At 44.7% G+C, this 72,089-nt stretch overlaps 6 non-coding genes across 6 annotated transcripts; 5 read left to right on the top strand and 1 right to left on the bottom strand.

The window, feature by feature from the left end:
• Positions 1-26,089: 26,089 nt before the first annotated feature.
• Positions 26,090-26,163, bottom strand: TRNAN-AUU (transfer RNA asparagine (anticodon AUU)). Its single transcript has one exon. It is a non-coding gene; the product is annotated as a tRNA-Asn (tRNA).
• Positions 26,164-30,061: 3,898 nt separating this feature from the next.
• LOC135005196 (U1 spliceosomal RNA) lies at positions 30,062-30,224 on the top strand. The gene has a single exon (XR_010205838.1). It is a non-coding gene; the product is annotated as a U1 spliceosomal RNA (small nuclear RNA).
• Positions 30,225-30,899: 675 nt separating this feature from the next.
• LOC135005199 (U1 spliceosomal RNA) lies at positions 30,900-31,063 on the top strand. Its single transcript, XR_010205840.1, has one exon. It is a non-coding gene; the product is annotated as a U1 spliceosomal RNA (small nuclear RNA).
• A 152-nt stretch (positions 31,064-31,215) lies between these two features.
• LOC135005197 (U1 spliceosomal RNA) lies at positions 31,216-31,378 on the top strand. The gene has a single exon (XR_010205839.1). It is a non-coding gene; the product is annotated as a U1 spliceosomal RNA (small nuclear RNA).
• Positions 31,379-33,345: 1,967 nt separating this feature from the next.
• LOC135005195 (U1 spliceosomal RNA) lies at positions 33,346-33,509 on the top strand. Its single transcript, XR_010205837.1, has one exon. It is a non-coding gene; the product is annotated as a U1 spliceosomal RNA (small nuclear RNA).
• Positions 33,510-54,742: 21,233 nt separating this feature from the next.
• On the top strand, positions 54,743-54,816 carry TRNAN-AUU (transfer RNA asparagine (anticodon AUU)). The gene has a single exon. It is a non-coding gene; the product is annotated as a tRNA-Asn (tRNA).
• Positions 54,817-72,089: the final 17,273 nt, after the last annotated feature.

Here is a 72,089-nt window from a genome sequence, read left to right as displayed (position 1 = left end):
CTGCAATACTTGTATATAGTTATTGCTTCAATAAGGGTTATGTTATAGTTGCATCGGTCCTGCACTGATGCTATGTTGTTTTTTCATACTGATAACTGGGTAGTTTATCACAAGTTATACGGTGTGATTGGTGTGGCTGGTATGAATCTTGCCCTGGATTAGCAAAATCCTTTCCTCATACTGTCCGTCTCCTCTGGGCACAGTTTCTCTAACTGTGGCATAGAGGGAGGAGCCAGTGCACACCCAGAACTAAAGTCTTTCTTAAAGTGCCCATGTCTCCTGTGGAGCCCGTCTATCCCCATGGTCCTTACGGAGTCCCCAGCATCCTCTACGGACTACGAGAAAAAGATTTACCGGTAGGTTTAAAATCTTATTTTCTACTTTATTCTTTTCTATCCTAGTTTATTACGACCAACTCTCATCCAAGGAGTTTGATATTCTACTACCTGCATGCAATTTAAATTGCTTAAATTGTTTATATGGTTGATTTGTCCTTCACAATCCATAATCTGCAACTTGGATGTACTTGTGTCATTGAAAATCTTATAATAAAAATGTATATACAGATACTCAACCTGTATATTGAAAAAAAAAAAAGTTATAAGACATATGCATTCAATATTTGAAGAAACAAAATAAAATAAAGCTATCTATTGGGTTTCACTAACAAGCACATTGGAAGACTTGACTACTGTTAAAAGACATGCATTACATGGTATAGAGCCACAAACCACAATGTAGTAAAATAAAAACAAACTTACATGTGTATCAAACCTATGTGAGGCTTACATTGATAGTGCAAGATCAACACTCTATCAACTGTGCAAACTAGACTGCACATAAATGCCATAAAATTTATCTGAGATTTTAGTAAATAAGGCCCGTTGCTGTCCGGGTCACGCAGCCGTCACGGCCCGCCCCCATACGGTCCGGTCATGTCTGCGTTGTCCTGACTGTGCCCCCAAAATGGCGGCACAACGCCGCTGGCCCGACTCCTCCTGCCCAGTGACCGCCTCTGCCTGTCAATCAGGCAGAGGCGCTCACTGGGCAGAGATGCTGATCGCATCTCTGGCATGTGCCGGTGCACTGCGGCACCAGCACACACGCACTTCAGACCTGATCTCCTGTTGTGTGAATATGCACAGCAGGGATCAGGTCTGAATTAGGCCCTATATACAGCTGTCAGTAAGGCAGGGATGTGCTGCTGCCAGTGAGGCAGGGATGTGCTGCTGGTAGTGAAGCAGTGATGTGCTGCTGTCAGCGAAGCAGTGCTGTGCTGCTGTCAGCGAGACAGGGATGTGCTGCTGTCAGCGAGGCAGGGATGTGCTGCTGTCAGCGAAGCAGGGATGTGCTGCTGTCAGCGAAGCAGGGATGTGCTGCTGTCAGTGAAGCAGGGATGTGCTGCTGTCAGCGAGGCAGGGATGTGCTGCTGTCAGCGAGGCAGGGATGTGCTGCTGTCAGCGAGGCAGGGATGTGCTGCTATAAGTGAGGTAGGGATGTGCTGCTGTCATTGAAGCAGGAATGTGCTGCTGCAGTGAGGCAGAGATATGCAGCCCACTATCTCCCTATCACCCCTGCCTGAGTCACACACTTTCCCTGTCACCCATGCCTCAGTTACCCACTATCTCCCAGTCACCGCTGCCTCAGTCAACCACTATATCTGCGATCCCTGCCTCAGTCACCCACTATACCAGTCACCCCTGCTTTAGTCACCCACTGTCACCCTATCACCCCTGCTTCAGTCACCCACTATCCCTGTCAACCCTGCCTCAGTCACCCACTATCTCCCAGTCACCCCTGCCTCAGTCAGCCACTATCCCTGTCACCCCTGCCTCAGTCTCTTACTGTCCCTGTCACCCCTGCCACAGTCATCCACTATCTCCCTATCACCCCTGCCTTAGTCATTTATTATACCTGTCACCCACTTTCTTCCCATACTTACCCAACCCCTTCCTATCACCCCTCCCTCAGTAACCCACTATCTCCCTGTCACCCACTATCTCCCAGTCACCCCGGCCTCAGTCACCCACTATCTCCCACTCATACATGCTTCAGTCACCCACTATCTCCCAGTCATCCCTGCCTCAGTCACCTACTGACACCAGTGCAGACATTTCTGCTGCGGCCTCTCCACTCTCCAGCGTGAACGTCCTGACGACTGAGGAAATCCGCTTCCTAGTTGAGGACTCCGGGAATGAACACTGCCGATATTGCTGTCAGATGACTTTCTACCCAACGGAGGATTTTTGATACTTCCAGCTTTGCCATGCAGTTTCGAGTGCCGCCTTGATGATTTGTGTACACTACCGTGGTGGCGTTGTCAGATTGTACTTGAACAGGCCTGTTCTGTACTAGAGGCAGGGCCAGTGTCAATTAATTGAACACTGCCTGCAATTCCAGAATGTATATCAGGAGGAGAGATTCCTCCCTGGTCCACCGACCCTGGAGAAAGTGTTGCTCCAACACCATGGCCCAGCCCAAAAGACTGGCATCCATTGTCAGGAGGACACAGTTGGAGATCCAGAAGGGATGGCCCCTGCTCAACTGTTGGTCCTGTAGCCACCAGCTCAGTGTCAGACGAACCTCCGGAGTCAAGGAGATCATTTGAGACATCATCCGATGAGGCAGGCCGTCCCACTTGGAGAGGATTAACCTCTGCAGAGGGCGGTAATGAAATTGAGCGTACTCTACCATATCGAAAGCCGACACCATGAGGTCTAGTACTTGCATCGCTGTGTGTATCAACACTCTTGGGCGAGAGAGGACGATACTGTCCTGAATTTTCAGGACTTTCTCTGGAGACAGAAACAATTGTTGGCTGTGTGTGTCCAGCAGTGCCCCTAGGTGCACAATGTTCCGAGCAGGGACCAGCGAGGACTTTTTTCAGTTGATGAGCCACCCGTGGACTTTTAGGAATTGGACCGCCAGTTCCAGATAACTGTGGAGAACCTCTTGGGAGTTCACCAGGATCAGCAAGTCGTCCAGATTTGGCAGGATCCTGATTCTCTGATGGTGAAGGGTCGTCATCACGGCCATGACCTTGGTGAATATCCGAGGTGCCGTGGCCAAACCAGAAGTCAGGACTTGAAATCCAAAAACAAACCAGGCACAACACTGCTTAGCTTCCATCATCAGATGAGATTGGACCAGTGGCGTAACTACTGCCCCCGCAGTCCTCGCGGTGGCTTGGGGGCGAGGGGCTGCGGGGGCGCCACTGATTTACAGCAGACTGACATGCGGACGAGCGTCCGCATGTCAGTCTGCAGTCTCCTTCCCTCCGCCGCTTTTTGGAGGGACACGGAGGGCACACAGCGCGCCTCCCTGTGTCCCTCCTGCTGCATCATCTCCGGCGGCCGCGGGTCTAATAGGGGGAAGTGCCATCCGTGAGCTCTAATTGGCTCACGAACCGGCACTTCCCCCTATTAGACCCGCGGCCGCTGGAGATGATGCAGCAGGAGGGACACAGGAGAGACGAGCTGTGCCCTCCGTGTCCCTCCAAAAAGCGACGGCGGGGGGGGGTAAATATCTGGCACTGGGGGCATATATGGCACGGGGGGGGGGAGGGAGGAATATCTGGCACTGGGGCATTTCTGGCACTGGGGGGAATATCTGGCACTGGGGGCATATCTGGCACTGGGGGGGATATCTGGCACTGGGGCATATATGGCACTGGGGGGGAATATCTGGCACTGGGGGCATATATGGCACTGGGGGGGGGTATCTGGCACTGGGGGCATATATGGCACGGGGGGCATATATGGCACTGGGGGGAATATCTGGCACTGGGGGCATATATGGCACTGGGGGGGAATATCTGGCACTGGGGGCATATGTGTACCTGGCACATGGGGGGGACGACTATATTTGGCACTGGGGCATGTAAGTACCTGGCACCGTGGGGGAATATCTGGCACTGGGGACATATGTGGCACTGGGAGCACAGCCCTAGCAACAAGGACTACCTCCTAGCAACTAGCATGACACCCAGTGCATGAAACATCTGGCAACGAGCATGACACCCAGTGCATGAAACACCTGGCAACGAGCATGACACCCAGTGCATGAAACCCCTGGCAACGAGCATGACACCCTGAGCATGAAAACCCCTGGCACCGTGCATGGAACCAAGAGCATGAAACCCCTGGCAACGAGCATGACACCCAGTGCATGAAACCCCTGACAACGAGCAGGTAATTGAAAAGTAATTAGAAGCCTTACTGTAGGACTTAATGTGTAATGGGCATTACGGTGTGTGGCATAATGTATCACGGACATTGCGGTGTGTGTCATAATGTGTCGCAGGCATTACGGTGTATGGTATACTATATCGCAGGCATTGTGATAAGTGGTATAATGTCTCAGGGTCATTGCAGTGTGTGGCATAATGTATCACGGACATTGCGGTGTGTGTCATAATGTGTCAGGCATTACGGTGTGTGGTATACTATATCACGGGCATTGTGGTATGTGGTATAATGTCTCAGGGTCATTGCAGTGTGGCATAATACATAACGGGCATTGCGATGTGTGGCATAGGGTATAACGGGCAGGGCATTGCGGTATGTGTCACAGGCATTACGGTGTATGGTATACTATATCACGGGCATTGTGGTATAATGTCTCAAGGTCATTGCAGTGTGTGGCATAATGTGTCACAGGCATTGTATGTGCTATAATGTATCGGGCATTGCAGTGTGTGGCATAATGTATCACGGACATTGCGGTGTGTGTCATAATGTGTCACAGACATTGTATGTGCTATAATGTATCAGGGGCATTGCAGTGTGTAGCATAATGTATAACGGGCATTGCGATTCCTGTCATAATGTGTCACAGGCATTACGGTGTGTGGCATAATGTGTCACAGACATTACGGTGTGTGGCATAATGTGTCGGGGGCATTACAGTGTGTGCATATTGTGTCGTGCATTATTGTGTGCGGCATAATGTCTAAGGGCCATTGCAGTATGTGGCATAATGTATACTGGGCATTACTATAAGGAGGAAAAATGACAAATAATGTAAGGGGCATGAATCAGGATTATTTTTCTTTCCTGTGGTGGCCAACGTATGGGCGTGCAGGTTGCAAAACTGGGGTATAAGGTAGTCTTTTCCTGCAATGCCACGCCCCTTTATGCGAAACCACGCCCACTCCAACAAAACCACGCCCCTTTTTTGACGCGCGCACCTTAGGCGCGCGCATATTTATCCCTTTCTTGCTCCCAATTATGGAGCATGAAGGGGGGGGGTGGGGCGCCGAAGAATTTTTTGGCTTGGGGGAGAAAAATTTCTAGTTACGCCACTGGATTGGACATATCCAGTGTGATGCGGCTGTAGATGATTTTTGCTGTTTCTAACTTCTACATCAATGAATAAGTTTCAAAATAGAATGCATCAAGAGAACGGTGTTGGTAGTATAAAACTACCTACAGCACCTGGTATTCCCAGGTGGTCTCACATCCAAGAACAAACCAGGCCTAAGATCAGGTGATATTGGGCATATACAGTGTGGTGTGGCTGTAGATGAGCTTAGTGGTTTCTGTTAGAGTTCTTCTACTTCTAACTACTCGTACATAAATGAATAAGCGGATGATTTATTAAACCTGGTGAAATGATAATTTGCATGGTGATAAAGTACCAGCCAATCAGCTCCTAATTGCCATGTCACAGGCTGGGTTTGAAAAATGACAGTTAGGAGCTGACTGGCTGGTACTTTATCACCTTGCACTTTATCAGTTCACCAGGCTTAATAGATCTGCCCCAATGTTTCAAAATGGAATGCATCAAGAGAACGGTGTTGGTATTGTAAAAATACACACAGCTCCTGGTATTTCCTGGTGGTCTCCCATCCAAGTACTAAAACCAGGACCAACACTGCTCAGCTTCCATGATCAGGAGAGATTGGGCAAATCCAGTGTGCTGTGGCTGTAGATGAGCTCGTGGTTTCTGTTAGAGCTCTTCTACTTCTAACTTCTGGTACATAAAAGAATATGTGTAAAAATTAAATGTACAGTACCAAGAAAAGGGTGTTGGTAGTTTAAAAACACCTAAAGAATCTGATAATACATGGATGGGAGACTGCTTGGTAGTAACAAAGTCCAATACTGCTTTGCTTCAAAGATCAAATGAGATTGGGCATATCCAGTGTGGTGTGGCTTTAGATAAGCTTTGTGGTTTCTGTTAGAGCTCTTCTACTTCTAACTACTGGTACATTAATGAATATGTATAAGGTTGTAGTTTATCCAATATCCCTTTACTACATTACCTCCCCCCCCCCCCCCCTCCCCTCCCCTCCCCTCCTTATAGCTTCCTTTGTTCTCTCCTCCTCGTGTGTGCGTTATTTGTTTTCTCATACGTCCTAGAGGATGCTGGGATCACATTAAGAACCATGGGGTATAGACGGGATCCGCAGGAGACATGGGCACTTTAAGACTTTCAAAGGGTGTGAACTGTCTCCTCCCTCTATGCCCCTCCTCCAGACTCCAGTTTTAGAATTGTGCCCAGTGAGACTGGATGCACTACAGGGGAGCTCTACTGAGTTTCTCTAAAAAGACTTATGTTAGTTTTTCTTATTTTCAGGGAGGCTGCTGGCAACAGTCTCCCTGCTTCGTGGAACTTAGGGGAGAGAAGTATGACCAACTTCTAGTGAGTTCAATGGCTCTGCTTCTGGCTGACAGGACACCATTAGCTCCTGAGGGTGCTGATCGCTGGGTACGCCTAGATGCCCACTCCCGTAGCCTGCCATCACCCCCTTACAGAGCCAGAAGTCAGAAGACAGGCGAGTAGCAGAAGAACAGAAGACTTCTTCTCCAGTGACGGCATTCTGAGGTACCATGCAGCGAGCGGAATGCTGTGCGCCATGCTTCCACACAAACACAGGCACTGCAGGGTGCAGGGCATGTGGGTGGGGGGGGGGGGGCACCCTGGGCAGCATAAATTCCTCACAAAAGGCTGGCAAAAGTGGACATTAGTGCCTGGGCACTGTCCTTACCCCGCCAGCGTAATTAATTATTTGTTTCTGAGCGGGACAGAAGCGTGCCATTACAGCGGCGGGGCTTCTTCCTCACCTCACCAGCACATCTATAGAGCGTTACAAGTCTATCACTATAGAGTTTATTATTTCCCAGACTGTGTACTTTTGGCGCTGGGTTGTGAGCTGAAAAATCCTCTCTGTCCCTCTGACAGATTTACTGTAGGTCTATCCCCGATAAGCCGATGTGTCTGTGGGTACTTGGTACATGTGTGTCAACATGTCGGTGGCTGAATGTTTTTCCCAAGAGGAAACTATATTAGGAATGCAGACATATGATGGTGGCCCTGTTGGCACCACCAATAACTGACTGGGTGAAAGTTTCAATAATATCAGAGTGAGGTTGGATAAATCTGTGTCCCAGACACAGACGTAGAGAATAGATGTGATGTTCATGGCTATGCTTCTTTTCCCTCAGGCCCGCAAAAATGTTACTACACACTGATACTGACTCGGATACTGATTCCTATGTCGACCATAATATTTCCTGATTAGATCCAATATTGGCAAGGAGCATTCAGTACATGATTGTGGATATTAAGGACATATTAACATCACTGAGGACCCTGCTGTTCCTGACAAAGGGGTCTATATGTATGTATATATAGATATATAATGAAAGCTGATGTAACGTTCCTCCATCTCTGTTTGAGAAAGTCTGGGCCAGCTCGACAAGATGGTTTCAAATCCCCAAAAGGTTTCCGATTGTTTATTCATTTCCTGCTGCGGACAGAATAAAGTGGGAGTCACCCCCTGTTCTGCACGGGGCCCTGTCACAAATCCAGCGGATCATATGCAGGAAGCTACATTATTTCTAGTTATGTAACCATGGGTACATTACTTAGACCTGCCATTACATGCGCATGGGTGAGTAGTAGTATTCAAGAATTGGTCGAATACCTTGTCTTCCGATATAGATATCTTGGAGAGATGGGATACTCCTTACGTTGGATCATATCAAGGACACTGCAGCATACTTACGACTGCAAGGGATATAGGACTCTTGAGTTCACGGGCCAATTTCATGGCAGTCTCGGATAGGAGGGCATTGTGGATTCACCAAGGGAATGCTGATGCTGACTCCAAGAAGAAAGGGAGTCTCTTCCCTATGAAGGTGAAGCCTTGTTTGGCAACGGCCTAGTTAATTTGATCTCGGCAGCTCCCGCAGGTAAGTCAACCTTCTTGCCCTATGTTCCCTCTCAACGGATGAAGACGCATCATTGTCTAACGCAGTCATTTTGTCCCAATAGATATGCAAGAAGTTAAGATTCCCCTTTCTTTGCAGGTAGAGGAAGGAGAAGAGGGAAGAGGTCTGTAGCCTCTTCAAGATCGCAGGAGCAGAGATCGTCCTCTGCTTCTGCCAAATCCACTGCATGACGCTGGGGCTCTCTTGCAGGAGCCCACACCAGTGGGGGCACGTCTAAAACACTTCAGTCAGTTCTGGATTAATTTGGACCTGGACTCGTGGGTTTTACAAATAGTGTCACAAGGGTACAAACTGGGGTTTCAAGACGTTCCCCCTCACCGATTGTTCAAATCGGCCTTAGTCAGCAGGGAGAAGGTTTTTATTCAAGCCTCTTCGTGCTCCCGAAGCCGGACGGCTCAGTCAGACCAATCTTAAATCTGAAATCCCTCAATTTCTACCTGAAGAAATTCAATTTCAAGATGGAATCTCTCAGGGTAGGGATCTCCAGTCCGGAGGAAGGAGATTTCATGGTTTTGGTAGACATAAGGAAGCCTAATTACATGTTCCCGTTTAGCCACTGCATCAAGCTACCTAAGGTTTGCAATTCTGGATTGTCATTACCAATTTCAGACGTTGCCGTTTGGTCTGTCCACGGCTCCGAGGATTTTCACCAGGGTGATGGTGGAAATGATGGTTCTCCTTCGCAAGCAAGGAGTCACAATTATGCCGTACTTGGATGATCTCCTGATAAAGGCGAGATCCAGGGACCAGTTGGTGCAAAACATCTACTCTCCCTGACAGTTCTTCAACAACATGGTTGGCTCCTAAACTTGCCAAAATCGCAGTTGGTCCCAATGACGCGGTTGTTGTTTCTGGGAGTCATACTGGACACAGAAGAGGCTTTCTTCCAGTGGAAAGGCTATGGAGTTCCAGAGTCTGGTCAAACAAATTCTGAAACCAGCAAGAGTGTTAATCCATCAATGCATTCTGTTGCTGGGGAAGATGGTTGCGGCCTACGAGGCCATTCAGTTTGGCAGGTTCCATGCCAGAGTGTTCCAGTGGGACCTGTTGGACAAGTGGTCCGGATCCCACCTACACATGCACCGGAGGATAATCCTGTCTTCCAAGACCAGAATCTTACTCCATTGGTGGCTGCACAGTTCTCACCTCCTAGAGGGGCGATGGTTCGGGATCCAGGACTGGATCCTAGGGACCATGGATGCAACCCTCCGAGGCTGGGGAGCAGTCACACAGGGGGAAAACATCCAAGGAAGATGGTCAAGTCAGGAAAGTTTTCTCCACATAAATGTTCTGGAGTTAAGGGCCATTTAATAACTGCAGACACAGTACGCACTGGGACGGGTGCCCAGCATCCTCTACGGACTAAGAGAAAAGGATTTACCGGTAGGTATTAAAATCCTATTTTCTCTAACGTCCTAGAGGATGCTGGGGACTCCGTAAGGACCATGGGGATAGATAGGCTCCGCAGGAGACATGGGTACTTTAAGAAAGACTTTAGTTCTGGGTGTGCACTGGCTCCTCCCTCTATGCCCCTCCTCCAGACCTCAGTTTGATACTGTGCCCAGTGGAGACTGGGTGCTTTTCAGGAGCTCTCCTGAGCTTTCTGACAGAAAGTATTTTGTTAGGTTTTTAATTTTCAGGGAGCACTGCTGGCAACAGACTCCCTCATCGAGGGACTGAGGGGAGAGAAGCAGCCCTACTCTCTGAGTTGCAAGGTCCTGCTTCTTAGGCTACTGGACACCATTAGCTCCAGAGGGATTGGTACGCAGGATCTCACCCTCGCCGTCCGTCCCAGAGCCGCGCCTCCGTCCCCCTTGCAGAGCCGGAAGATAGAAGCCGGGTGAGTATGAGAAGAAAAGAAGACTTCAGAGGCGGCAGAAGACTTCATGATCTTCACTGAAGTAACGCACAGCACTGCAGCTGTGCGCCATTGCTCCCATACACCTCACACACTCCGGTCACTGTAAGGGTGCAGGGCGCAGGGGGGGGGGGGGGGCACCCTGGGCAGCAATATAAACCTCTTTTTGGCAAAAATATAACACATATACAGCGGGGCACTGTATATATGTATGAGCCCCCGCCAATTTTACAGTTTAAGCGGGACAGAAGCCTGCCGCCGAGGGTGCGGGGCTTCTCCCTCAGCACTCACCAGCGCCATTTTTTCTTCACAGCACCGCTGAGAGGAAGCTCCCCGGACTCTCCCCTGCTTATACCACGGTAGACAAGAGAGTTGAAAAGAGGGGGGGGGGGGGCACATAATTTGGCGCAAATTACATGCTGCAGTACTACTGGGCAAACATTAAGTTACTGTGTATTCCTGGGTTATATAGCGCTGGGGTGTGTGCTGGCATACTCTCTCTCTGTCTCTCCAAAGGGCCTTGTGGGGAAACTGTCTTCAGAAAAAGCATTCCCTGTGTGTGTGGTGTGTCGGTACACATGTGTCGACATGTCTGAGGAAGAAGGCTATATTAGAGAGGAGCAGGAGCAAATGAATGTGGTGTCTCCGCCGACAGCTGATTGGATGGATATGTGGAATGTTTTAAATGCTAGTGTAAACTCATTGCACAAAAGATTAGACAAGGCTGAAGCTTTGGGACAGTCAGGGTCTCAACCCATGCCTGATCCTATGTTGCAGGGACTGTCAGGGTCTCATAAGCGCCCACTATCCCAGATTGTTGACACAGATACAGACACGGACTCTGACTCCAGTGTCGATTACGATGATGCAAAGTTACAGCCAAAATTGGCAAAATCCATTCGATATATGATTATGGCAATAAAAGATGTTTTGCACATCAGAGAGGAACCCCCTGTCCCTGACAAGAGGGTACATATGTACAAGGTGAAAAAGCCTGAGGTAACCTTTGAGGGGGTCACACGAGCTGAACGAGTTATGTGAAAAAGCTTGGGAATCTCCAGATAAAAGACTGCAGATTTCCAAAAGGATTCTTATGGCGTATCCTTTCCCATCAATGGATAGGTTACGATGGGAATCCTCCCCTAGGGTGGACAAAGCATTAACACGCTTATCCAAGAAGGTAGCCCTCCCGTCCCAGTATACGGCTACCCTCAAAGAGTCTGCTGACCGCAAACAGGAGATTACCCTGAAGTCCATTTATACACATTCAGGTACCTTACTCAGACCGGCAATTGCGTCGGCCTGGGTGTGTAGTGCTGTAGCGGCATGGACGGATACCTTATCTGTGGGGATGGATACCCTAGATAAGGATACTATTTTATTGACCCTGGGGCATATAAGAGATGCTGTCCTATATATGTGTGTATGCAAACTACAGGTGGTGCTGCAGGGCTCATACCCTTTTACTTGTCTTTTAGAGCAACTCTGGAGCTGTTTCTGGGTCCAGCTGCTGCAAGAAATCAGCTTGAATGCTTCAGGGGCTGGGGCATGGCCAACATGAGCCCACACTGATGGGGGGTGGGGGTGTATAAAGCGATTTAGGGGTCATCCAAGCGCAACCCCACAAAGGCCGCCATGCCCTGCGTGACCCTTTTCTCTTTTCATATGCAGACGAGGGTTGCAGCCAACTATGCCCACTGCTTGGATGACATCACTATATGCAAATCCATCTGCTGCAGGCCTTCCCCCAGGAATGCTTGCAGTAGTTGTTGCATTTGGTTTGTTGTTTGGGGGTGCTTCAGTATTAGGCAGCCTTCTGCCCTCCCACATTCGTCTGAAAATGTGTTCTCCCTGCAGTTGTTGTTCCCAGATGAGAGTTCCCTTGTGCTTCCTCAGTTGAATCTCCTTAACTTGACAGGGGTGTGCCCGAGCAGCCGCCCTCCACAGCCCTATCCCAACACATACTTATCTTGCATATGAGATCTCTTGATCATGAAGATAGTTCTCACAGGGTGAGGTTCATCCATTACATTTTAAAGTAGGAAGGTACAAATTACATATTCAAATTACATATATGTGCTGGATTCAAATGTTTTCCCCCCTTCCTTTCTCAATTGTGCCCATCAGCAGCTATTCTAATGTTGCTGCCAATGGGTGTGACGCATTCATTTCTTCTGTGGGGTACACTGGACTCCACAAGGATTCACATTGTATATGTACACCAGAGTAGGATCTTGATCTGAGGCACCAACAGGCTCAAAGCTTTTGACTGTTCCCAAGATGCTCAGCGCCCCCTCCTCTATAACCTCGCTTCCATGAACAGGGAGCTCAGTTTGTAGTTGGTGCCTTCAGTAGCAGGCCACTTAACAGGGGGCTTCCTCAGGCAGCCTATTCTTAGCTATTAATTTTGGCAAGAAAAGAAGAACTTTTTTTATAAGAATCTACAAGGGCTGCAGCAGGCTAGGTCTAATAGACCTCTTTACTGCAGCTCCATCACTCCCAGTGGCGCAGTATACTCCCGTGCCCCGGTTGCTGGGTCACTGCAGCGGAGGCTCCGGTTTCTTCCTAAGGTCAGTCACACACACACCGCCCTCCGGGATCACGAGGCCGCTGATGGGGGCGGGCCGTGTGCGCACTGGCGTGGACACTGATTACTGGGCAGCCGCTCCACTAGCCACCAGGGACAGTTAAGGAGCACAGCTCTGGGGTTTTTTCTCCTATATTAACCCCATTTTGTACTACCCGCAGTGCATTGTGATAGGTAATGGGGCCTGATTCAGGTTGGATCGCAATCCAACTGCAAAAACTGCTAAGAGCATACGCATCCGCCTGCATTTTCTGCGGCACCCCGCAGATAATGCGATCACCTCTGCCTGTGAATCGGTGAAGGGGGGGGGGGAGGGGGGTCAACAACACTCCATTTCCAAGTCGGAGATGGAGCGGTGCGGGGGCACGGTTTCAAAATGGGGTCGGCAACGGAGAAACAGGAGGCGTGGTCAGAGCAGCTGCATGACATCACATGGGCCGGACTCTGCCAGTGGAGCCCCAGCGTCATGAGGTAGATTTTGTAGAGGCCGGGGAGGACTTCTGTTCCTGGGAACTAGCTGTGTTGTGCAGCTTTATTCCTCTGCCCCTACCTCTGGCAAGAAAGGACGCACCTCGCACTTTCTTGTTTCTTTGTGACCGAAAGGACTGCATTTGATAATGCGGAGCTTTCTTATGCTGTGAGGGAACATAAGGTAAAAAATTTGATTTTCCAACTGTAGCTGTGCGTGTTAATGCTTTGTCCATCCTACGGGAGGATTTCCATCGTAACCTATCCGTTGATGGAAAAGGATACGCCATAAGAATCCTTTTGGAAATCTGCAGTCTTTTATCTGGAGATTCCCAAGCTTTTTCACATAACTCGTTCAGCTCGTGTGACCCCCTCAAAGGTTACTTTCCCTTGTACATATGTACCCTCTTGTCAGGGACAGGGGGTTCCTCTGTGATGTGCAAAACATCTTTTATTGCCATAATCATATATCGAATGGATTTTGCCAATTTTGGCTGTAACTTTGCATCATCGTAATCGACACTGGAGTCAGAATCCGTGTCGGTATCTGTGTCAACAATCTGGGATAGTGGGCGCTTATGAGACCCTGACAGTCCCTGCAACATAGGATCAGGCATGGGTTGAGTCCCTGACTGTCCCAAAGCTTCAGCCTTGTCTAATCTTTTGTACAATGAGTTTACACTAGCATTTAAAACATTCCACATATCCATCCAATCAGGTGTCAGCGGAGACACCACATTCATTTGCTCCCGCTCCTCTCTAATATAGCCTTCTTCCTCAGACATGTCGACACACGTGTACCGACACACCACACACACAGGGAATACTTTTTCTGAAGACAGTTTCCCCACAAGGCCCTTTGGAGAGACAGAGAGAGAGTATGCCAGCACACTCCCCAGCGCTATATAACCCAGGAATAACACAGTAACTTAATGTTTGTCCAGTAGCGCTGCTGTATGTAATTTGCGCCGAATTATGTGCCCCCCTCTCTTTTCAACCCTCTTCTCTACCGTGGTATAAGCAGCGGAGAGTCCGGGGAGCTTCCTCTCAGCGGTGCTGTGGAGAAAAAATGGCGCTGGTGAGTGCTGAGGGAGAAGCCCCGCCCCCTCGGCGGCGGGCTTCTGTCCCGCTTAAACTGTAAAATTGGTGGGGGCTCATACATATATACAGTGCCCAGCTGTATATATGTTATATTTTTGCTAAAAAGAGGTTTATATTGCTGCCCAGGGCGCCCCCCCTGCGCCCTGCACCCTTACAGTGACCGGAGTATGTGAGGTGTATGGGAGCAATGGCGCACAGCTGCAGTGCTGTGCGCTACCTCAGTGAAGATCATGAACTCTGTGGAGCCCGACTATCCCCATGGTCCTTACGGAGTCCCCAGCATCCTCTAGGACGTTAGAGAAACTAGGATTTTAATACCTACCGGTAAATCCTTTTCTCTTAGTCTGTTGAGGATGCTGGGCACTCGTCCCAGTGTGTACTGTGTCTGCAGTTATTAAATGGCCCTTAACTCCAGAACATTTATGTGGAGACAACTTTCCTGACTTGACCATCTTCCTTGGACGTTTTCCCCCTGTGTGACTGCTCCCCAGCCTCGGAGGGTTGCATCTGTGGTCCCTAGGATCCAGTCCTGGATCCCGAACCATCGCCCCTCTAGGAGGTGAGAACTGTGCAGCCACCAATGGAGTGAGATTCTGGTCTTGGAAGACAGGATTATCCTCCGGTGCATGTGTAGGTGGGATCCGGACCAATTGTCCAACAGGTCCCACTGGAACACTCTGGCATGGAACCTGCCAAACTGAATGGTCTCGTAGGCCACAACCATCTTCCCCAGCAACTGAATGCATTGATGGATTAACACTCTTGCTGGTTTCAGAATTTGTTTGACCAGACTCTGGATCTCCATAGCCTTTCCACTGGAAGAAAACCTCTTCTGTGTCCAGTATGTGTTATGATTCCAGCACTCTGGTCAGAGAAGATCTTATGGCAAGGACCGGTGCACTGGAACGGAATGCTGGGGAAGGGAGCAGGACAGGAAAATAGCCCCTGGCGCCCTAACTCTGTTGTCTCACCCGTGTTGTCAGAAATCCCCTGCGAGACTATGGTTTCTTGAGCCCTTGGCAGCCGCGTTTGAAGGGCGGATTATGTCTGCCCAACTTCGATGCCCCCCGGTCTTAATGAGAGACAAAGGGAAACCCGAGACAGGGTGATAACAAGAGGCCCTCTAACTAAACAACCAGGCCAGGGGCTAAGCAAACTCAAAACTATAATATGTGCGGAGAAACCGCCAGGAAAAAGGACAACCAAAATATCCACTTGTCCAATTCTCCTACCCGGCACCGCCGAGTACCAGAGAGGACTTGTGGAAGCGGAACCCTCCGCAAATGCTCCAAACACAAAATATAAAAGGTAAAGCGGCTGAGCCGCAACACACGGCAGAGCCGCAACTCACGAACACCACTGGATATAAAACGGTGATCAGTCAGGACTCCAGGGAACCAAACGACCTCTTGGGATGAGATGACAACTCCCGAATACCGGACTTCTGCGGACTGGAATGACCGGATACAGCAGGACTGGAAACAGACTCTCAGCAAACAAAGGCAGCATGCAGGAAGCTATTACCGGCATCTGTGAGAAGCCCTGGGAGTGTATTTAACAAGGAGTCCTCCAATCAGCTGCTAAAGGCTGATTAGAATAAATGCTGTGCAGCTGCCTTGCTGCACGGCCAGAGAGCAGGTGAATATCTTAATTTCCTAAAACCTAGCAACGGGGAACGCGGTCCACCAGTGGCGTCCCCGTTGCTAGGGTCCGTGCGGCTCAGCGCGCCCGGCGTCTAGCGTTGCTAGGGAGCCGGCGGCTGTACGTGCACGGCATCTCTAGTTGCTAGGCGCCGGGCCGCGCAGACCATCAAGCGGACCCCGGCGCCTAACAGTACCCCCCCCTTGAGGAGGGGTCAAGGAACCCCTAAAGCCAGGTTTCTGAGGAAATTCCCGAAAAAATGCCCTCTTGAGCCTCGGGGCATGAAGATCCTTATCCAGGACCCAAGACCTTTCCTCCGGACCATAGCCTTTCCAGTGAACCAGAAAATACAGCCGATCCCGGGACAATTTGGAATCGAGAACCTTCTCTACCAAGAACTCCTGTTGTCCCTGTACATCCACTGGAGATCTACCCTGAGAGATCTTCCGAGGAAATCTACTGGAAGAAACGTATTGTTTCAACAGGGAACAATGAAACGTATTTCCAATCCTGAGAGATCTTGGTAAACGTAACCGAAAGGCAACTGGGTTGACTCTTTTAATAATAAGAAATGGCCAAATAAATTTGGGTCCCAGTCTAGCTGAGGATTGTCGAAGCCTGATGTTGCGAGTCGACAACCACACCCTATCTCCCACCTTAAAAGTGCAAGGACGTCGGAGCCTGTCAGAAAATTTCTTCTCTCGAAAGGCCGCTTTTCTGAGAGCAAGGTGCACCTTTTTCCAAATGGCTCTGAGATGGGAGGTTAAGGTAAGCGAGGAGACTGAGGAATGATGAAAAAAAGAATTAGCTCTGGGGTGAAAACCAAAAACTGAAAAGAATGGAGACTCTTTAGTGGAGGAATGACAAGAATTATTGTAAGCAAATTCAGCCAACGGAAGAAACTCGGACCAATCATTCTGGAGTTTGGCTGAATACAAGCGCAAATATTGTTTCAATGATTGGTTAACTCGTTCGGTTTGCCCGTTGGATTGTGGGTGGTAACCGGATGTTAACGACAATTTCATCTTCAATGAGGCACAAAAACATTTCCAGAATTGTGCGATGAATTGTGGACCCCGATCAGAAACAATATCAGTAGGCAACCCATGAAGCCTGAATACATGGCGGAGAAACAAAACTGCCAACCCTTGGGCAGAAGGCAATCGGGGAAGAGCAATAAAATGAGCCATTTTACTAAAACGGTCCACTACCACCCATATGACTCGGAATCCGGCTGAAAGGGGAAGGTCAACCACAAAATCCATGGAAATATGAGACCATGGCCTGAGAGGAACATTTAAGGGCATAAGTTGCCCGATGGGCAAGGAACGGGGAACCTTATGCTGTGCACAAACCTGACATGAATAAACAAATTCCTTGACGTCTTTAGAAAGACCAGGCCACCATACTGAGCGAGAGACTAACTCCAATGTCTTAGAGACTCCTGGATGCCCTGAAACTTTGTTATCATGGAATTCCGTTAAAACAGTAACTCTCAAAAACTCAGGGACGTAAAGACGACCAGCAGGAGTAATTCTAGGAGCTTGGTGTTGAAGCTGTTTTAACTGGGTAAATAAATCTTGTGTGAGGCCCGCCCAGATGACCGAAGATGGAAGTATGGGGGTAACAGGATTGTTATTGTGAACCGGAAGAAAGCTATGTGACAGGGCATCAGCCTTAGTATTCTTGGAACCAGGCCTGAAAGTGATTATAAATTTGAAACGCGTAAAAAAAATAATGCCCAACGTGCCTGCCGGGCATTAAGCCGCTTAGCCGATTCAATCTATTGCAGGTTCTTATGGTCAGTCAATACCGAAATAGTATGTTTTGCTCCCTCCAGCCAATGCCTCCACTCCTCGAAAGCCCATTTTACCGCCAGTAACTCCCGATTACCAACGTCATAGTTGGATTCAGCGGAGGAGAATTTCCTGGACATAAAGGCACAAGGATGTAACTCCAGAGACTCCGGATCCTTTTGAGAAAGGATAGCCCCCACTCCAACCTCCGAGGCATCAACCTCCACCACAAAGGGCAATTCCGGATTAGGATGTCTGAGGACTGGAGCCGAGACAAAGGCTTGTTTCAAGGCCCGAAAGGACAACTCAGCTTCACGCGACCAGTTGGTAGGATCCGCTCCTTTCTTTGTCAGAGCTACAATGGGAGCAACCAGGTCAGAAAAAGAATGAATGAACCTTCTATAATAATTCGCAAACCCTAAAAAACGCTTAATTGCTTTTAAATTGGTGGGTTGCGCCCAACTAAGGATGGCCTGGAGTTTCTTTGGTTCCATGGAAAATTATGTACCCTAAAAAAGATACTTCCGTGACATGAAACTCACACTTCTCCAGCTTGGCATATAAATGATTCTCACATAAATTTTGAAGAACCAGACGCACCTGGGTAACATGTTGTTCCATTGATTTAGAAAAAATCAGGATGTCGTCTAAGTAAACGACCACGAATTTCCCTAGGAAGTCACGGAGCACATCGTTAATGAGGTCTTGAAAAACTGCCGGAGCATTGGACAGGCCGAACGGCATCACCAGGTATTCGTAGTGACCCGACTGAGTACTGAAGGCCGTTTTCCACTCATCTCCAGATTTAATTCGGATGAGGTTGTACGCTCCTCTAAGGTCAATTTTAGAAAAAATCACAGCAGAACGTAACTGATCAAAGAGTACAGAAATCAACGGCAAAGGATAGGTGTTTTTAACTGAGATCTTATTCAGGGCTCTAAAATCAATGCAAGGTCTAAGCGAGCCATCCTTTTTCTCCACAAAGAAGAAGCCTGCACTTAAAGGAGATTTTGATGGTCTAATAAATCCTTTCTCAAGGCTCTCCTTTACATAATCATTCATAGCCGCAGTTTCTGGCCCGGATAATGCATATAATCTTCCCTTTGGCAATGCGGCACCAGAAATTAACTCAATAGCACAATCATAAGGCCGATGGGGAGGCAGAATGTCCGCATTGCCTTTGGAGAAAACATCAGCAAACTCCTGGTATTCCACCGGAATGAGTTCTGGAATGATAGCTGCTACTCTGACTGGAAACGTGATACATTCCTTATCACAAAAAGTACCCCAATGTGAAATCTCCCCCGACCGCCAATCAATGGTGGGATTATGAAAGGCCAGCCAAGGGTGACCCAGAACAACTGGAACTGCTGGGCAATGTGTAAGAAAGAACTCGATTTTCTCGGAATGTAGAGCTCCTACTGTAAGTAGTACAGGGGGTGTACGGAGAGAAATAATCCCATTAGACAGCGGACTCCCATCTAAGCCATGCATGGTGACACACCTACCCAAAGGTAACTGAGGAATGCCTAAGGCCTTAGCCCAAGTTAAATCCATAAAGTTTCCTGCAGCTCCACTGTCAACAAAAGCCGACACCAAAGAACTGAGGCTGCCAAAGGAAACTTTAACTGGGACTAAAAGGGAGTTATTCGAGGAGATAAGCTGCAGACCTAGGTGAACCCCCTCACAATTCACCTGGTCAAAGCGTTTCCCGACTTGTTTGGACAATTACGAGCAAAATGTCCCTTACCCCCACAGTACAGACAAAGACCAGAATTTTGCCTTCTGGCTCTTTCTTCAGGAGACAGCCGGGAGAGACCCATCTGCATGGTCTCCTCTACGTCTTCAGGAATGGAATATACACACGGACTTGACCTTACAGGTGCTCCTTTTTCAGCCCTCCGCTCTCTGAGACGACGATCAATCTTAATAGAAAGCTCCATGAGTTTATCGAGAGTCTCAGGAGCGGGGTACTGAAGGAGACTGTCTTTTATAGACTCTGATAAGCCGAGGCGAAACTGACTGCGCAGGGCTGGGTCATTCCAGCCACAGTCGTTCGACCAACGGCGAAACTCCGTACAATAAACCTCTGCAGGATTTCTACCCTGTCTGAGAGCGCGCAACTGACTTTCAGCGGACGCCTCTCTATCAGGGTCATCATACAAGAGCCCTAAAGACTCAAAAAAAGCGTCAATTGACAACAATGCCGGATCCTCTGCTCTTAAACCAAATGCCCAGGTCTGAGGATCCCCCTGGAGCAAAGAAATAATAAACCCGACCCGCTGAGATTCAGTACCCGAGGAAGTCGGTCTTAAACGAAAATAAAGTTTACAGGATTCTTTAAAATTAAAAAACTCTTTTCTATCACCAGAAAAACGGTCAGGCAAATGCATCTTTGGTTCAGGGACTACCCTTGGGGAAGCTCGCAAAAGATCTTCCTGCGACTTCACCCGAAGAAAAAGATCCTGAACCATCTGAGTAAGTTCTTGAATCTGGCTGACTAAGAGCTGACCAGGATTTGGCCCTAAACCTGTTGGATTCATGAGGCCGATAAACTCTCACAAAACTGAATGAGAAAAAATTAAACCCCGTTTAATTTTAAGTTTTGGTATGGCCGGTAATAATGTTATGATTCCAGCACTCTGGTCAGAGAAGATCTTATGGCAAGGACTGGAGCACTGGAACGGAATGCTGGGGAAGGGAGCAGGACAGGAAAATAGCCCCTGGCGCCCTAACTCTGTTGTCTCACCCATGTTGTCAGAAATCCCCTGCGAGACTATGGTTTCTTGAGCCCTTGGCAGCCGCGTTTGAAGGGCGGATTATGTCTGCCCAACTTCGATGCCCCCCGGTCTTAATGAGAGACAAAGGGAAACCTGAGACAGGGTGATAACAAGAGGCCCTCTAACTAAACAACCAGGCCAGGGGCTAAGCAAACTCAAAACTATAATATGTGCGGAGAAACCGCCAGGAAAAAGGACAACCAAAATATCCACTTGTCCAATTCTCCTACCCGGCACCGCCAAGTACCAGAGAGGACTTGTGGAAGCGGAACCCTCCGCAAATGCTCCAAACACAAAATATAAAAGGTAAAGCGGCTGAGCCGCAACACACGGCAGAGCCGCAACTCACGAACACCACTGGATATAAAATGGTGATCAGTCAGGACTCCAGGGAACCAAACGACCTCTTGGGATGAGATGACAACTCCCGAATACCGGACTTCTGCGGACTGGAATGACCGGATACAGCAGGACTGGAAACAGACTCTCAGCAAACAAAGGCAGCATGCAGGAAGCTATTACCGGCATCTGTGAGAAGCCCTGGGAGTGTATTTAACAAGGAGTCCTCCAATCAGCTGCTAAAGGCTGATTAGAATAAATGCCGTGCAGCTGCCTTGCTGCACGGCCAGAGAGCAGGTGAATATCTTAATTTCCTAAAGCCTAGCAACGGGGAACGCGGTCCGCCAGTGGCGTCCCCGTTGCTAGGGTCCGTGCGGCTCAGCGCACCCGGCGTCTAGCGTTGCTAGGGAGCCGGCGGCTGTACGTGCACGGCGTCTCTAGTTGCTAGGCGCCGGGCCGCGCAGACCATCAAGCGGACCCCGGCGCCTAACAGTATGACTCCCAAAAACAACAACCGCGTCATTGGGACCAACTGCGATTTTGGCAAGTTTAGGAGCCAACCATGTTGTTGAAGAACTGTCAGGGAGAGTGCAATGTTTTGCACCAACTGGTCCCTGGATCTCGCCTTTATCAGGAGATCATCCAAGTACGGGATAATTGTGACTCCTTGCTTGCGAAGGAGAACCATAATTTCCACCATCACCCTGGTGAAAATCCTCGGAGCCGTGGACAGACCAAACGGCAATGTCTGAAATTGGTCATGACAATCCTGAATTGCAAACCTTAGGTAGCTTGAGGCAGTGGCTAAATGGGAACATGTAAGTAGGCATCCTTTATGTCTACCAAAACCATGAAATCTCCGTCCTCCGGACTGGAGATCACTGCCCTGAGAAAATTCCATCTTGAAATTGAATTTCTTTAGGAAGAAATTGAGGGATTTCAGATTTAAGATTGGTCTGACTGAGCCGTCCGGCTTCGGGACCACGAAGAGGCTTGAATAAAAACCTTCTCCCTGCTGACTAAGGCCAATTTGAACAATCGGTGAGGGGGAACGTCTTGAAACCCCAGTTTGTACCCTTGGGACACTATTTGTAAAACCCACGAGTCCAGGTCCGAATGAATCCAGAACTGACTGAAGAGTTTTAGACGTGCCCCCACTGGTGTGGGCTCCTGCAAGAAAGCCCCAGTGTCATGCAGTGGATTTGGCAGAAGCAGAGGACAATCTCTGGTCCTGCAATCTTGAAGAGGCTACAGACCTCTTCCTTTTCCTTCCTCTACCTGCAAAGAAAGGGGAATCTAAACTTCTTGCATATCTATTGGGCCAAAATGACTGCGGTAGATAATGATGCGTCTTCATCCGTTGACAGGGAACATAGGGCAAGAAGGTTGACTTACCATTGAAATGAGGATGCATCTTGCTGCCTTTCCAATGAAGCAAGTTTAATTTAGTAATAGGTGAAAAACCATCCTTACAAAGGTGTTAATCAGAGACTTGGCTTTGTGGACACTTTTCAGAGAACAAATTTGTTAGCATAAAAATAAAGCCAGAAAATGAAGAGCTGTTTAATCACTCAATTGGATTTTTCTGCCAGCATATTTTTTTTCTCTGCAACCCACTGCTAAATTGTGCTTCCTAGCTGTTTTTATAAAATCACTGAATCAAATCTAACTCTGATTACATCAGAGAAGGCCAGGTACCCTACACCATAACAGGGGGTTTGAAATTTTGACTTGTCTACTTAAAGATCACCAAAATCTGATAACAAGGTCAATTAGGTCCCTGGGTGGGATTGAACCACCAACCTTATGGTTAATAGCCGTACATACTAACTGATTGCGCCACAGAGACACTTTGCAAAAGTTCATACTGACAAAGGCTAATAAGCATTCATCTAAAACGTTTCCTAGAAAAACTTTAAAAAGTCAATAATCTGGAGAGTTTTTGTAAGATGTTTCTTCCATCAACCAACGAAGAAACACATTGGTACTTTCCCATGATGAGTGAGTGCTTCAGGATCTCTTGCACTTACATGTGCAGCAGAGTACTGCAATGGAAGCATGCTGGGCCCATAACCCAGAGGTAGGCAGATTGAAACTATCCTCTGCTATATGCATTTTTTTTTGTTAATTAAAGTAATCCAAAACTGGGATTGATATTTTGTCTCTTTTATTTTTACTTAAAGTACAATAACTTTTACCATTTTAATTTGTTTTAATAGAATATCGACAGTATTGTTTTCTTTCAAAAATCCACTTCATTTTCTGTACCCTATTATTAAAATGGTAATTGACAAAAACAAACTACATTGTCACCAGAAGAGCAATACAAAATGTACAAGTGATATATTAAAATCATTTTTCCAGCTTGAATTTCAATGATGCATTGGGTCAACAATTTTGTGAGAAACATCTTCACCCTTAAATAAAGATTTTCTTAATTCCTTACCTGTGTGCTAATTAGATATCACCTTGTTTTCACATTAAACAGACTTCCACATGAGAAAGCAGCAAGGATGCAGTGGCGTTAATGTTTCCTGGTGTCAACCTGTATTATTTCAGTAGACATTGAAATGAGGATACATCTTGCTGCCTTTCCAATGAAGCAAGTTTAATTTAGTAATAGGTGAAAAACCATCCCTACAAAGGTGTTAATCAGAGACTTGGCTTTGTGGACACTTTTCAGAGAACAAATTTGTTAGCATAAAAATAAAGCCAGAAAATGAAGAGCTGTTTAATCACGCAATTTGATTTTTTTGCCAGCATATTTCTTTTTCTCTGCAACCCACTGCTAAATTGTGCTTCCTAGATGTTTTTATAAAATCACTGAATCAAATCTAACTCTGATTACATCAGAGAAGGCCAGGTACCCTACACCATAACAGGGGGTATGAAATTTGACTTGTCTACTTAAAGATCACCAAAATCTGATAACAAGGTCAATTACGTCCCTGGGTGGGATTGAACCACCAACCTTTTGGTTAATAGCCGTACACACTAACTGATTGCGCCACAGAGACACTTTGCAAAAGTCCATACTGACAATTGCTAATAAGCATTCATCTAAAACGATTCCTAGAAAAACTTAAAAAAGTCAATAATCTGGAGAGTTTTTGTAAGATGTTTCTTCTATCAACCAACGAAGAAACACATTGGTACTTTCCCATGATGAGTGAGTGCTTCAGGATCTCTTGCACTTACATGTGCAGCAGAGTACAGCAATGGAAGCATGCTGGGCCTATAACCCAGAGGTAGGCAGATTGAAACTATCCTCTGCTATATGCATTTTTTTGTTTGTTAATTAAAGTAATCCAAAACTGGGATTGATATTTTGGCTCTTTTATTTTTACTTAAAGTACAATAACTTTTACCATTTTAATTTGTTTTAATAGTATATTGACAGTATTGTTTTCTTTCAAAAATCCACTTAATTTTCTTTACCCTATTATTAAAATGGTAATTGACAAAAACAAACTACATTGTCACCAGAAGAGCAATACAAAATGTACAAGTGATATATTAAAATCATCTTTCCAGCTTGAATTTCAATGATGCATTGGGGCAACGATTTTGTGAGAAACATCTTCACCCTTTAATAAAGATTTTCTTAATTCCTTACCTGTGTGCTAATTAGATATCACCTTGTTTTCACATTAAACAGACTTCCACATGAGAAAGCAGCAAGGATGCAGTGGCGTTAATGTTTCCTGGTGTCAACCTGTATTATTTCAGTAGACATTGAAATGAGGATGCATCTTGCTGCCTTTCCAATGAAGCAAGTTTAATTTAGTAATAGGTGAAAAACCATCCTTACAAAGGTGTTAATCAGAGACTTGGCTTTGTGGACACTTTTCAGAGAACAAATTTGTTAGCATAAAAATAAAGCCAGAAAATAAAGAGCTGTTTAATCACTCAATTGGATTTTTCTGCCTGCATATTTTTTTTCTCTGCAAACCACTGCTAAATTGTGCTTCCTAGCTGTTTTTATAAAATCACTGAATCAAATCTAACTCTGATTACATCAGAGAAGGCCAGGTACCCTACACCATAACAGGGGGTTTGAAATTTTGACTTGTCTACTTAAAGATCACCAAAATCTGATAACAAGGTCAATTAGGTACCTGGGTGGGATTGAACCACCAACCTTTTGGTTAATAGCCGTACATACTAACTGATTGCGCCACAGAGACACTTTGTAAAAGTATATACTGACAAAGGCTAATAAGCATTCATCTAAAACGTTTCCTAGAAAAACTTTAAAAAGTCAATAATCTGGAGAGTTTTTGTAAGATGTTTCTTCCATCAACCAACGAAGAAACACATTGGTACTTTCCCATGATGAGTGAGTGCTTCAGGATCTCTTGCACTTACATGTGCAGCAGAGTACAGCAATGGAAGCATGCTGGGCCCATAACCCAGAGGTAGGCAGATTGAAACTATCTTCTGCTATATGCATTTTTTTTGTTAATTAAAGAAATCCAAAACTGGGATTGATATTTTGGCTCTTTTATTTTTACTTAAAGTACAACAACTTTTACCATTTTAATTTGTTTTAATAGTATATTGACAGTATTGGTTTCTTTCAAAAATCCACTTCATTTTCTTTACCCTATTATTAAAATGGTAATTGACAAAAACAAACTACATTGTCACCAGAAGAGCAATACAAAATGTACAAGTGATATATTAAAATCATATTTCCAGCTTGAATTTCAATGATGCATTGGGGCAACGATTTTGTGAGAAACATCTTCACCCTTAAATAAAGATTTTCTTAATTCCTTACCTGTGTGCTAATTAGATATCACCTTGTTTTCATATTAAACAAACTTCCACATGAGAAAGCAGCAAGGATGCAGTGGCGTTAATGTTTCCTGGTGTCAACTTGTATTATTTCAGTAGACATTGAAATGAGGATGCATCTTGCTGCCTTTCCAATTAAGCAAGTTTAATTTAGTAATAGGTGAAAAACCATCCTTACAAAGGTGTTAATCAGAGACTTGGCTTTGTGGACACTTTTCAGAGAACAAATTTGTTAGCATAAAAATAAAGCCAGAAAATGAAGAGCTGTTTAATCACTCGATTGGATTTTTCTGCCAGCATATTTTTTTTCTCTGCAACCCACTGCTAAATTGTGCTTCCTAGCTGTTTTTTTATAAAATCACTGAATCAAATCTAACTCTGATTACATCAGAGAAGGCCATGTACCCTACACCATAAGAGGGGGTTTGAAATTTTGACTTGTCTACTTAAATATCACCAAAATCTGATCACAAGTTTAATTACGTCCCTGGGTGGGATTGAACCACCAACCTTTCGGTTAATAGCCGAACACACTAACCGATTGCGCCACAGAGACACTTTGCAAAAAGTGCATACTGACAAAGGTTAATAAGCATACATCTAGAACGTTTCCTAGAAAAACATAAAAAAATCAATAATCTGGAGAGTTTTTGTAAGATGTTTCTTCCATCAACCAACGAATAAACACATTGGTACTTTCCCATGATGAGTGAGTGCTTCAGGATCTCTTGCACTTACATGTGCAGCAGAGTACTGCAATGGAAGCATGCTGGACCCATAACCCAGAGGTAGGCAGATTGAAACTATCCTTTGCTATATGCATTTTTTTTGTTAATTTAAGTAATCAAAACTGGGATTGATATTTTTGCTCTTTTATTTTTACTTAAAGTACAATAACTTTTACCATTTTAATTTGTTTTAATAGTATATTGACAGTATAGTTTTCTTTCAAAAATCCACTTAATTTTCTTTACCCTGTTATTAAAATGGTAATTGACAAAAAAAACTACATTGTCACCAGAAGAGCAATACAAAATGTACAAGTGATATATTAAAATCATCTTTCCAGCTTGAATTTCAATGATGCATTGGGGCAACAATTTTGTGAGAAACATCTTCACCCTTAAATAAAGATTTTCGTAATTCCTTACCTGTGTGCTAATTAGATATCACCTTGTTTTCACATTAAACAGACTTCCACATGAGAAAGCAGCAAGGATGCAGTGGCGTTAATGTTTCCTGGTGTCAACCTGTATTATTTCAGTAGACATTGAAATGAGGATGCATCTTGCTGCCTTTCCAATGAAGCAAGTTTAATTTAGTAATAGGTGAAAAACCATCCCTACAAAGGTGTTAATCAGAGACTTGGCTTTGTGGACACTTTTCAGAGAACAAATTTGTTAGCATAAAAATTAAGCAAGAAAATTAAGAGCTGTTAAATCAAGCAATTTGATTTTTTTGCAAGCATATTTCTTTTTCTCTGCAACCCACTGCTAAATTGTGCTTCCTAGATGTTTTTATAAAATCACTGAATCAAATCTAACTCTGATTACATCAGAGAAGGCCAGGTACCCTACACAATAAGAGGGGGTTTGAAATTTTGACTTGTCTACTTAAATATCACCAAAATCTGATGACAAGGTCAATTACGTCCCTGGGTGGGATTGAACCACCAACCTTTTGGTTAAAAGCCGTACACACTAACTGATTGTGCCACAGAGACACTTTGCAAAAGTACATACTGACAAAGGCTAATAAGCATTCATCTAAAACGTTTCCTAGAAAAACTTAATAAAGTCAATAATCTGGAGAGTTTTTGTAAGATGTTTCTTCTATCAACCAACGAAGAAACACATTGGTACTTTCCCATGATGAGTGAGTGCTTCAGGATCTCTTGCACTTACATGTGCAGCAGAGTACAGCAATGGAAGCATGCTGGGCCCATAACCCAGAGGTAGGCAGATTGAAACTATCCTCTGCTATATGCATTTTTTTGTTTGTTAATTAAAGTAATCCAAAACTGGGATTGATATTTTGGCTCTTTTATTTTTACTTAAAGTACAATAACTTTTACCATTTTAATTTGTTTTAATAGTATATTGACAGTATTGTTTTCTTTCAAAAATCCACTTAATTTTCTTTACACTATTATTAAAATGGTAATTGACAAAAACAAACTACATTGTCACCAGAAGAGCAATACAAAATGTACAAGTGATATATTAAAATCATCTTTCCAGCTTGAATTTCAATGATGCATTGGGGCAACGATTTTGTGAGAAACATCTTCACCCTTAAATAAAGATTTTCTTAATTCCTTACCTGTGTGCTAATTAGATATCACCTTGTTTTCACATTAAACAGACTTCCACATGAGAAAGCAGCAAGGATGCAGTGGCGTTAATGTTTCCTGGTGTCAACCTGTATTATTTCAGTAGACATTGAAATGAGGATGCATCTTGCTGCCTTTCCAATGAAGCAAGTTTAATTTAGTAATAGGTGAAAAACCATCCTTACAAAGGTGTTAATCAGAGACTTGGCTTTGTGGACACTTTTCAGAGAACAAATTTGTTAGCATAAAAATAAAGCCAGAAAATAAAGAGCTGTTTAATCACTCAATTGGATTTTTCTGCCAGCATATTTTTTTTCTCTGCTACCCACTGCTAAATTGTGCTTCCTAGCTTTTTTTATAAAATCACTGAATCAAATCTAACTCTGATTACATCAGAGAAGGCCAGGTACCCTACACAATAACAGGGGGTATGAAATTTGACTTGTCTACTTAAAGATCACAAAAATCTGATAACAAGGTCAATTACGTCCCTGGGTGGGATTGAACCACTAACCTTTTGGTTAATAGCCGTACATACTAACTGATTGCGCCACAGAGACACTTTGCAAAAGTACATACTGACAAATGCTAATAAGCATTCATCTAAAACGTTTCCTAGAAAAACTTAAAAAAGTCAATAATCTGGAGAGTTTTTGTAAGATGTTTCTTCTATCAACCAACGAAGAAACACATTGGTACTTTCCCATGATGAGTGAGTGCTTCAGGATCTCTTGCACTTACATGTGCAGCAGAGTACAGCAATGGAAGCATGCTGGGCCCATAACCCAGAGGTAGGCAGATTGAAACTATCCTCTGCTATATGCATTTTTTTTTGTTAATTAAAGTAATCCAAAACTGGGATTGATATTTTGTCTCTTTTATTTTTACTTAAAGTACAATAACTTTTACCATTTTAATTTGTTTTAATAGTATATTGACAGTATTGTTTTCTTTCAAAAATCCACTTAATTTTCTTTACCCTATTATTAAAATGGTAATTGACAAAAACAAACTACATTGTCACCAGAAGAGCAATACAAAATGTACAAGTGATATATTAAAATCATCTTTCCAGCTTGAATTTCAACGATGCATTGGGGCAACGATTTTGTGAGAAACATCTTCACCCTTAAATAAAGATTTTCTTAATTCCTTACCTGTGTGCTAATTAGATATCACCAAACAAGGCTTCACCTTCATAGGGAAGAGACTCCCTTTCTTCTTGGAGTCAGCATCAGCATTCTCTTGGTGAATCCACAATGCCCTCCTATCCGACACTGCCATGAAATTGGCCCGTGAACTCAAGAGTCCTATATCCCTTGCAGTCTCACGTAAGTATGCTGCAGTGTCCTTGATATGATACAACGTAAGGAGTATCCCATCTCTCCAGGGTATCTATATCGGATGACAAGGTATTCGACCAATTCTTGAATACTACTACTCACCCATGCACATGTATTTGTATTCTGTCCGCGGCGGGAAATGAATAAACAACCAGAATCCTTTTGGGGATTTGAAACCATTTTGTCGAGCTGGCCCAGACTTTCTCAAACAGAGATGGAGGAACGTTACATCAGCTTTCATTATATATCTATATATACATACATATAGACCCCTTTGTCAGGAACAGCAGGGTCTTCAGTGATTTTAATATGTCCATAATATCCACAATCATGTACTGAATGCTCCTTGCCAATATTGGATCTAATCAGGAAACTTATGGTCGACATAAGTATCAGTATCCGTGTCAGTATCAGTGTGTAGTAACTGGGCAAAATAACATTTTTGCGACCCAGCGGGGCCTGAGGGAAAAGAAACATAGCCATGAATATCACATCTATTCTCTACGTCTGTGTCTGGGACACAGATTTATCCAACCTTACTCTGATATTACTGAAACATTTACCCAGTCAGTTATCGGTGGTGCCAACAGGGCCACCATCATATGTCTGCATTCCTAATATAGTTTCCTCTTGGGAAAAACAGGTCAGATTTCTTTGTCTCAGATCTTCCTCTAGCCTTGTTCTTCTTTTGAGAGTTCCCTTGTGCTGCCTCAGTTGGATCTCCTTCACTTGACAGGGGGGTGCCCGAGCAGCGACCCTCCCCAGCTCTAGCCCAACTCCTACTTACGTGCCAAGTGAGATACTATGATCAGGAAGGTGCTTCTCCCAGGGCAAGGCTCACCCATTGCACTCTGGGTGTGCTGCTCCTGCGATTTCCCCAAATGTGGGACACTTGACTGCATAATTTGTGTTTCCACTGGTCTGCTTTCATATAATTCAGATCTCTTTGTCTCAGGTCTCTCTCCAGCCTAGTTTGCTGTCTGTTTCCACTTCTTTTTTTTTTGAGCCCCTCCCTTCTATACCCTTGTGCACTATCCTGACTTCTCCTCCTGTCTGCTTACTTTGTGCCTTCCAACGCACAATGCGAACTACAGGTAGTGCTGCAGTGCCCACACCCTTTTACTTGCCTTACAGAGCAGCTCTGGAGCTGTTACAGTGCCCAGCTGCTGCAAGAAATCAGCTTGAATGCTTCAGGGGCTGGGGCATAGCCAACATGAGCCCCACACCGAAGGAGGGTGGAGGTGTTTAATGCGAACTAGGGGTCATCCAAGCGCCGCAAAAGGCCGCCATGCCCTGCACGCCCCTTTTCTCTTTTCATATGCAGATGAGGGTTGAAGCCAACTTTGACCCACTGCTTGGATGACATCACCGTATGCAAATCCATCTGCTGCAGGCCTTCCCCCAGGAATGCTTGTACTAGTTGTTGCATTTGGTTTGTTGTTTGGGGGTGCTTCAGTATTAGGCAGCCTTCTGCCCTCCCATGTTCATCTGAAAATATGTGTTCTCCCTGCAGTTGTTGTCCCCAGATGAGAGTTCCCTTGTGCTGCCTCAGTTGAATCTCCTTTACTTGACAGAGATGTGCCTGAGCAGCGGCCCTCCCCAGCTCTATCCCAAATCATACTTATTTTGCATAGGAGATACCATGGTCATGAAGATTGTTCTCCCAGGGTGAGGTTCATTCATTGCATTCTGAGTATGCTAACCCCTGTGATTTCCCCAAATGTGGGAAACTCGACTGCATTATTTGTGGTAGTGGGGGACTGTGTTTGTGCTTTCCTCTGGTCAGCTCTGGTAAAAGTCAGATTTCTTTGTCTCAGATCTTCCTCTAGCCTTGTTCTTCTTTCGAGAGTTCCCTTGTGCTGCCTCAGTTGGATCTCCTTCATTTGACAGGGGGGTGCCCGAGCAGCGACCCTCCCCAGCTCTAGCCCAACTCCTACTTACCTGCCAGGTGAGATACTATGATCATGAAGGTGCTTCTCCCAGGGCAAGACTCACCCATTGCACTCTGGGTGTGCTGCCCCTGTGATTTCCCCAAATGTGGGAAACTTGGCTGCATAATTTGTGTTTCCACTGGTCGGCTTTCATATAATTCAGATTTCTTTGTCTTAGGTCTCTCTCCAGCCTAGTTTGCTGTCTGCTGGCATACTCTCTCTCTGTCTCTCCAAAGGGCCTTGTGGGGAAACTGTCTTCAGAAAAAGCATTCCCTGTGTGTGTGTAGTGTGTCGGTACACGTGTGTCGACATGTCTGAGGAAGAAGGCTATATTAGAGAGGAGCGGGAGCAAATGAACGTGGTGTCTCCGCCGACACCTGATTGGATGGATATGTGGAATGTTTAAAATGCTAGTGTAAACTCATTGCACAAAAGATTAGACAAGGCAGAAGCTTTGGGACAGTCAGGGTCTCAACCAATGCCTAATCCTATGTCGCAGGGACTGTCAGGGTCTCATAAGCGCCCACTATCCAGATTGTTGACACAGATACCGACACGGATTCTGACTCCAGTGTCGATTACGATGATGCAAAGTTACAGCCAAAATTGGCAAAATACATTTGATATATGATTATGGCAATAAAAGATGTTTTGCACATCACAGAGGAGCCCCCTATCCCTGACAAGAGGGTACATATGTACAAGGGAAAGAAGCCTGAGGTAACCTTTCCCCCCTCACACGAGCTGAACGAGTTATGTGAAAAAGCTTGGGAATCTCCTGCAGATTTCCAAAAGGATTCCCCTTTCCCATCAACGGATAGGTTACGATGGGAATCCTCCCCTTGGGTGGACAAAGCATTAACACGCTTATCCAAGAAGGTAGCCCTCCCGTCCCAGGATACGGCTACCCTCAAAGAGTCTGCTGACCGCAAACAGGAGATTACCCTGAAGTCCATTTATACACATTCAGGTACCTTACTCAGACCGGCAATTGCGTCGGCCTGGGTGTGTAGTGCTGTAGCGGCATGGACGGATACCCTAGATAAGGCTACTATTTTATTGCCCCTGGGGCATATAAGAGATGCTGTCCTATATATGTGTGTATGCAAACTACAGGTGGTGCTGCAGGGCTCACACCCTTTTACTTGTCTTGTAGAGCAACTCTGGAGCTGTTACTGGGTCCAGCTGCTGCAAGAAATCAGCTTGAATGCTTCAGGGGCTTGGGCATGGCCAACATGAGCCCCACACTGATGGGGGTGTATAAAGCGATCTAGGGGTCATCCAAGCGCAACCCCACAAAGGCCGCCATGCCCTGCGTGACCATTTTCTCTTTTCATATGCAGACGAGGGTTGCAGCCAACTATGCCCATTGCTTGGATGACATCACCGTATGCAAATCCGTCTGCTGCAGACCTTTCCCCAGGAATGCTTGTACTAGTTGTTGCATATGGTTTGATGTTTGAGGGTGCTTCAGTATTAGGCAGCCTTCCGCCCTCTCATGTTCATCTGAAAATATGTGGTCTCCCTGCAGTTCCCTTGTGCTTCCTCAGTTGAATCTCCTTAACTTGACGGGTGTGTGCCCGAGCAGCCGCCCTCCACAGCCCTATCCCAGCACATGCTTTTCTTGCGTATGAGATCTCTTGATCATGAAGATAGTTCTCACAGGGTGAGGTTCATCCATTACATTTTAAAGTAGGAAGGTACAAATTACATATTCAAATTACATATATGTGCTGGATTCAAATGTTTTCCCCCCTTCCTTTCTCAATTGTGCCCATCAGCAGCTATTCTAATGTTGCTGCCAATGGGTGTGACACATTCATTTCTTCTGTGGGGTACACTGGACTCCACAAGGATTCACATTGGGGTGTAGAGTAGGATCTTGATCTGAGGCACCAACAGGCTCAAAGCTTTTGACTGTTCCCAAGATGCTCAGCGCCCCCTCCTCTATAACCTCGCTTCCATGAACAGGGAGCTCAGTTTGTAGTTGGTGCCTTCAGTAGCAGGCCACTTAAGAGGGGGCTGCCTCAGGCAGCCTATTCTTAGCTATTAATTTTGACAAGAAAAGAAGAACTTTTATTTATAAGAATCTACAAGGGCTGCAGCGGCCCTCCCCAGCCCTATCCCAAATCATACTTATTTTGCATAGGAGATACCATGGTCATGAAGATTGTTCTCCCAGGGTGAGGTTCATTCATTGCATTCTGGGTATGCTGACCCCTGTGATTTCCCCAAATGTGGGAAACTCAACTGCATTATTTGTGGTAGTGGGGGACTGTGTTTGTGCTTTCTTCTGGTCAACTCCCCCCTCTTCCTGCTGTGTTCGGCCACCCCCTACCCCCTCCCCTCCCTGCCGTGTGTCCGGTCACCCTCCCCTCTCTGCTGTGTGTCCAGCCACCCCCCCCCCCTCTCAGCTGTGTGTCCGGCCACCCCCCCCAGACACGCAGCGCCTGACACACACAGACATGCAACGCCTGACACGCATACGCATATGCAGCGCTGGACGCACACGCACACAGCACCTGACACACACACACACACACACACAGCACCTGACACACACGCACACACACAGCACCTGACACACACACACACAGCACCTGACACTCACACGGACCTGACACACGCGCACACACTCACACGCAGCACCTGACACACGCACACACAGACGCAGCACCTGACACTCACACGGACCTGACACACACGCACACACTCACACGCGGCGCCTGACGCACATAGACACGCGGCGCCTGACGCACATAGACACGCGGCGCCTGACGCACAAGCGGCACCTGACGCACACGCGGCGCCTGACAGACACGCGGCGCCTGACACACACGCACAGGCAGCGCCTGGCACACACGCACAGGCAGCGCCTGACACACACGCAGCGCCTGACACACACAGACACGCAGCGCCTGACACACACAGACACGCAGCGCCTAACGCACAGGCAGCGCCTGACACACGCAGCGCCTGACACACGCAGCGCCTGACACACGCAGCGCCTGACACACGCAGCGCCTGACACACACACGCACCTGACACTCACATGCTCCTGACACACGAAGCATGATGGCCTAACAGGAGGCTTTAAAATTTTCTTTCTAGTGACCTTCGTTTGGGAGAAAAATGCAAAGGTACAAGACAGCTTTTCCTTGCCAATATCTCTCTTTTGCAAAGAGCTGCGCATTGGAAAATTCAGGGCTATGTCGTGTAGATGATGGCCTAACAGGAGGCTTTAAAATTATCTTTCTAGTGTCCTTCGTTTGGGAGAAAAATGCAAAGGTACAAGACAGCTTTTCCTTGCCAATATCTCTCTTTTGCAAAGAGCTGCGCATTGGAAAATTCAGGGCTATGTCGTGTAGATGATGGCCTAACAGGAGGCTTTAAAATTATCTTTCTAGTGTCCTTCGTTTGGGAGAAAAATGCAAAGGTACAAGACAGCTTTTCCTTGCCAATATCTCTCTTTTGCAAAGAGCTGCGCATTGGAAAATTCAGGGCTATGTCGTGTAGATGATGGCCTAACAGGAGGCTTTAAAATTTTCTTTCTAGTGTCCTTCGTTTGGGAGAAAAATGCAAAGGTACAAGACAGCTTTTCCTTGCCAATATCTCTCTTTTGCAAAGAGCTGCGCATTGGAAAATTCAGGGCTATGTCGTGTAGATGATGGCCTATCAGGAGGCTTTAACATTTTCTTTCTAGTGTCCTTCGTTTGGGAGAAAAATGCAAAGGTACAAGACAGCTTTTCCTTGCCAATATCTCTCTTTTGCAAAGAGCTGCGCATTGGAAAATTCAGGGCTATGTCGTGTAGATGATGGCCTAACAGGAGGCTTTAAAATTTTCTTTCTAGTGTCCTTCGTTTGGGAGAAAAATGCAAAGGTACAAGACAACTTTTCCTTGCCAATATCTCTCTTTTGCAAAGAGCTGCGCATTGGAAAATTCAGGGCTATGTCGTGTAGATGATGGCCTAACAGGAGGCTTTAAAATTTTCTTTCTAGTGACCTTCGTTTGGGAGAAAAATGCAAAGGTACAAGACAGCTTTTCCTTGCCAATATCTCTCTTTTGCAAAGAGCTGCGCATTGGAAAATTCAGGGCTATGTCGTGTAGATGATGGCCTAACAGGAGGCTTTAAAATTATCTTTCTAGTGTCCTTCGTTTGGGAGAAAAATGCAAAGGTACAAGACAGCTTTTCCTTGCCAATATCTCTCTTTTGCAAAGAGCTGCGCATTGGAAAATTCAGGGCTATGTCGTGTAGATGATGGCCTAACAGGAGGCTTTAAAATTATCTTTCTAGTGTCCTTCGTTTGGGAGAAAAATGCAAAGGTACAAGACAGCTTTTCCTTGCCAATATCTCTCTTTTGCAAAGAGCTGCGCATTGGAAAATTCAGGGCTATGTCGTGTAGATGATGGCCTAACAGGAGGCTTTAAAATTTTCTTTCTAGTGTCCTTCGTTTGGGAGAAAAATGCAAAGGTACAAGACAGCTTTTCCTTGCCAATATCTCTCTTTTGCAAAGAGCTGGGCATTGGAAAATTCAGGGCTATACCGTGTAGATGAAGCACTAACAGGAGGCTTTAAAATTTTCTTTCTAGTGTCCTTCGTTTGGGAGAAAAATGGAAAGGTACAAGACAGCTTTTCCTTGCCAATATCTCTCTTTTGCAAAGAGCTGCGCATTGGAAAATTCAGGGCTATGCCGTGTAGATGATGGCCTAACAGGAGGCTTAAAAATTTTCTTTCTAGTGTCCTTCGTTTGGGAGAAAAATGCAAAGGTACAAGACAGCTTTTCCTTGCCAATATCTCTCTTTTGCAAAGAGCTGCGCATTGGAAAATTCAGGGCTATGTCGTGTAGATGATGGCCTAACAGGAGGCTTTAAAATTTTCTTTCTAGTGACCTTCGTTTGGGAGAAAAATGCAAAGGTACAAGACAGCTTTTCCTTGCCAATATCTCTCTTTTGCAAAGAGCTGCGCATTGGAAAATTCAGGGCTATGTCGTGTAGATGATGGCCTAACAGGAGGCTTTAAAATTTTCTTTCTAGTGTCCTTCGTTTGGGAGAAAAATGCAAAGGTACAAGACAGCTTTTCCTTGCCAATATCTTTCTTTTGCAAAGAGCTGCGCATTGGAAAATTCAGGGCTATGTCGTGTAGATGATGGCCTAACAGTAGGCTTTAAAATTATCTTTCTAGTGTCCTTCGTTTGGGAGAAAAATGCAAAGGTACAAGACAGCTTTTCCTTGCCAATATCTCTCTTTTGCAAAGAGCTGCGCATTGGAAAATTCAGGGCTATACCGTGTAGATGAAGCACTATCAGGAGGCTTTAAAATTTTCATTCTAGTGTCCTTCGTTTGGGAGAAAAATGCAAAGGTACAAGACAGCTTTTCCTTGCCAATATCTCTCCTTTGCAAAGAGCTGCGCATTGGAAAATTCAGGGCTATGCCGTGTAGATGATGGCCTAACAGGAAGCTTTAAAATTTTCTTTCTAGTGTCCTTCGTTTGGGAGAAAAATGCAAAGGTACAAGACAGCTTTTCCTTGCCAATATCTCTCTTTTGCAAAGAGCTGTGCATTGGAAAATTCAGGGCTATGTCGTGTAGATGATTGCCTAACAGGAGGCTTTAAAATTATCTTTCTAGTGTCCTTCGTTTGGGAGAAAAATGCAAAGGTACAAGACAGCTTTTCCTTGCCAATATCTCTCTTTTGCAAAGAGCTGCGCATTGTAAAAATCAGGGCTATGTCGTGTAGATGATGGCCTAACAGGAGGCTTTAAAATTATCTTTCTAGTGTCCTTCGTTTGGGAGAAAAATGCAAAGGTACAAGACAGCTTTTCCTTGCCAATATCTCTCTTTTGCAAAGAGCTACGCATTGGAAAATTCAGGGCTATGTCTTGTAGATGATGGCCTAACAGTAGGCTTTAAAATTTTCTTTCTAGTGTCCTTCGTTTGGGAGAAAAATGCAAAGGTACAAGACAGCTTTTCCTTGCCAATATCTCTCTTTTGCAAAGAGCTACGCATTGGAAAATTCAGGGCTATGTCTTGTAGATGATGGCCTAACAGTAGGCTTTAAAATTTTCTTTCTAGTGTCCTTCTTTTGGGAGAAAAATGCAAAGGTACAAGACAGCTTTTCCTTGCCAATATCTCTCTTTTGCAAAGAGCTGCGCATTGGAAAATTCAGGGCTATGTCGTGTAGATGATGGCCTAACAGGAGGCTTTAAAATTATCTTTCTAGTGTCCTTCGTTTGGGAGAAAAATGCAAAGGTACAAGACAGCTTTTCCTTGCCAATATCTCTCTTTTGCAAAGAGCTACGCATTGGAAAATTCAGGGCTATGTCGTGTAGATGATGGCCTAACAGGAGGCTTTAACATTTTCTTTCTAGTGTCCTTCGTTTGGGAGAAAAATGCAATGGTACAAGACAGCTTTTCCTTGCCAATATCTCTCTTTTGCAAAGAGCTGCGCATTGGAAAATTCAGGGCTATGTCGTGTAGATGATGGAATAACAGGAGGCTTTAAAATTTTCTTTCTAGTGTCCTTCGTATGGGAGAAAAATGCAAAGGTACAAGACAGCTTTTCCTTGCCAATATCTCTCTTTTGCAAAGAGCTGCGCATTGGAAAATTCAGGGCTATGCCGTGTAGATGATGGCCTAACAGGAGGCTTTAAAATTTTCTTTCTAGTGTCCTTCGTTTGGGAGAAAAATGCAAAGGTACAAGACAGCTTTTCCTTGCCAATATCTCTCTTTTGCAAAGAGCTGCGCATTGGAAAATTCAGGGCTATGTCGTGTAGATGATGGCCTAACAGGAGGCTTTAAAATTATCTTTCTCTATCGTCCTAAGTGGATGCTGGGGTTCCTGAAAGGACCATGGGGAATAGCGGCTCCGCAGGAGACAGGGCACAAAAGTAAAGCTTTTACAGGTCAGGTGGTGTGTACTGGCTCCTCCCCCTATGACCCTCCTCCAGACTCCAGTTAGATTTTTGTGCCCGGCCGAGAAGGGTGCAATTCTAGGTGGCTCTCATAAAGAGCTGCTTAGAGAGTTTAGCTTAGGTTTTTTATTTTACAGTGATTCCTGCTGGCAACAGGATCACTGCAACGAGGGACAGAGGGGAGAAGAAGTGAACTCACCTGCGTGCAGGATGGATTGGCTTCTTGGCTACTGGACATGAAGCTCCAGAGGGACGATCACAGGTACAGCCTGGATGGTCACCGGAGCCACGCCGCCGGCCCCCTCACAGATGCTGAAGCAAGAAGAGGTCCAGAATCGGCGGCTGAAGACTCCTGCAGTCTTCTTAAGGTAGCGCACAGCACTGCAGCTGTGCGCCATTTTCCTCTCAGCACACTTCACACGGCAGTCACTGAGGGTGCAGGGCGCTGGGGGGGGGGCGCCCTGGGAGGCAAATGAAAACCTTTAAAAAGGCTAAAAATACCTCACATATAGCCCCAGAGGCTATATGGAGATATTTACCCCTGCCTAAATGTACTAAATAGCGGGAGACGAGCCCGCCGAAAAAGGGGCGGGGCCTATCTCCTCAGCACACGGCGCCATTTTCTGTCACAGCTCCGCTGGTCAGGAAGGCTCCCAGGTCTCTCCCCTGCACTGCACTACAGAAACAGGGTATAACAGAGAGGGGGGGCAAAATAAATGGCAATATATTAATATAAAAGCAGCTATAAGGGAGCACTTAATCATAAGGCTATCCCTGTCATATATAGCGCTTTTTGGTGTGTGCTGGCAGACTCTCCCTCTGTCTCCCCAAAGGGCTAGTGGGTCCTGTCTTCGTATAGAGCATTCCCTGTGTGTCTGCTGTGTGTCGGTACGTGTGTGTCGACATGTATGAGGACGTTATTGGTGTGGAGGCGGAGCAATTGCCAAATATGAGGATGTCACCTCCTAGGGGGTCGACACCAGAATGGATGCCTTTATTTGTGGAATTACGGGATAGCGTCAACTCGCTTAAGCAGTCGTTTGCCGACATGAGGCGGCCGGACACTCAATTAGTGCCTGTCCAGGCGCCTCAAACACCGTCAGGGGCTGTAAAACGCCCCTTGCCTCAGTCGGTCGACACAGACCCAGACACAGGCACTGATTCCGGTGGTGAAGGTGACGAATCAACCGTATTTTCCAGTAGGGCCACACGTTATATGATTTTGGCAATAAAGGAGATGTTACATTTAGCTGATACTACAGGTACCACTAAACAGGGTATTATGTGGGGTGTGAAAAAACTACCAGTAGTTTTTACCGAATCAGAAGAATTAAATGACGTGTGTGATGAAGCGTGGGGTGCCCCGATAAAAAACTGCTAATTTCAAAGAAGTTATTGGCTTTATACCCTTTCCCGCCAGAGGTTAGGGAGCGCTGGGAAACACCTCCTAGGGTGGACAAAGCGCTAACACGCTTATCAAAACAAGTGGCGTTACCCTCTCCTGAGACGGCCGCACTTAAAGATCCATCAGATAGGAGGATGGAAAATATCCAAAAAGGTATATACACACATGCAGGTGTTATACTACGACCAGCTATTGCGACTGCCTGGATGTGCAGTGCTGGGGTAGTTTGGTCAGAGTCCCTGATCGAAAATATTGATACCCTAGACAGGGACAATATTTTACTGTCGTTAGAACAAATAAAGGATGCATTTCTTTATATGCGTGATGCACAGAGAGATATCTGCACACTGGCATCACGGGTAAGTGTGCTATGTCCATTTCGGCCAGAAGAGCTTTATGGACACGACAGTGGACAGGCGATGCGTAGAGGAGTTATTTGGGGTCGGTCTATCGGATTTGGTGGCCACGGCTACGGCCGGGATATCCACCTTTCTACCTCAAGTCACTCCCCAACAGAAAAAGGCACCGACCTTTCAACCGCAGCCCTTTCGTTCCTTTAAAAATAAGAGAGCAAAGGGCTATTCATATCTGCCACGAGGCAGAGGACGAGGGAAGAGACAGCAACAGGCAGCTCCTTCCCAGGAACAGAAGCCCTCCCCGGCTTCTACAAAAGCCTCAGCATGACGCTGGGGCTTCGCAAGCGGACTCGGGGGCGGTAGGCGGTCGTCTCAAGAATTACAGCGCGCAGTGGGCTCACTCGCAGGTAAATCCCTGGATCCTGCAGATAATATCTCAGGGGTACAGGTTGAAATTAGAGACAGAGCCACCTCGCCGTTTCCTGAAGTCTGCTTTACCAACGTCCCCCTCAGAAAGGGAGACGGTTTTGGAAGCCATTCACAAGCTGTATTCTCAGCAGGTGATAGTCAAGGTACCTCTTCTACAACAAGGGAAGGGGTATTATTCCACTCTTTTTGTGGTACCGAAGCCGGATGGCTCGGTAAGGCCTATTCTAAATCTGAAGTCCTTGAACCTGTACATAAAGAAGTTCAAGTTCAAGATGGAGTCACTCAGAGCAGTGATAGCGAACCTGGAAGAAGGGGACTTTATGGTATCCTTGGACATCAAGGATGCGTATCTCCACGTTCCAATTACCCCTCACACCAGGGGTACCTCAGGTTCGTTGTACAAAACTGTCACTATCAGTTTCAGACGCTGCCGTTTGGTTTGTCCACGGCACCTCGGGTCTTTACAAAGGTAATGGCCGAGATAATATTTCTTCTTCGAAGAAAAGGCGTATTAATTATCCCATACTTGGACGATCTCCTAATAAGGGCAAGGTCCAGAGAACAGCTAGAGATGGGTTTAGCACTATCTCAAGAGGTGCTAAAGCAGCACGGATGGATTCTGAATATTCCAAAATCCCAATTAATGCCGACAACTCGTCTGCTGTTCCTGGGGATGATTCTGGACACAGTTCAGAAAAAGGTTTTTCTTCCCGAAGAAAAAGCCAAGGAGTTATCTGACCTGGTCAGGAACCTCCTAAAACCAGGAAAGGTGTCTGTACATCAATGCACAAGAGTCCTGGGAAAAAATGGTAGCTTCTTACGAAGCAATCCCTTTCGGCAGATTCCATGCAAAGGGATCTGTTGGACAAATGGTCAGGGTCGCATCTTCAGATGCACCTGCGGATAACCCTGTCGCCGAGGACAAGGGTATCCCTTCTGTGGTGGTTGCAGGAGGCTCATCTATTGGAGGGCCGCAGATTCGGCATGCAGGATTGGATCCTGGTGACCACGGATGCCAGCCTGAGAGGCTGGGGAGCAGTCACACAGGGAAGAAATTTCCAGGGAGTGTGGTCGAGCCTGAAAAAGTCTCTTCACATAAGCATTCTGGAACTAAGAGCAATCTACAATGCTCTAAGCCAGGCGGAACCTCTGCTTCAAGGAAGACCGGTGTTGATCCAGTCGGACAACATCACGGCAGTCGCCCATGTAAACAGACAGGGCGGCACAAGAAGCAGGAGGGCAATGGCAGAAGCTGCCAGGATCCTTCGCTGGGCGGAGAATCACGTGATAGCACTGTCAGCAGTATTCATCCCGGGCGTGGACAACTGGGAAGCAGACTTCCTCAGCAGACACGACCTTCACCCGGGAGAGTGGGGACTTCATCCAGAAGTTTTCCACATGCTATTAAACCGTTGGGTAAAACCAATGGTGGACATGATGGCGTCTCGCCTCAACAAAACACTGGACAGGTATTGCGCCAGGTCAAGAGATCCGCAGGCAATAGCTGTGGACGCGCTGGTAACACCTTGGGTGTACCAGTCGGTATATGTGTTTCCTCCTCTGCCTCTCATACCAAAGGTATTGAGGATTATACGGCAAAGAGGAGTAAGACTAGTGGCTCCGGATTGGCCAAGAAGGACTTGGTACCCGGAACTTCAAGAGATGGTCACGGACGATCCGTGGCCTCTAGTTCTGAGAAGGGACCTGCTTCAGCAGGGTCCTTGTCTTTTTCAAGACTTACCGCGGCTGCGTTTTGACGGCATGGCGTTTGAATGCCAGATCCTAAAAGGAAAAGGCATTCCAGAAGAAGTCATTCCTACCTTGATAAAGGCAAGGAAGGAAGTCACCGCGAAGCATTATCGCCGTATTTGGCGAAAATATGTTGCGTGGTGCGAGCAGCGGAGTGCTCCGATGGAGGAATTTCAACTGGGTCGTTTTCCTACATTTCCTGCAATCAGGATTGTCTATGGGTCTCAAATTGGGATCTATTAAGGTTCAAATTTCGGCCCTATCAATATTCTTCCAAAAAGAATTGGCCTCAGTCCCTGAGGTCCAGATTTTTATCAAAGGAGTACTGCATATACAGCCTCCTGTGGTGCCTAAGGTGGCACCGTGGGATCTAAATGTAGTTTTAGATTTCCTCAAATCCAATTGGTTTGAACCACTAAAGAATGTGGATTTGAAATATCTCACATGGAAAGTGACTATGTTACTGGCCCTGGCTTCGGCCGGGAGAGTATCTGAACTGGCGGCTTTGTTTTATAAAAGCCCATATTTAATTTTCCATTCGACATAGGGCAGAGCTGCGGACGCGTCCGCATTTTCTCCCTAAGGTGGTATCAGCGTTTCACCTGAACCAGCCTATTGTAGTGCCTGCGGCTACAGACGACTTGAAGGACTCCAAGTTGTTGGACGTTGTCAGAGCCTTAAAAATATACATTTAAAGGACGGCTGGAGTCAGAAAATCTGACTCGCTGTTTATACTGTATGCACCCAACAAGTTGGGTGCACCTGCTTCTAAGCAGTCGATTGCTCGTTGGATTTGTAACAAAATTCAACTTGTACATTCTGTGGCAGGCCTGCCACAGCCTAAATCTGTTAAGGCCCATTCCGCAAGGAAGGTGGGCTCATCTTGGGCGGCTGCCCGAGGGGTCTCGGCATTACAACTCTGCCGAGCAGCTACGTGGTCAGGGGAGAACACGTTTGTAAATTTTTACAAATTTGATACCCTGGCAAAGGAGGACCTGGAGTTCTCTCATTCGGTGCTGCAGAGTCATCCGCACTCTCCCGCCCGTTTGGGAGCTTTGGTATAATCCCCATGGTCCTTTCAGGAACCCCAGCATCCACTTAGGACGATAGAGAAAATAAGAATTTACTTACCGATAATTCTATTTCTCGGAGTCCGTAGTGGATGCTGGGCGCCCATCCCAAGTGCGGATTATCTGCAATACTTGTACATAGTTATTGTTAACTAATTCGGGTTATTGTTTAGGAAGCCATCTTTCAGAGGCTCCTCTGTTATCATACTGTTAACTGGGTTTAGATCACAAGTTGTACGGTGTGATTGGTGTGGCTGGTATGAGTCTTACCCGGGATTCAAAATCCTCCCTTATTGTGTACGCTCGTCCGGGCACAGTACCTAACTGGAGTCTGGAGGAGGGTCATAGGGGGAGGAGCCAGTACACACCACCTGACCTGTAAAAGCTTTACTTTTGTGCCCTGTCTCCTGCGGAGCCGCTATTCCCCATGGTCCTTTCAGGAACCCCAGCATCCACTACGGACTCCGAGAAATAGAATTATCGGTAAGTAAATTCTTATTTTCTAGTGTCCTTCGTTTGGGAGAAAAATGCAAAGGTACAAGACAGCTTTTCCTTGCCAATATCTCTCTTTTGCAAAGAGCTGCGCATTGGAAAATTCAGGGCTATGTCGTGTAGATGATGGCCTAACAGGAGGCTTTAAAATTATCTTTCTAGTGTCCTTCGTTTGGGAGAAAAATGCAAAGGTACAAGACAGCTTTTCCTTGCCAATATCTCTCTTTTGCAAAGAGCTACGCATTGGAAAATTCAGGGCTATGCCGTGTAGATGAAGCACTAACAGGAGGCTTTAAAATTATCTTTCTAGTGTCCTTCGTTTGGGAGAAAAATGCAAAGGTACAAGACAGCTTTTCCTTGCCAATATCTCTCTATTGCAAAGAGCTACGCATTGGAAAATTCAGGGCTATGCCGTGTAGAGGAAGCACTAACAGGAGGCTTTAAAATTATCTTTCTAGTGTCCTTCGTTTGGGAGAAAAATGCAAAGGTACAAGACAGCTTTTCCTTGCCAATATCTCTCTATTGCAAAGAGCTACGCATTGGAAAATTCAGGGCTATGCCGTGTAGATGAAGCACTAACAGGAGGCTTTAAAATTATCTTTCTAGTGTCCTTCGTTTGGGAGAAAAATGCAAAGGTACAAGACAGCTTTTCCTTGCCAATATCTCTCTTTTGCAAAGAGCTGCGCATTGGAAAATTCAGGGCTATGTCGTGTAGATGACGGCCTAACAGGAGGCTTTAAAATTATCTTTCTAGTGCCCTTCGTTTGGGAGAAAAATGCAAAGGTACAAGACAGCTTTTCCTTGCCAATATCTCTCTTTTGCAAAGAGCTACGCATTGGAAAATTCAGGGCTATGTCGTGTAGATGATGGCCTAACAGGAGGCTTTAAAATTATCTTTCTAGTGCCCTTCGTTTGGGAGAAAAATGCAAAGGTAAAGACAGCTTTTCCTTGCCAATATCTCTCTTTTGCAAAGAGCTGCGCATTGGAAAATTCAGGGCTATGCCGTGTAGATGATGGCCTAACAGGAGGCTTTAAAATTTTCTTTCTAGTGTCCTACGTTTGGGAGAAAAATGCAAAGGTACAAGACAGCTTTTCCTTGCCAATATCTCTCTTTTGCAAAGAGCTGCGCATTGGAAAATTCAGGGCTATGTCGTGTAGATGATGGCCTAACAGGAGGCTTTAAAATTATCTTTCTAGTGTCCTTCGTTTGGGAGAAAAATGCAAAGGTACAAGACAGCTTTTCCTTGCCAATATCTCTCTTTTGCAAAGAGCTACGCATTGGAAAATTCAGGGCTATGTCTTGTAGATGATGGCCTAACAGTAGGCTTTCAAATTTTCTTTCTAGTGTCCTTCGTTTGGGAGAAAAATGCAAGGTACAAGACAGCTTTTCCTTGCCAATATCTCTCTTTTGCAAAGAGCTACGCATTGGAAAATTCAGGGCTATGTCTAGTAGATGATGGCCTAACAGTAGGCTTTAAAATTTTCTTTCTAGTGTCCTTCGTTTGGGAGAAAAATGCAAAGGTACAAGACAGCTTTTCCTTGCCAATATCTCTCTTTTGCAAAGAGCTACGCATTGGAAAATTCAGGGCTATGTCGTATAGATGATGGCCTAACAGGAGGCTTTAAAATTTTCTTTCTAGTGTCCTTCGTTTGGGAGAAAAATGCAAAGGTACAAGACAGCTTTTCCTTGCCAATATCTCTCTTTTGCAAAGAGCTACGCATTAGAAAATTCAGGGCTATGCCGTGTAGCTGAAGCACTAACAGGAGGCTTTAAAATTTTCATTCTAGTGTCCTTCGTTTGGGAGAAAAATGCAAAGGTACAAGACAGCTTTTCCTTGCCAATATCTCTCTTTTGCAAAGAGCTGCGCATTGGAAAATTCAGGGCTATACCGTGTAGATGAAGCACTAACAGGAGGCTTTAAAATTTTCTTTCTAGTGTCCTTCGTTTGGGAGAAAAATGCAATGGTACAAGACAGCTTTTCCTTGCCAATATCTCTCTTTTGCAAAGAGCTACGCATTGGAAAATTCAGGGCTATGTCGTGTAGATGATGGCCTAACAGGAGGCTTTAACATTTTCTTTCTAGTGTCCTTCGTTTGGGAGAAAAATGCAAAGGTACAAGACAGCTTTTCCTTGCCAATATCCCTCTTTTGCAAAGAGCTGCGCATTGGAAAATTCAGGGCTATGTCGTGTAGATGATGGCCTAACAGGAGGCTTTAAAATTTTCTTTCTAGTGACCTTCGTTTGGGAGAAAAATGCAAAGGTACAAGACAGCTTTTCCTTGCCAATATCTCTCTTTTGCAAAGAGCTGCGCATTGGAAAATTCAGGGCTATGTCGTGTAGATGATGGCCTAACAGGAGGCTTTAAAATTTTCTTTCTAGTGACCTTCGTTTGGGAGAAAAATGCAAAGGTATAAGACAGCTTTTCCTTGCCAATATCTCTCTTTTGCAAAGAGCTGCGCATTGGAAAATTCAGGGCTATGTCGTGTAGATGATGGCCTAACAGGAGGCTTTAAAATTTTCTTTCTAGTGTCCTTCGTTTGGGAGAAAAATGCAATGGTACAAGACAGCTTTTCCTTGACAATATCTCTCTTTTGCAAAGAGCTGCGCATTGGAAAATTCAGGGCTATGTCGTGTAGATGATGGCCTAACAGGAGGCTTTAAAATTTTCTTTCTAGTGTCCTTCGTTTGGGAGAAAAATGCAAAGGTACAAGACAGCTTTTCCTTGCCAATATCTCTCTTTTGCAAAGAGCTGCGCATTGGAAAATTCAGGGCTATGTCGTGTAGATGATGGCCTAACAGGAGGCTTTAAAATTTTAATTCTAGTGTCCTTCGTTTGGGAGAAAAATGCAAAGGTACAAGACAGCTTTTCCTTGCCAATATCTCTCTATTGCAAAGAGCTACGCATTGGAAAATTCAGGGCTATGCCGTTTAGATGAAGCACTAACAGGAGGCTTTAAAATTTTAATTCTAGTGTCCTTCGTTTGGGAGAAAAATGCAAAGGTACAAGACAGCTTTTCCTTGCCAATATCTCTCTTTTGCAAAGAGCTACGCATTGGAAAATTCAGGGCTATGTCGTGTAGATGATGGCCTAACAGGAGGCTTTAAAATTATCTTTCTAGTGTCCTTCGTTTGGGAGAAAAATGCAAAGGTAAAGACAGCTTTTCCTTGCCAATATCTCTCTTTTGCAAAGAGCTGCGCATTGGAAAATTCAGGGCTATGCCGTGTAGATGATGGCCTAACAGGAGGCTTTCAAATTTTCTTTCTAGTGTCCTTCGTTTGGGAGAAAAATGCAAAGGTACAAGACAGCTTTTCCTTGCCAATATCTCTCTTTTGCAAAGAGCTACGCATTGGAAAATTCAGGGCTATGTCATATAGATGATGGCCTAACAGGAGGCTTTAAAATTTTCTTTCTAGTGTCCTTCGTTTGGGAGAAAAATGCAAAGGTACAAGACAGCTTTTCCTTGCCAATATCTCTCTTTTGCAAAGAGCTACGCATTAGAAAATTCAGGGCTATGCCGTGTAGCTGAAGCACTAACAGGAGGCTTTAAAAAATTCTTTCTAGTGACCTTCGTTTGGGAGAAAAATGCAAAGGTAAAGACAGCTTTTCCTTGCCAATATCTCTCTTTTGCAAAGAGCTGCGCATTGGAAAATTCAGGGCTATGCCGTGTAGATGATGGCCTAACAGGAGGCTTTAAAATTTTCTTTCTAGTGTCCTTCGTTTTGGAGAAAAATGCAAAGGTACAAGACAGCTTTTCCTTGCCAATATCTCTCTTTTGCAAAGAGCTACGCATTGGAAAATTCAGGGCTATGTCGTATAGATGATGGCCTAACAGGAGGCTTTAAAATTTTCTTTCTAGTGTCCTTCGTTTGGGAGAAAAATGCAAAGGTACAAGACAGCTTTTCCTTGCCAATATCTCTCTTTTGCAAAGAGCTACGCATTAGAAAATTCAGGGCTATGCCGTGTAGCTGAAGCACTAACAGGAGGCTTTAAAATTTTCATTCTAGTGTCCTTCGTTTGGGAGAAAAATGCAAAGGTACAAGACAGCTTTTCCTTGCCAATATCTCTCTTTTGCAAAGAGCTGCGCATTGGAAAATTCAGGGCTATACCGTGTAGATGAAGCACTAACAGGAGGCTTTAACATTTTCTTTCTAGTGTCCTTCGTTTGGGAGAAAAATGCAATGGTACAAGACAGCTTTTCCTTGCCAATATCTCTCTTTTGCAAAGAGCTACGCATTGGAAAATTCAGGGCTATGTCGTGTAGATGATGGCCTAACAGGAGGCTTTAACATTTTCTTTCTAGTGTCCTTCGTTTGGGAGAAAAATGCAAAGGTACAAGACAGCTTTTCCTTGCCAATATCTCTCTTTTGCAAAGAGCTGCGCATTGGAAAATTCAGGGCTATGTCGTGTAGATGATGGCCTAACAGGAGGCTTTAAAATTTTCTTTCTAGTGACCTTCGTTTGGGAGAAAAATGCAAAGGTACAAGACAGCTTTTCCTTGCCAATGTCTCTCTTTTGCAAAGAGCTGCGCATTGGAAAATTCAGGGCTATGTCGTGTAGATGATGGCCTAACAGGAGGCTTTAAAATTTTCTTTCTAGTGACCTTCGTTTGGGAGAAAAATGCAAAGGTACAAGACAGCTTTTCCTTGCCAATATCTCTCTTTTGCAAAGAGCTGCGCATTGGAAAATTCAGGGCTATGTCGTGCAGATGATGGCCTAACAGGAGGCTTTAAAATTTTCTTTCTAGTGTCCTTCGTTTGGGAGAAAAATGCAATGGTACAAGACAGCTTTTCCTTGCCAATATCTCTCTTTTGCAAAGAGCTGCGCATTGGAAAATTCAGGGCTATGTCGTGTAGATGATGGCCTAACAGGAGGCTTTAAAATTTTCTTTCTAGTGTCCTTCGTTTGGGAGAAAAATGCAAAGGTACAAGACAGCTTTTCCTTGCCAATATCTCTCTTTTGCAAAGAGCTGCGCATTGGAAAATTCAGGGCTATGTCGTGTAGATGATGGCCTAACAGGAGGCTTTAAAATTTTAATTCTAGTGTCCTTCGTTTGGGAGAAAAATGCAAAGGTACAAGACAGCTTTTCCTTGCCAATATCTCTCTATTGCAAAGAGCTACGCATTGGAAAATTCAGGGCTATGCCGTTTAGATGAAGCACTAATAGGAGGCTTTAAAATTTTAATTCTAGTGTCCTTCGTTTGGGAGAAAAATGCAAAGGTACAAGACAGCTTTTCCTTGCCAATATCTCTCTTTTGCAAAGAGCTGCGCATTGGAAAATTCAGGGCCATGTCGTGTAGATGATGGCCTAACAGGAGGCTTTAAAATTATCTTTCTAGTGTCCTTCGTTTGGGAGAAAAATGCAAAGGTACAAGACAGCTTTTCCTTGCCAATATCTCTCTTTTGCAAAGAGCTGCGCATTGGAAAATTCAGGGCTATGTCGTGTAGATGATGGCCTAACAGGAGGCTTTAAAATTTTAATTCTAGTGTCCTTCGTTTGGGAAAAAAATGCAAAGGTACAAGACAGCTTTACCTTGCCAATATCTCTATTTTGCAAAGAGCTGCGCATTGGAAAATTCAGGGCTATGTCGTGTAGATGATGGCCTAACAGGAGGCTTTAAAATTTTCTTTCTAGTGTCCTTCGTTTGGGAGAAAAATGCAAAGGTACAAGACAGCTTTTCCTTGCCAATATCTCTCTTTTGCAAAGAGCTACGCATTGGAAAATTCAGGGCTATGTCGTGTAGATGATGGCCTAACAGGAGGCTTTAAAAATTTCTTTCTAGTAACCTTCGTTTGGGAGAAAAATGCAAAGGTACAAGACAGCTTTTCCTTGCCAATATCTCTCTTTTGCAAAGAGCTGCGCATTGGAAAATTCAGGGCTATGTCGTGTAGATGATGGCCTAACAGGAGGCTTTAAAATTTTCTTTCTAGTGACCTTCGTTTGGGAGAAAAATGCAAAGGTACAAGACAGATTTTCCTTGCCAATATCTCTCTTTTGCAAAGAGCTGCGCATTGGAAAATTCAGGGCTATGTCGTGTAGATGATGGCCTAACAGGAGGCTTTAAAATTTTCTTTCTAGTGTCCTTCGTTTGGGAGAAAAATGCAATGGTACAAGACAGCTTTTCCTTGCCAATATCTCTCTTTTGCAAAGAGCTGCGCATTGGAAAATTCAGGGCTATGTCGTGTAGATGATGGCCTAACAGGAGGCTTTAAAATTTTCTTTCTAGTGTCCTTCGTTTGGGAGAAAAATGCAATGGTACAAGACAGCTTTTCCTTGCCAATATCTCTCTTTTGCAAAGAGCTGCGCATTGGAAAATTCAGGGCTATGTCGTGTAGATGATGGCCTAACAGGAGGCTTTAAAATTTTCTTTCTAGTGTCCTTCGTTTGGGAGAAAAATGCAAAGGTACAAGACAGCTTTTCCTTGCCAATATCTCTCTTTTGCAAAGAGCTGCGCATTGGAAAATTCAGGGCTATGTCGTGTAGATGATGGCCTAACAGGAGGCTTTAAAATTTTCTTTCTAGTGTCCTTCGTTTGGGAGAAAAATGCAAAGGTACAAGACAGCTTTTCCTTGCCAATATCTCTCTTTTGCAAAGAGCTACGCATTGGAAAATTCAGGGCTATGTCGTGTAGATGATGGCCTAACAGGAGGCTTTAAAATTTTCTTTCTAGTGACCTTCGTTTGGGAGAAAAATGCAAAGGTACAAGACAGCTTTTCCTTGCCAATATCTCTCTTTTGCAAAGAGCTGCGCATTGGAAAATTCAGGGCTATGTCGTGTAGATGATGGCCTAACAGGAGGCTTTAAAATTTTTATTCTAGTGTCCTTCGTTTGGGAGAAAAATGCAAAGGTACAAGACAGCTTTTCCTTGCCAATATCTCTCTTTTGCAAAGAGCTGCGCATTGGAAAATTCAGGGCTATGTCGTGTAGATGATGGCCTAACAGGAGGCTTTAAAATTTTCTTTCTAGTGTCCTTCGTTTGGGAGAAAAATGCAAAGGTACAAGACAGCTTTTCCTTGCCAATATCTCTCTTTTGCAAAGAGCTACGTATTGGAAAATTCAGGGCTATGTCGTGTAGATGATGGCCTAACAGGAGGCTTTAAAAATTTCTTTCTAGTGACCTTCGTTTGGGAGAAAAATGCAAAGGTACAAGACAGCTTTTCCTTGCCAATATCTCTCTTTTGCAAAGAGCTGCGCATTGGAAAATTCAGGGCTATGTCGTGTAGATGATGGCCTAACAGGAGGCTTTAAAATTTTCTTTCTAGTGACCTTCGTTTGGGAGAAAAATGCAAAGGTACAAGACAGCTTTTCCTTGCCAATATCTCTCTTTTGCAAAGAGCTGCGCATTGGAAAATTCAGGGCTATGTCGTGTAGATGATGGCGTAACAGGAGGCTTTAAAATTTTCTTTCTAGTGTCCTTCGTTTGGGAGAAAAATGCAATGGTACAAGACAGCTTTTCCTTGCCAATATCTCTCTTTTGCAAAGAGCTGCGCATTGGAAAATTCAGGGCTATGTCGTGTAGATGATGGCCTAACAGGAGGCTTTAAAATTTTCTTTCTAGTGTCCTTCGTTTGGGAGAAAAATGCAAAGGTACAAGACAGCTTTTCCTTGCCAATATCTCTCTTTTGCAAAGAGCTGCGCATTGGAAAATTCAGGGCTATGTCGTGTAGATGATGGCCTAACAGGAGGCTTTAAAATTTTAATTCTAGTGCTACTCCGATCAACAACTGTTCCTTGGACCTCGCCTTTATCTGGAGATCGTCCAAGTACGGGATAATTATAACTCCCTTTTTTCGCAGGAGTATCATCATCTCGGCCATTACCTTGGTAAACACCCTCGGTGCCGTGGACAGACCAAACGGCAGCGTCTGGAATTGGTAATGACAGTCCTGTACCACAAATCTGAGGTACTCCTGGTGAGGAGAGTAAATGGGGACATGCAGGTAAGCATCCTTGATGTCCAGTGATACCATGTAATCCCCTTCCTCCAGGCTTGAGATAACCGCCCTGAGCGATTCCATCTTGAACTTGAACCGTTTTATATACGTGTTCAAAGATTTAAAATTTAAAATGGGTCTCACCGAACCGTCCGGTTTCGGTACCACAAACCTTATTATTTCAAAACTTGTAACCATGCCAATCACAGACAGAAGGTTTCCATTAGACACAGATCTGAGAATATACTTAACTGAACATTATGTCCCACACACAAAACCATAACACACAAATTTAAATACAGTTTGCAAACTTCAATTTCTTGCAGATTTCAACAGTTTTGCCGATTTCAAAATACGCTTAGTATTGGTTGATCAGGCCAATATTATACAGCATGATTTAAATGCAAAACATATACTGTACCCTTTGTCACAGTACTATACAAAATTTGTGCTTCTATGGAATATTTCTTCCATACATGATATGCACACTTAGGGTTAATCCTCCCTGCCCTTCCCATACGCTGGAAAAATTCGCAATCCCTGCAATTTTTCACACACGCGACACGTCTGTCAACTGGGAAGCTGCAGTAGATCCTCTTATCACAACTACAATCACAAAGCAACATGCTTAGGTTATGCTTAAAACAACCAGCAGCTCTTAGCAGCTCAGTATTGCAATATATACTTACACTCAGTTACATATAATCCCTATAACCTCGGGTTGTTCACTCTATTTTTTTCTAATGTACCCTTCTTATACACGTGTAGCTGACTAACAAGTGGAGGTGATCTATGTGCTTTTTACTTTATTTGGCTCTTGGTCCAAAGCACTTATTCATGCAATCATTCATAGAGTGAAAAACACAGGTCACTGTTTCTTTGCTCAAATCTTTGAATTAATTTTGGTATTCTTATTTACATGCAACAGCATCTGTCAATCATCATTTCCGAGTTACTTGGTCCTTCAACCGATTTGGACATAATTTTGGTATTCATTTTACAAACAAGCAACAACAAACAGGTCCCTGAGTTATTTTACTAGTTTTTTTTCAATCTCTCCACTTCTCATTCTCATATTATAAAAAATACAATCACACAGACAGCTGGCAGGTATAGAAACAGCATGTACTGGAATACAGCACATACCATGGTATTCTATACTTACCAGTGCTGTTATGACTTGGGATGTTCCTTCCATCATCAGCTGCTGGCTGGCTGGCACACCCCTTTGAGAATTTGATGAAGAGATCGAGATCTATAGTTCCAAGGACATAGCCCCCATCTGTTGAATTCTCTTGGATTAACTAAATTAACCATCTTGTTGCTGTTTGGGTTGTTAGGTAAAAGAATGAATTGAAAATGGATTTATAAAAATCAATTATTATTTATTCAAAGGGCCACGCCCGTATACAGGGGAGAAGTAGCATTCTCTCATCCTGTGTCAAATCATTTAACAACAACATACACGTATCAACAATGAGTTTTATATAATACACAGTTACACCCCTTTTGTATATTCCTCCCATATGATTTCATACCCCAGGAATACAATGTTAGGCAATAGAGTTATGCAATATTGGGACAATTGTCAAGAATACTAAAAAGATACTCGTGAGCTTCAACTGTGTCCATATTAGGAATTACATCTGGTCTCTATGAGCTTTTAGAAAGTGCGTATGTGGAAACAATACTTAGCCAACAAAGTTGTTTTTCTCTCAGGGTGTGTAAAAAGTTCAAGATGAATTTGCTATATCATCTAGCTAGAATCAAAATGGATTCTGTTATGCTTTCATATTATACTAGTGAATATGAGAACCCTTTGCTTATTGGATGTATACATAATATACGTACTATCCCGTAGTGCACACACATAACTGTTAGGCCTTCAGCAGGTTGCCTCTGTCACAGTATTCAACACATCTTATAAAACTCTCCAGATTATTGACTTTTTAAAGTTTTTCTAGGAAACGTTTTAGATGAATGCTTATTAGCCTTTGTCAGTATGCACTTTCGCAAAGTGTCTCTGTGGCGCAATCAGTTAGTGTGTACGGCTGTTAACTAAAAGGTTGGTGGTTCAATCCCACCCAGGGATGTAATTGATCTTGTTATCAGATTTTGGTGATCTTTAAGTAGACAAGTCAAAATTTCAAACCGCCTCTTATGGTGTAGGGTACCTGGCCTTCTCTGATGTAATCAGAGTTAGATTTGATTCATTGATTTTATAAAAACAGCTAGGAAGCACAATTTAGCAGTGGTTTGCAGAGAAAAAAAATATGCTGGCAGAAAAATCCAATTGAGTGATTAAACAGCTCTTCATTTTCTGGCTTTATTTTTATGCTAACAAATTTGTTCTCTGAAAAGTGTCCACAAAGCCAAGTCTCTGATTAACACCTTTGTAAGGATGGTTTTTCACCTATTACTAAATTATACTTGCTTCATTGGAAAGGCAGCAAGATGCATCCTCATTTCAATGTCTACTGAAATAATACAGGTTGACACCAGGAAACATTAACGCCACTGCATCCTTGCTGCTTTCTCATGTGGAAGTCTGTTTAATGTGAAAACAAGGTGATATCTAATTAGCACACAGGTAAGGAATTCCGAAAATCTTTATTTAAGGGTGAAGATGTTTCTCACAAAATTGTTGCCCCAATGCATCATTGAAATTCAAGCTGGAAAGATGATTTTAATATATCACTTGTACATTTTGTATTGCTCTTCTGGTGACAATGTAGTTTTTTTTTCAATTACCATTTTAATAACAGGGTAAAGAAAATTAAGTGGATTTTTGAAAGAAAACTATACTGTCAATATACTATTAAAACAAATTAAAATGGTAAAAGTTATTGTACTTTAAGTAAAAATAAAAGAGCAAAAATATCAATCCCAGTTTTGATTACTTAAATTAACAAAAAAAATGCATATAGCAAAGGATAGTTTCAATCTGCCTACCTCTGGGTTATGGGTCCAGCATGCTTCCATTGCAGTACTCTGCTGCACATGTAAGTGCAAGAGATCCTGAAGCACTCACTCATCATGGGAAAGTACCAATGTGTTTATTCGTTGGTTGATGGAAGAAACATCTTACAAAAACTCTCCAGATTATTGATTTTTTAATGTTTTTCTAGGAAACGTTCTAGATTTATGCTTATTAGCCTTTGTCAGTATGCACTTTTTGCAAAGTGTCTCTGTGGCGCAATCGGTTAGTGTGTTCGGCTATTAACCGAAAGGTTGGTGGTTCAATCCCACCCAGGGATGTAATTAAACTTGTGATCAGATTTTGGTGATATTTAAGTAGACAAGTCAAAATTTCAAACCCCCTCTTATGGTGTAGGGTACATGGCCTTCTCTGATGTAATCAGAGTTAGATTTGATTCAGTTATTTTATAAAAAAACAGCTAGGAAGCACAATTTAGCAGTGGGTTGCAGAGAAAAAAAAATATGCTGGCAGAAAAATCCAATCGAGTGATTAAACAGCTCTTCATTTTCTGGCTTTATTTTTATGCTAACAAATTTGTTCTCTGAAAAGTGTCCACAAAGCCAAGTCTCTGATTAACACCTTTGTAAGGATGGTTTTTCACCTATTACTAAATTAAACTTGCTTCATTGGAAAGGCAGCAAGATGCATCCTCATTTCAATGTCTACTGAAATAATACAAGTTGACACCAGGAAACATTAACGCCACTGCTTCCTTGCTGCTTTCTCATGTGGAAGTCTGTTTAATGTGAAAACAAGGTGATATCTAATTAGCACACAGGTAAGGAATTAAGAAAATCTTTATTTAAGGGTGAAGATGTTTCTCACAAATTTGTTGACCCAATGCATCATTGAAATTCAAGCTGGGAAAGATGATTTTAATATATCACTTGTACATTTTATATTGCTCTTCTGATGACAATGTAGTTTGTTTTTGTCAATTACCATTTTAATAATAGGGTAAAGAAAATGAAGTGGATTTTTGAAAGAAAACAATACTGTCAATATACTATTAAAACAAATTAAAATGGTAAAAGTTATTGTACTTTAAGTAAAAATAAAAGAGCCAAAATATCAATCCCAGTTTTGGATTACTTTAATTAACAAAAAAAAATGCATATAGCAGAGGATAGTTTCAATCTGCCTACCTCTGGGTTATGGGCCCAGCATGCTTCCATTGCTGTACTCTGCTGCACATGTAAGTGCAAGAGATCCTGAAGCACTCACTCATCATGGGAAAGTACCAATGTGTTTCTTCGTTGGTTGATAGAAGAAACATCTTACAAAAACGCTCCAGATTATTGACTTTTTTAAGTTTTTCTAGGAAACGTTTTAGATGAATGCTTATTAGCCTTTGTCAGTATGGACTTTTGCAAAGTGTCTCTGTGGCGCAATCAGTTAGTATGTACGGCTATTAACCATAAGGTTGGTGGTTCAATCCCACCCAGGGACCTAATTGACCTTGTTATCAGATTTTGGTGATCTTTAAGTAGACAAGTCAAAATTTCAAACCCCCTGTTACGGTGTAGGGTACCTGGCCTTCTCTGATGTAATCAGAGTTAGATTTGATTCAGTGATTTTATAAAAACAGCTAGGAAGCACAATTTAGCAGTGGGTTGCAGAGAAAAAAAAATATGCTGGCAGTAAAATCCAATTGAGTGATTAAACAGCTCTTCATTTTCTGGCTTTATTTTTATGCTAACAAATTTGTTCTCTGAAAAGTGTCCACAAAGCCAAGTCTCTGATTAACACCTTTGTAAGGATGGTTTTTCACCTATTACTAAATTAAACTTGCTTCATTGGAAAGGCAGCAAGATGCATCCTCATTTCAATGTCTACTGAAATAATACAAGTTGACACCAGGAAACATTAACGCCACTGCATCCTTGCTGCTTTCTCATGTGGAAGTCTGTTTAATATGAAAACAAGGTGATATCTAATTAGCACACAGGTAAGGAATTAAGAAAATCTTTATTTAAGGGTGAAGATGTTTCTCACAAAATCGTTGCCCCAATGCATCATTGAAATTCAAGCTGGAAATATGATTTTAATATATCACTTGTACATTTTGTATTGCTCTTCTGGTGACAATGTAGTTTGTTTTTGTCAATTACCATTTTAATAATAGGGTAAAGAAAATGAAGTGGATTTTTGAAAGAAAACAATACTGTCAATATACTATTAAAACAAATTAAAATGGTAAAAGTTGTTGTACTTTAAGTAAAAATAAAAGAGCCAAAATATCAATCCCAGTTTTGGATTACTTTAATTAACAAAAAAAAATGCATATAGCAGAAGATAGTTTCAATCTGCCTACCTCTGGGTTATGGGCCCAGCATGCTTCCATTGCTGTACTCTGCTGCACATGTAAGTGCAAGAGATCCTGAAGCACTCACTCATCATGGGAAAGTACCAATGTGTTTCTTCGTTGGTTGATGGAAGAAACATCTTACAAAAACTCTCCAGATTATTGACTTTTTAAAGTTTTTCTAGGAAACGTTTTAGATGAATGCTTATTAGCCTTTGTCAGTATGTACTTTTGCAAAGTGTCTCTGTGGCGCAATCAGTTAGTATGTAAGGCTATTAACCAAAAGGTTGGTGGTTCAATCCCACCCAGGGACCTAATTGACCTTGTTATCAGATTTTGGTGATCTTTAAGTAGACAAGTCAAAATTTCAAACCCCCTGTTATGGTGTAGGGTACCTGGCCTTCTCTGATGTAATCAGAGTTAGATTTGATTCAGTGATTTTATAAAAACATCTAGGAAGCACAATTTAGCAGTGGGTTGCAGAGAAAAAGAAATATGCTGGCAAAAAAATCAAATTGCGTGATTAAACAGCTCTTCATTTTCTGGCTTTATTTTTATGCTAACAAATTTGTTCTCTGAAAAGTGTCCACAAAGCCAAGTCTCTGATTAACACCTTTGTAGGGATGGTTTTTCACCTATTACTAAATTAAACTTGCTTCATTGGAAAGGCAGCAAGATGTATCCTCATTTCAATGTCTACTGAAATAATACAGGTTGACACCAGGAAACATTAACGCCACTGCATCCTTGCTGCTTTCTCATGTGGAAGTCTGTTTAATGTTAAAACAAGGTGATATCTAATTAGCACACAGGTAAGGAATTAAGAAAATCTTTATTTAAGGGTGAAGATGTTTCTCACAAAATTGTTGACCCAATGCATCATTGAAATTCAAGCTGGAAAGATGATTTTAATATATCACTTGTACATTTTGTATTGCTCTTCTGGTGACAATGTAGTTTGTTTTTGTCAATTACCATTTTAATAATAGGGTAAAGAAAATGAAGTGGATTTTTGAAAGAAAACAATACTGTCAATATACTATTAAAACAAATTAAAATGGTAAAAGTTATTGTACTTTAAGTAAAAATAAAAGAGACAAAATATCAATCCCAGTTTTGGATTACTTTAATTAACAAAAAAAAATGCATATAGCAGAGGATAGTTTCAATCTGCCTACCTCTGGGTTATGGGCCCAGCATGCTTCCATTGCAGTACTCTGCTGCACATGTAAGTGCAAGAGATCCTGAAGCACTCACTCATCATGGGAAAGTACCAATGTGTTTCTTCGTTGGTTGATGGAAGAAACATCTTACAAAAACTCTCCAGATTATTGACTTTTTAAAGTTTTTCTAGGAAACGTTTTAGATGAATGCTTATTAGCCTTTGTCAGTATGGACATTTGCAAAGTGTCTCTGTGGCGCAATCAGTTAGTATGTACGGCTATTAACCATAAGGTTGGTGGTTCAATCCCACCCAGGGACCTAATTGACCTTGTTATCAGATTTTGGTGATCTTTAAGTAGACAAGTCAAAATTTCAAACCCCCTGTTATGGTGTAGGGTACCTGGCCTTCTCTGATGTAATCAGAGTTAGATTTGATTCAGTGATTTTATAAAAACAGCTAGAAAGCACAATTTAGCAGTGGGTTGCAGAGAAAAAAAATATGCTGGCAGAAAAATCCAATTGAGTGATTAAACAGCTCTTCATTTTCTGGCTTTATTTTTATGCTAACAAATTTGTTCTCTGAAAAGTGTCCACAAAGCCAAGTCTCTGATTAACACCTTTGTAAGGATGGTTTTTCACCTATTACTAAATTAAACTTGCTTCATTGGAAAGGCAGCAAGATGCATCCTCATTTCAATGGTAAGTCAACCTTCTTGCCCTATGTTCCCTGTCAACGGATGAAGACGCATCATTATCTACCGCAGTCATTTTGGCCCAATAGATATGCAAGAAGTTTAGATTCCCCTTTCTTTGCAGGTAAAGGAAGGAAAAGGAAGAGGTCTGTAGCCTCTTCAAGATCGCAGGACCAGAGATTGTCCTCTGCTTCTGCCAAATCCACTGCATGACACTGGGGCTTTCTTGCAGGAGCCCACACCAGTGGGGGCACGTCTAAAACTCTTCAGTCAGTTCTGGATTCATTCGGACCTGGACTCGTGGGTTTTACAAATAGTGTCCCAAGGGTACAAACTGGGGTTTCAAGACGTTCCCCCTCACCGATTGTTCAAATTGGCCTTAGTCAGCAGGGAGAAGGTTTTTATTCAAGCCTCTTCGTGGTCCCGAAGCCGGACGGCTCAGTCAGACCAATCTTAAATCTGAAATCCCTCAATTTCTTCCTAAAGAAATTCAATTTCAAGATGGAATTTCTCAGGGCAGTGATCTCCAGTCCGGAGGACGGAGATTTCATGGTTTTGGTAGACATAAAGGATGCCTACTTACATGTTCCCATTTAGCCACTGCCTCAAGCTACCTAAGGTTTGCAATTCAGGATTGTCATTACCAATTTCAGACATTGCCGTTTGGTCTGTCCACGGCTCCGAGGATTTTCACCAGGGTGATGGCGGAAATTATGGTTCTCCTTCGCAAGCAAGAAGTCACAATTATCCCGTACTTGGATGATCTCCTGATAAAGGCGAGATCCAGGGACCAGTTGGTGCAAAACATTGCACTCTCCCTGACAGTTCTTCAACAACATGGTTGGCTCCTAAACTTGCCAAAATCGCAGTTGGTCCCAATGACGCGGTTGTTGTTTTTGGGAGTCATACTGTTAGGCGCCGGGGTCCGCTTGATGGTCTGCGCGGCCCGGCGCCTAGCAACTAGAGACGCCGTGCACGTACAGCCGCCGGCTCCCTAGCAACGCTAGACGCCGGGCGCGCTGAGCCGCACGGACCCTAGCAACGGGGACGCCACTGGCGGACCGCGTTCCCCATTGCTAGGCTTTAGGAAATTAAGATATTCACCTGCTCTCTGGCCGTGCAGCAAGGCAGCTGCACGGCATTTATTCTAATCAGCCTTTAGCAGCTGATTGGAGGACTCCTTGTTAAATACACTCCCAGGGCTTCTCACAGACGCCGGTAATAGCTTCCTGCATGCTGCCTTTGTTTGCTGAGAGTCTGTTTCCAGTCCTGCTGTATCCGGTCATTCCAGTCCGCAGAAGTCCGGTATTCGGGAGTTATCATCTCATCCCAAGAGGTCGTTTGGTTCCCTGGAGTCCTGACTGATCACCGTTTTATATCCAGTGGTGTTCGTGAGTTGCGGCTCTGCCGTGTGTTGCGGCTCAGCCGCTTTACCTTTTATATTTTGTGTTTGGAGCACTTGCGGAGGGTTCCGCTTCCACAAGTCCTCTCTGGTACTTGGCGGTGCCGGGTAGGAGAATTGGACAAGTGGATATTTTGGTTGTCCTTTTTCCTGGCGGTTTCTCCGCACATATTATAGTTTTGAGTTTGCTTAGCCCCTGGCCTGGTTGTTTAGTTAGAGGGCCTCTTGTTATCACCCTGTCTCAGGTTTCCCTTTGTCTCTCATTAAGACCGGGGGGCATCGAAGTTGGGCAGACATAATCCGCCCTTCAAACGCGGCTGCCAAGGGCTCAAGAAACCATAGTCTCGCAGGGGATTTCTGACAACACGGGTGAGACAACAGAGTTAGGGCGCCAGGGGCTATTTTCCTGTCCTGCTCCCTTCCCCAGCATTCCGTTCCAGTGCTCCAGTCTTTGCCATAAGATCTTCTCTGACCAGAGTGCTGGAATCATAACATTATTACCGGCCATACCAAAACTTAAAATTAAACAGGGTTTAATTTTTTCTCATTCAGTTTTGTGAGAGTTTATCGGCCTCATGAATCCAACAGGTTTAGGGCCAAATCCTGGTCAGCTCTTAGTCAGCCAGATTCTAGAACTTACTCAGATGGTTCAGGATCTTTCTCTTCGGGTGAAGTCGCAGGAAGATCTTTTGCGAGCTTCCCCAAGGGTAGTCCCTGAACCAAAGATGCATTTGCCTGACCGTTTTTCTGGTGATAGAAAAGAGTTTTTTTAATTTTAAAGAATCCTGTAAACTTTATTTTCGTTTAAGACCGACTTCCTCGGGTACTGAATCTCAGCGGGTCGGGTTTATTATTTCTTTGCTCCAGGGGGATCCTCAGACCTGGGCATTTGGTTTAAGAGCAGAGGATCCGGCATTGTTGTCAATTGACGCTTTTTTTGAGTCTTTAGGGCTCTTGTATGATGACCCTGATAGAGAGGCGTCCGCTGAAAGTCAGTTGCGCGCTCTCAGACAGGGTAGAAATCCTGCAGAGGTTTATTGTACGGAGTTTCGCCGTTGGTCGAACGACTGTGGCTGGAATGACCCAGCCCTGCGCAGTCAGTTTCGCCTCGGCTTATCAGAGTCTATAAAAGACAGTCTCCTTCAGTACCCCGCTCCTGAGACTCTCGATAAACTCATGGAGCTTTCTATTAAGATTGATCGTCGTCTCAGAGAGCGGAGGGCTGAAAAGGGAGCACCTGTAAGGTCAAGTCCGTGTGTATATTCCATTCCTGAAGACGTAGAGGAGACCATGCAGATGGGTCTCTTCCGGCTGTCTCCTGAAGAAAGAGCCAGAAGGCAAAATTCTGGTCTTTGTCTGTACTGTGGGGGTAAGGGACATTTTGCTCGTAATTGTCCGAACAAGTCGGGAAACGCTTTGACCAGGTGAATTGTGAGGGGGTTCACCTAGGTCTGCAGCTTATCTCCTCGAATAACTCCCTTTTAGTCCCAGTTAAAGTTTCCTTTGGCAGCCTCAGTTCTTTGGTGTCGGCTTTTGTTGACAGTGGAGCTGCAGGAAACTTTATGGATTTAACTTGGGCTAAGGCCTTAGGCATTCCTCAGTTACCTTTGGGTAGGTGTGTCACCATGCATGGCTTAGATGGGAGTCCGCTGTCTAATGGGATTATTTCTCTCTGTACACCCCCTGTACTACTTACAGTAGGAGCTCTACATTCCGAGAAAATCGAGTTCTTTCTTACACATTGCCCAGCAGTTCCAGTTGTTCTGGGTCACCCTTGGCTGGCCTTTCATAATCCCACCATTGATTGGCGGTCGGGGGAGATTTCACATTGGGGTACTTTTTGTGATAAGGAATGTATCACGTTTCCAGTCAGAGTAGCAGCTATCATTCCAGAACTCATTCCGGTGGAATACCAGGAGTTTGCTGATGTTTTCTCCAAAGGCAATGCGGACATTCTGCCTCCCCATCGGCCTTATGATTGTGCTATTGAGTTAATTCCTGGTGCCGCATTGCCAAAGGGAAGATTATATGCATTATCCGGGCCAGAAACTGCGGCTATGAATGATTATGTAAAGGAGAGCCTTGAGAAAGGATTTATTAGACCATCAAAATATCCTTTAAGTGCAGGCTTCTTCTTTGTGGAGAAAAAGGATGGCTCGCTTAGACCTTGCATTGATTTTAGAGCCCTGAATAAGATCTCAGTTAAAAACACCTATCCTTTGCCGTTGATTTCTGTACTCTTTGATCAGTTACGTTCTGCTGTGATTTTTTCTAAAATTGACCTTAGAGGAGCGTACAACCTCATCCGAATTAAATCTGGAGATGAGTGGAAAACGGCCTTCAGTACTCAGTCGGGTCACTACGAATACCTAGTGATGCCGTTCGGCCTGTCCAATGCTCCGGCAGTTTTTCAAGACCTCATTAACGATGTGCTCCGTGACTTCCTAGGGAAATTCGTGGTCGTTTACTTAGACGACATCCTGATTTTTTCTAAATCAATGGAACAACATGTTACCCAGGTGCGTCTGGTTCTTCAAAAGTTATGTGAGAATCATTTATATGCCAAGCTGGAGAAGTGTGAGTTTCATGTCACGGAAGTATCTTTTTTAGGGTACATAATTTCCCCTCAGGGATTTTCCATGGAACCAAAGAAACTCCAGGCCATCCTTAGTTGGGCGCAACCCACCAATTTAAAAGCAATTAAGCGTTTTTTAGGGTTTGCGAATTATTATAGGAGGTTCATTCATTCTTTTTCTGACCTGGTTGCTCCCATTGTAGCTCTGACAAAGAAAGGAGCGGATCCTACCAACTGGTCGCGTGAAGCTGAGTTGTCCTTCCGGGCCTAGAAACAAGCCTTTGTCTCGGCTCCAGTCCTCAGACATCCTAATCCGGAATTGCCCTTTGTGGTGGAGGTTGATGCCTCGGAGGTTGGAGTGGGGGCTATCCTTTCTCAAAAGGATCCGGAGTCTCTGGAGTTATATCCTTGTGCCTTTATGTCCAGGAAATTCTCCTCCGCTGAATCCAACTATGACGTTGGTAATCGGGAGTTACTGGCGGTAAAATGGGCTTTCGAGGAGTGGAGGCATTGGCTGGAGGGAGCAAAACATACTATTTCGGTATTGACTGACCATAAGAACCTGCAATAGATTGAATCGGCTAAGCGGCTTAATGCCCGGCAGGCACGTTGGGCATTATTTTTTACGCGTTTCAAATTTATAATCACTTTCAGGCCTGGTTCCAAGAATACTAAGGCTGATGCCCTGTCACATAGCTTTCTTCTGGTTCACAATAACAATCCTGTTACCCCCATACTTCCATCTTCGGTCATCTGGGCGGGCCTCACACAAGATTTATTTACCCAGTTAAAACAGCTTCAACACCAAGCTCCTAGAATTACTCCTGCTGGTCGTCTTTACGTCCCTGAGTTTTTGAGAGTTACTGTTTTAACGGAATTCCATGATAACAAAGTTTCAGGGCATCCAGGAGTCTCTAAGACATTGGAGTTAGTCTCTCGCTCAGTATGGTGGCCTGGTCTTTCTAAAGACGTCAAGGAATTTGTTTATTCATGTCAGGTTTGTGCACAGCATAAGGTTCCCCGTTCCTTGCCCATCGGGCAACTTATGCCCTTAAATGTTCCTCTCAGGCCGTGGTCTCATATTTCCATGGATTTTGTGGTTGACCTTCCCCTTTCAGCCGGAGAAGATGATGATCATCAAAATTAATTATAATCAATTCCTCCGTGGAGACATTCACCAGCAATTGCCTCCAGAAAGTACACAGGGATCTGAGATGGTGGATTCCAGTGGGGACGAATTAATAATCTGTGAGGAGGGCGATGTACACAGTGAAAGGGGTGAGGAATCGGAGGATGATGAGGTGAACATCTTGCCTCTGTAGAGCCAGTTTGTGCAAGGAGAGATTGATTGCTTCTTTTTTGGTGGGGGTCCAAACCAACCAGTCATTTCAGTCAGCCGTGTGGCAGACCCTGTTGCTGAAATTATGGGTTCGTCAATGTTTTTCTTTTCAATCTAAGCCCCTGCAGTTTTTTGTAAGAATCTGCTTCGCTATGATGATCAACAAGTCACAAGGGCAAACACTCAGGGCTGGAGGCGTAGATCTTAGGACCAGCTGCTACAAGCATGGCAAAGGTGTCACTATCATTGGTGACACCCAGAGAGGCAGCGAGGGAGATTGTAATGCAGTGCGCGCAGATAAGCAGCGCAATGGTAAAATGGAGGCATGGTCTCATAGGTAGGGGTGTGGCCTGTTGGCCTGAATCTCCATTTTGTTGCTCCGGGTATCCCGGGGGTTGAGTGCTGCACCCGGGGACTAGTGTGTGAGTGGTGCTGGCTCCTGCACAGTGACAGAAACTGGGTGTTGCACGTAATGTCACAGTGAAACACCCATATTCTGCCACTGAAGAGGAGCCGGCACTTTGGTATCACCCCCCTTGGCGGGTGACACTCGGGTGTGGGCCGCAACCCCGTTGTGATGCCACTGACCCATGGGAAGCTTTACGTGGCTTACCCATGTGTTAGTAGCCCCAAGCATCTTTTGTGTTAGTCCCTGAAGAAAAACTTCAAATATTTACAAATACATTTTGTAATCAATGGGCCTAATTCAGTAAGGATTGCAAATTCTGCTAAGTAACAGAATTTGCAATCCTTTGGTTCGCATGCTGGGGCCACCCAGCATGCCGCCTCCCTTCTTGACCACGCTGAAATTGCAGTCGCAGTGCAGTTCAGCGTGATCATAAAAAATGGGTTAGCCTCCTGTTGGTGTAGACTGTATGTGTGCGCAGGAAGCCGCCACCATTTTTGTGATCGCAGCTGCTGCATGTGATGTCATGCAACCGCTCTGACCACGCCTCCTGTTTCTCCGTTGCCGACCCCATTTTGAAGCCCTGCCCACGCACCGCTCCATCTCCGACTTGGAAATGGAGTGTTGCTGACCCCCCCCCCAGCACCGATTGACAGTCAGAGGCGATCGCATTAACTACGGGGTGCCGCAGAAAATGCAGGCGCATGCGTATGCTCTTAGCAATTTTTGCAGTTGGACTGCTTATTGCGATTGCAATCCAACCTGAATCAGGCTCTATTACCTATCACAATGCACTGCGGGTAGTACAAAATGGGGTTAATATAAGAGAAAACCCCCCAGAGCTGTGCTCCTTAACTGTCCCTGGTGGCTAGTGGAGCGGCTGCCCAGTAATCAGTGTCCACGCCAGTGCGCACATGGCCCGCCCCCTACAGCCACGCTGGATCACGGTATAGTGTGGGCACAGAAGTCCCTTACCTCCCTTTCATCAGCGGCCTCGTGATCCCGGAGGGCGGTGTGTGTGTGACTGACCTTAGGAAGAAACCGGAGCCTCCGCTGCAGTGACCCAGCAACCAGGGCGCGGGAGTATACTGCGCCGCTGGGAGTGATGGAGCTGCAGTAAAGATGTCTATTAGACCTAGCCTGCTGCAGCCCTTGTAGATTCTTATAAAAAAAAGTTCTTCTTTTCTTGTCAAAATTAATAGCTAAGAATAGGCTGCCTGAGGCAGCCCCCTCTTAAGTGGCCTGCTACTGAAGGCACCAACTACAAACTGAGCTCCCTGTTCATGGAAGCGAGGTTATAGAGGAGGGGGCGCTGAGCATCTTGGGAACAGTCAAAAGCTTTGAGCCTGTTGGTGCCTCAGATCAAGATCCTACTCTACACCCCAATGTGAATCCTTGTGGAGTCCAGTGTACCCCACAGAAGAAATGAATGTGTCACACCCATTGGCAGCAACATTAGAATAGCTGCTGATGGGCACAATTGAGAAAGGAAGGGGGGAAAACATTTGAATCCAGCACATATATGTAATTTGAATATGTAATTTGTACCTTCCTACTTTAAAATGTAATGGATGAACCTCACCCTGTGAGAACTATCTTCATGATCAAGAGATCTCATACGCAAGAAAAGCATGTGCTGGGATAGGGCTGTGGAGGGCGGCTGCTCGGGCACACACCCGTCAAGTTAAGGAGATTCAACTGAGGAAGCACAAGGGAACTGCAGGGAGACCACATATTTTCAGATGAACATGAGAGGGCGGAAGGCTGCCTAATACTGAAGCACCCTCAAACATCAAACCATATGCAACAACTAGTGCAAGCATTCCTGGGGAAAGGTCTGCAGCAGACGGATTTGCATACGGTGATGTCATCCAAGCAATGGGCATAGTTGGCTGCAACCCTCGTCTGCATATGAAAAGAGAAAATGGTCACGCAGGGCATGGCGGCCTTTGTGGGGTTGCGCTTGGATGACCCCTAGATCGCTTTATACACCCCCATCAGTGTGGGGCTCATGTTGGCCATGCCCAAGCCCCTGAAGCATTCAAGCTGATTTCTTGCAGCAGCTGGACCCAGTAACAGCTCCAGAGTTGCTCTACAAGACAAGTAAAAGGGTGTGAGCCCTGCAGCACCACCTGTAGTTTGCATACACACATATATAGGACAGCATCTCTTATATGCCCCAGGGGCAATAAAATAGTAGCCTTATCTAGGGTATCCGTCCATGCCGCTACAGCACTACACACCCAGGCCGACGCAATTGCCGGTCTGAGTAAGGTACCTGAATGTGTATAAATGGACTTCAGGGTAATCTCCTGTTTGCGGTCAGCAGACTCTTTGAGGGTAGCCGTATCCTGGGACGGGAGGGCTACCTTCTTGGATAAGCGTGTTAATGCTTTGTCCACCCAAGGGGAGGATTCCCATCGTAACCTATCCGTTGATGGGAAAGGGGAATCCTTTTGGAAATCTGCAGGAGATTCCCAAGCTTTTTCACATAACTCGTTCAGCTCGTGTGAGGGGGGAAAGGTTACCTCAGGCTTCTTTCCCTTGTACATATGTACCCTCTTGTCAGGGATAGGGGGCTCCTCTGTGATGTGCAAAACATCTTTTATTGCCATAATCATATATCAAATGTATTTTGCCAATTTTGGCTGTAACTTTGCATCATCGTAATCGACACTGGAGTCAGAATCCGTGTCGGTATCTGTGTCAACAATCTGGATAGTGGGCGCTTATGAGACCCTGACAGTCCCTGCGACATAGGATTAGGCATTGGTTGAGACCCTGACTGTCCCAAAGCTTCTGCCTTGTCTAATCTTTTGTGCAATGAGTTTACACTAGCATTTTAAACATTCCACATATCCATCCAATCAGGTGTCGGCGGAGACACCACGTTCATTTGCTCCCGCTCCTCTCTAATATAGCCTTCTTCCTCAGACATGTCGACACACGCGTACCGACACACCACACACACAGGGAATACTTTTACTGAAGACATTTCCCCCACAAGGCCCTTTGGAGAGACAGAGAGAGAGTATGCCAGCACATACCCCAGCGCTATATAACCCAGGAATAGCACAGTAACTTAATGTTTGAACAATCGGTGAGGGGGAACATCTTGAAACCCCAGTTTGTACCCTTGGGACACTATTTGTAAAACACACAAGTCCATGTCCAAATGAATCCAGAACTGACTGAAGAGTTTTAGACGTGCCCCCACTGGTGCGGGCTCCTGCAAGAGAGCCCCAGCGTCATGCAGTGGATTTGGCAGAAGCAGAGGATGATCTCTGCTCCTGCGATCTTGAAGAGGATGCAGACCTCTTCTCTCTTCTCCTTCCTCTACCTGCAAATAAAGGGGAATCTTAACTTCTTGCATATCTATTGGGCCGAAATGACTGCATCAGATAATGATGCGTCTTCATCCGTTGGGAGGGAACATAGGGCAAGAAGGTTGACTTACCTGCGGGAGCTGCCGAGATCAAATTAACTAGGCAGTCACCAAACAAGGCTTCACCTTCATAGGGAAGAGACTCCCTTTCTTCTTGGAGTCAGCATCAGAATTCTCTTGGTGAATCCACAATGCCCTCCTATCCGACACTGCCATGAAATTGGCCCGTGAACTCAAGAGTCCTATATCCCTTGCAGTCTCACGTAAGTATGCTGCAGTGTCCTTGATATGATACAACGTAAGGAGTATCCCATCTCTCCAGGGTATCTATATCGGATGACAAGGTATTCGACCAATTCTTGAATACTACTACTCACCCATGCACATGTAATGGCAGGTCTAAGTAATGTACCCGTGGTTACATAACTAGAAATAATGTAGCTTCCTGCATACGATCCGCTGGATTTGTGACAGGGCCCCGTGCAGAACAGGGGGTGACTCCCACTTTATTCTGTCCGCGGCGGGAAATGAATAAACAACCAGAATCCTTTTGGGGATTTGAAACCATCTTGTCGAGCTGGCCCAGACTTTCTCAAACAGAGATGGAGGAACGTTACATCAGCTTTCATTATATATCTATATATACATACATATAGACCCCTTTGTCAGGAACAGCAGGGTCTTCAGTGATTTTAATATGTCCTTAATATCCACAATCATGTACTGAATGCTCCTTGCCAATATTGGATCTAATCAGGAAACATTATGGTCGACATAAGTATCAGTATCCGTGTCAGTATCAGTGTGTAGTAACTGGGCAAAATAACATTTTTGCGACCCAGCGGGGCCTGAGGGAAAAGAAACATAGCCATGAATATCACATCTATTCTCTACGTCTGTGTCTGGGACACAGATTTATCCAACCTTACTCTGATATTACTGAAACATTTACCAAGTCAGTTATTGGTGGTGCCAACAGGGCCACCATCATATGTCTGCATTCCTAATATAGTTTCCTCTTGGGAAAAACATTCAGCCACCGACATGTTGACACACATATACCAAGTACCCACAGACACACCGGCTTATGGGGGACAGACCGTCAGTAAATCTGTCAGAGGGACACAGAGGATTTTTCAGCTCACAATCCAGCGCCAAAAGTACACAGTCTGGGAAATAATAAACTCTATAGTGATAGACTTGTAATGCTCTAAAGATGTTCTGGTGAGGTGAGGAAGAAGCCCCGCCGCTGTAATGGCGCGTATCTGTCCCGCTCAGAAATAATTAATTACGCTAGTGGGGTAAGGACAGTGCCCAGGCACTAATGTCCACTTTTTCCAGCCTTTTGTGAGGAATTTATGCTGCCCAGGGTGCCCCCCCCCCCTGTGCCCTGCACCCTGCAGTGCCTGTGTTTGTGTGTGAGCATGGCGCGCAGCGTTCCGCTCGCTGCTCGGTACCTCAGAATGCCGTCACTGAAGAAGAAGTCTCTGTTCTTCTGCTACTCACCTGTCTTCTGGCTCTGTAAGGGGGTGACGGCAGGCTTCGGGAGTGTGCATCTAGGCGTACCCAGCGATCAGCACCCTCAGGAGCTAATGGTGTCCTGTCAGCCTGAAGCAGAGCCATTGAACTCACTAGAAGTTGGTCATACTTCTCTCCCCTAAGTCCCACGAAGCAGGGAGACTGTTGCCAGCAGCCTCCCTGAAAATAAAAAAAACTAACAAGTCTTTTCAGAGAAACTCAGTAGAGCTCCCCTGTAGTGCATCCAGTATCACTGCGCACAATACTAAAACTGGAGTCTGGAGGAGGGGCATAGAGGGAGGAGACAGTTCACACCCTTTGAAAGTCTTAAAGTGCCCATGTCTCCTGCGGATCCCGTCTATACCCCATGGTTCTTAATGTGACCCCAGCATCCTCTAGGACGTATGAGAAAACAAATAACGCACACACGAGGAGGAGAGAACTAAGGAAGCTATAAGGAGAAGAGGGGAGGGAGGGGGGGTTGAAAGGTAAGGTAGTAAAGGCATATTGGATAAACTACAACCTTATAGATATTCATTAATGTACCAGTAGTTAGAAGTAGAAGAGCTCTAACAGAAACCACAAAGCTTATCTAAAGCCACACCACACTGGATATGCCCAATCTCATTTGATTTTTGAAGCAAAGCAGTATTGGACTTTGTTAATACATGGATGGGAGACTGCTTGGTAGTATCAGATTCTTTAGGTGTTTTTAAACTACCAACACCATTTTCTTGGTACATTTAATTTTTACATGTATTCTTTTATGTACCAGAAGTTAGAAGTAGAAGAGCTGTAACAGAAACCACCAGCTCATCTACAGCCACAGCACACTGGATTTGCCCAATCTCTCCTGATCATGGAAGCTGAGCAGTGTTGGTCCTGGTTTTAGTACTTGGATGGGAGACCACAAGGAAATACCAGGAGCTGTGTGTATTTTTTCAATACTAACTAGAGATGAGCGCCTGAAATTTTTCGGGTTTTGTGTTTTGGTTTTGGGTTCGGTTCCGCGGCCGTGTTTTGGGTTCGAACGCGTTTTGGCAAAACCTCACCTCAAACTATCATACCCAGGATTCAAATCTATAACCTGTTGAATTCTAATCAAACACCCTACCCATTGAGCTACTTGATCCTGCATCTATTCTAACCTCCAAAAACAGATTCAGTTGCATTTTCCAGCGTGTTTTGTTTGCGCCTTTGCAAATGTCTTACATCGACAAACTTATTTAGTACTATTTTGCAAATAGGGTTACATTGTCGCAACATTGTGTTCCCTAATTGCTTGATTTTTTAAATGCAACAATTGATAAAGACACCTGATAATTGCTCTGTGGAGTGTTATTTTGTGTCTACTTCTTATCTACATTTAATTCCCTACCTCTAATCAAGGCATTTTTAAATGCTGGGGGCTGCCAGGACGTGAGGCCTACCTAGACTTTAGATCGGAATTTGAATGTACTTGTGAACTAACTTAATTTCCTACTTCTAAATTCATTCCTAAATTCACTACTTACATTAATCCTGTAGTTGGGCATTTTGAGCCTTCAATTGTGGGTATTTTTTTGTGTCCAGACCAGCAGCTGGTGGTGTGCATTTGCTGGAAAGGCATCGATATGCTGCATCTCCTGATGTGTGTCTCCCTCAAGTGGCTGTCAGCAAATGCATGCTAGACACCCCATTCCAAGCTGATTGTGACATCACGGAACATGCATCATAGAACAGGCATGCTAGAATATGGGTCTTCAACCTGCGACCCTCCAGCTGCTGTGGAACTACATATACCAGCATGCCCTGCCTCAGTTTTAGCATACCTTAATAGCAAAACTGTGGCAGGGCATGCTGGGATGTGTAGTTTCACAGCAGCTGGAGGGCCACAGGATGAAGACCCATGTGCTAGAGCCAAGCCGCAGGTACATTGAATGCTAGCAAGCTGAATGTTTAAATCCTTTTTGTTCCGCAGCATTCCAATGCGGAAGATTCCATGGAACCAGAGATTATTCCATTGAGAAGGACATGCTGCCTGGATGACTGCACTGTGCAAATTAAATCACGGAGCCAGTTGGCTTGTGGGTGGCTCTGGTGACTGGGTGGTTGGGTGGGCGGTGTGTCAGAGGTGGAGCACATGCAAATGAATGTGTATCATCCTGCTAGTGAGAGTGAAAACTCATGCAGGAGTGTGCCTGCTTGTCAGTGGGTTATGCACCTTGCCAGGCGTCAAATCTACATGGAGCAGCTGGAGGGGACAAGAGCAGGTTTGCAAAATATAGATAGAAGAGCATATATGCTGGCGCATTCTCCATGATTGTGTCAGCTTATGTTTTGGTGCACTGCACTTTCCTCCGCTAAGTTTTAGCCATTTTGGTTAAACGCAAGTGTAGTTGCTTCTCGCCCTTTTGGCTGTGATCTTGTATCGTGGTTGAAGAGTCTGCTGGAGGGATTGTTTTCTTCATTGACGAGAGACTGAAGATATTACAGGATGGAAGGCTTGGGAACACTATCTGTTTTTCAGTTGTGGAAGAGTTGAAAGACAGCTTTTACTTGCCAATATCTCTCTTTTGCAAAGAGCTACGCATTGGAAAATTCAGGGCTATACCGTGTAGATGAAGCACTAACAGGAGGCTTTAAAATTTTCATTCTAGTTTCCTTCGTTTGGGAGAAAAATGCAAAGGTACAAGACAGCTTTTCCTTGCCAATATCTCTCTTTTGCAAAGAGCTGCACATTGGAAAATTCAGGGCTATGCCGTGTAGATGATGGCCTAACAGGA

The sequence above is a fragment of the Pseudophryne corroboree genome, unplaced genomic scaffold (assembly GCF_028390025.1).
Source record: "Pseudophryne corroboree isolate aPseCor3 unplaced genomic scaffold, aPseCor3.hap2 scaffold_1975, whole genome shotgun sequence".
NCBI classification, from domain to species: Eukaryota; Metazoa; Chordata; class Amphibia; order Anura; family Myobatrachidae; genus Pseudophryne; species Pseudophryne corroboree.
The sequence above is the reverse complement of the archived record's forward strand: the minus strand, read 5'-3'. Positions and strand labels throughout refer to the sequence as shown.